Genomic DNA, 60,948 nt, shown 5'->3' on the forward strand with positions numbered 1-60,948 from the left:
GGACCTATAGAGGCACGCATAGATGCGCGGGTGGTCGTCGCATTCCACACGTAGCCAAAGGATGGAAAGGTCCCTACCTTCAAGATGACCAAGGCGACGAAAGCAGATATCTTCCCGGATGTAAGCGCATACACCAGCGCGGGGTAGAAAATTGTGCTCCAAGCTAAAGCCTGGGTAACTAAGGTATGATACATCAGACGGTGAAGATATCTGAGTTTCGGTTAGAAACAGTAAGGCCGGCTTCGCCGTTTCGAGGTGGTAATGCACGGCGTTGATGTTAGAATGAATACCCCTGATATTGCAAAAGTTAACGCGGAGCGTGGAAAGGGGTGCGCTGGTCTTTCTGCTCTTTTTGCCTGGTAAGGAGGTAACGAGCGGTATTTTGCCCTCCCCAGAATACGTAGGGCGGCCCGAACGAGATTGTTCAGGGAGGGATTCTCCAGCATCAATGGAGCTGGTACCCTCCTGGGGTAAATTTCTGTTAAAAACCGCTGCCATGATGCTTAAAGGGAGGGGGGGGGGGAATGGGCTACCGGATTCCTCACTCACCCTATGCGAAACGCAAATTAATGCTTCACGCCGGTTTCCTGTGAGGTAGTGGTCCTGCCCCGGACGAACTACAGCCCGTTCGTGCTACATACAGAGACTGTATGCAGCTGTAGTTCTACCACTCTAAACTAATCGCCAGAGCCTCGTTTGTAGACCAGCAGGGTGCACCACGAGCAGGTGAGGTTGGCTTTGGCCAAAAGGTGTTATATGGCCATGACACCCCAGTTTGAGTTTAGATTCGCTATACAAAGTATTCATTTCAGTACATTAGTGATTTCAATTATTATTGTCAGTGTTAGATTCCGTTTATGTCTTTTGATGCTCGAAGTTACCCAAGACGCCCAATGTAGAGGATATAACCAGCCCACATAGTTTATAAATCCAGCCGCCGCCGATATATAGAAACCATTCAAATATATTTTCCTCCATACACTATCCATTCTATAACTTATATAATACTTCCAAAATATTTACTATCTATTTTTGTTATAAATAAGTGTTCTGTTCCAAGGACTAGACTTATAGAAAATAATCTAACATGAGGAGAAATAATACGAGACAAAATGTAATAACACGCCAAACTTCTTACTGATTTCTGGGAAAATTCAGCAAAACGAAGTTAATAAAAGTCCTAAAAATATTTTATTGCTTTTATACTTTGGATAATATTGTCATAAAGAGTAGAAGAAATTTTATTGACGAGGTGAGATCATGGGTTCTGTAATGGTCTTAGTTGTAGCCACGGTAAGGCAAAAGACGCAGGTTAAAATCCCCATAGACTTTTATGTATTATTTTTAATTTAAACGTTTGCTTTAATAACCCTACTATTATTATAAATACGAAGGTTTTTGGGGATGGATGTTAGTATGTTTGTTACTCTTTCATGGAAAACTAAAACTGAACGGATCTGTATGAAATGAATGTTACTCTAAACTTGTTACACCTAATAATGCTATAAACCTGAAAATAAATTGTCACATCTGTTTATTTATCTATGCACATCGGTTATTCAGTTTTACGCGTCGCCCAGGGCAGAATCTTCAAAGTTTCAGATTTCCAGGTCAAGAGGCTCTGCGATATGAGAGGCGAAGGGTATTGTTTGTACACCAAATATTTTCAGGGGAACTAGACGCCTGAGGCGCCGTCACTTGTTACTATGACATTCTATTTGAATTGTTTTTATATCTTTTCTTGAGGTGATTTTATAAGCATGTGTATGAATAAAGGTGTGGTTTATGCAACTGTACAATATCAAATTGTATGTCAATCCAACATACGTTGCAACAAGTAGTATGCAGTATTCAAAAAACCTTCCCATCCCTACAGAACGAATAAACGAAACAAATACTCGTTAACAGAGGTTTAAACGCAGTCAAAACACTTAATCCTTTGAACCTAAGAGCTTGTCATTCAGACACCTAACCCTTGACCGGGCACTCAGACGAAATAGTGCATATTTTTCAAAGTAAATGAAATGCTAAATATGTTTCGGTTAGATCTGGATATGAATATGAAAGTGAAACAGGGAACGCTTAACACGCCGTTTGTACTTTGTTGTTGGGTGTCCATTTGTTGAGAAGTTTTCGGATTTTATTAAACTCTTTCTGATTTAACTGGTTTATTACGAGATAAATACTATAATACAAATAAAAAATACTATTCTAGTTCCTACTTATATTCTAAATGATTGCCAAATCGCTTTTTAAACAAATATAAAAAAATCTGTATGTAAACTTTCTTTTCGCAATATTGTCGATCTCTGGTACTCTGATTAACATCTATTATTGTGTATAAAACTTATGTGTAACTGAAATTATTAATTATCCTAACTATCTATCGTCTGGTCTCACAAAGCCTGAAATACATGACTGCAAACTTTTAGCAAAACGGGACTGCACATAAACTTACAGTCACCCTACTGCTTAGTACAACGCCCCATGCAGTAGTTTTGAATTATTAATAGTAACTATCCTGTGAATGCAATTCTCTTTGGCATCGCGTTTGAACTATTTCGAAATATGTAATTTTATTTTCCACGAATCCGACTTTAAACCGTTTACTGAAACGCTTCATCATCGAATGCGCTGAGGGACAATATTCCTATTTATTTTGATATTGTTTTTTTTTTTTTTTATTTAAATATTATTAAATTATAATATGTTACGTTCAAATAAAAGTATGACCTACGACTAGCTTTGGTTTGAGGAAGGTTTAATTTTTAACACAAACTTATGTACGTAGGTACACAAGAAAAAAGTAAAAGCTTTTAAAAACTCTTAGCTTCCGAAAATCCTCTCCAACTAATGAACACTTTCACACTACAAAATGAAAACTCCATAATCTTTCAGACTATGAAAACTGGTTCACGTTTATTTTTCTTGGCTGAAAGTTAAAAAAGTGCCCGTCGATCCATCTGTTGTATAAAACGGTTATTGATTAATCTTTTTCGCGCGCTCCCTGGCGTCCCGCACCATCTGACAGATAATGAATGACCATAGCCAAGCGACAGATTAAAAATGTTACTTCATACGTTTTTATGATGGCCTTTTTTGTTCTATGCTTTAACTCGGTTATTTTTTAATGCTGCGATAAATTTGTTTTAAAATTAATTATAAAAGGTCACGAATTTCTAAAAAATAACAATGGTTTTGAAATTTATTTGAAAGATTTATGAGGCATGTGTTACACGATATTCTTTCATTATTACTTTTTAGCTAAAAAAAGTTTTTAGCTAAAATATTAAACTTCGACATCGATAGCTATAATTACATATAACACATTAACTTGAACGAGATGCGGTGTAAATGCGCGCGAAAGTACCCGTCAACAGCAGGCGTGCGGTTTCGGCGGGAAATCAAGATGGCGGCCAATTCCGTGCAACCGACGCACAAGTGTCAACGTAAGCGGTTAATGTTGCCGTATTCAAATTAATTGTGTTTACATTATTTAATGACAAACTCCATTATTTTGGTATGGATTAATTTATATTTCCGTCGATGTTAATGAGTAAATCTACGTTTACGCTGCTAGGCTTGTCAATTTCATGGATGGTTGGCTCGATGTACTCAAACAATGTTATTAATAATTTATACGTACAGCCAGGTATAAATTCGCAATACATATTTAATGATCAGAAAGCTTTAAGCTTATGGAATACACTAATATGACCTAGAAGGCTCTAAGACTTGAAATAGCATTATATTCTGTATATTTTAGAGTTCTTTTTCACTTTATTTTGCAGGCATACTTATAAAATTTTTAGGTTTCCTGTGCAACTGAATACGAACAGGTTAACTGTAATTAACACGATGAAGAAACAACCGATTTGACTCATGACTTATTAATGTTTTACTCCTTTTTGGTAAAAAACAACCAGGAATAAGACTCAACATACAACAAGGAAAAACCTAAAACAATAAGTAGGGCAGTAACAAATTATTTGATTTATACACAATTCCACGAAAGCCTACACGGATCACTAGATTAATATGGTAATTCTGTCCGCCCATGCGAGTTACAATTGATTTATAGTTTCGATGTTGCCCTGTAGAAAACTATTTTGCTGACCGGGCAAAGGGTTAATTATATTTGTGGACTTTTGAATTAATTGCATTTGCGAGAACAAAGCTAGTTTAAATCTAAAGTTGTTGGCATTTTACGCCGTTTAGTGTTGAAATATCTGTATTTTCTTTTTTTTTTAATAATTCAAAGAAAACATATGTCCACTTCTAATTGCAGTAGTGAAATAAAGTATGGTTAGAGGTCAATTAGGTAACGCCGAATTTGACACAATATGTTCGTGCAGCTATGCTTTAGCATAGATATATATATACCTAGGTATTTTTTTTCTATCAGAATTTTTATCACTTCATTTACTTATTTTTGACGTGACAACGTCTTATAATTCGATAGAGCCGGATGCACGCACGAAAAAATATGACTCATGCGGCGTTACCTCGCTCTGAGGCGTTCCATGTAAGGCTTGAAGTGCAAGCGAGAGCGCGGAACGAGCGACAAAGAAGCACAATCGGACGTTGTCACGTTCTACTATCGTCAGTAAACCGACTTTACAGACAACCAATTTTTTTTTATCCAACATTCGAAAATGATTAACCAATGGGGAGAGAGATAAAAGCGAGATAATTCCGCACACCGTGATAGCACCCTGGGGACCGATAAACACGTTAACACCGGTTAACGCTGCCCAGTATCTAATTCCGATTGTTTATTAGTTAAATTATTGGTTCTTTTGTAGAAACTAGTCGGTCAGAGGTCCAAATTCGATGGCCATACACAAAAGACTAGGTACTAGGTAGAGGCGTGTGTGTGAGGGGTGTATGAAATACATGGTAGTGTGTGTAAATTTTTCTACTTTATTTTGAATTGTAATTTCGATATATGTACAACATTTTGTAATATTATACAGAAATACATTAACAGAATACCCATCCCATACTAAATTTCTATAGAGAGTAATATTTGAAAAGAATTAAGCTCCTTTAGAGCTTACATTTTCAAAGCGCAAATAGGTACGTGACCACTTTGAAACATCACCTTACACAAAAACAAAAATCTATTCAAATGCTTTCAGGATCTTCACAGAATACAGAGCTTTATAGGTAAGTAACATACTAACATACCACAGAAACGTTCACTTCTCCCTTAAAAATACCTGGTACCAATAAGTTTGGCAAATGCAAACTTCTGCAGCGTATGTCAAAGAGCAAAGTTAGATCTTAGTCTAGTACTTCAGATTTCAGAAACCCACTCCGTACTTACTAACTTCGGCAAAGGTCTCCGATCTGTTTGTATTGATTTCCAGGGTAATTGTTTGGTAAAAGCGGTATCAGTAGATGGCAAGAACCGTTAATTACGGTTTAAACATAATATTTAATTGTGGAAATAATAAAAACTTGACTGACCGGTTGGCTTGGTTGGTAGTGGCCCTGCCTTCCAGAGGTCGTGGGTTCGATTCCCACCCGGGGCAAATATTTGTATGATGAACATAGATGTTTTCTCTGTGTCTGGGTGTTAATTATCTACATAAGTATTTATTTAAAAATTATATATGTATGTGTATCAGCCATCTGGTTTCCATAACACAAGCAAAAGCTTAGTAGGTATTCGTCCATGGTATGGGATCAGATTGTACCGTGTGTGAAAATTGTCCCGAAATATTTATATATTTATTTTGAAATCCAAGGTAACTTAAAAATATGCTTGCACAAAAATTGTGAGTAGGAAACTGTGTCCCTTCACCGGAAAATTAATTGATTTAATTAAACGTTGGTACCTAAAGATGCATTTAAAATCACCATGAAGAAATAAAATTCAACCACGTTACCTATAACAAATTAAATTAAAAATTAATTTTAATAATGACATTGTTTACGTACATTAACGATAAACAAAAGACATTTAAGAAACCACCGATCTCGGTCTCATCATAAAAATATCGGTCGCTGATAAACTATCTTCATACATTTAACAATAACTTGAAAATATGTAACGTAATTTTAAAAAGCATTCAACATCTTCGGTAGTATAGTGGTCAGTATCCCCGCCTGTCACGCGGGAGACCGGGGTTCGATTCCCCGCCGGAGAGACTTCTTTTTTATTTTTTTTCTTGAAACAATCTTGATAAATAAACATATCTAAAAACCTAATATTCTTTTATATGTATCAAATGCACCTAGAAGATATTTTTATATAGGTAAATTAAATATGAATTTCTCTGAACCTGTCACAATAATTTATCATGTTTATTTCGTCTTATTTTATTTCATATTTCAAAGCATCGTGGGGACATATTAGTTACCTATTCCAAAAAAAGATGAGGAAATAGCATTATTAAAATCCGCGTTCCATATCCATTTAAGATTTCAATCGTCAAATAACGTTATCAAGTAAGTTATTTATATAAATTGGCTCTTTCTTCCGTTTTGAATGATATTATATTTCTTTCGAATAAAATCTGTTAGGAAATTAAAGGCCCAATATAATATCTATGCTGAAAATGATAGACTTTTAGTGGTGAATACAATCTAAAAAATTCAGGTAAAATTTTTCAGCTATGTAAAATAAAATGAGGTCTAGCAAATAAAAACCTAACACTTTATAATTATTAAAATATTATAGGTTGCAAATAATCAAGTGCGTGTAGTGCTCATTTAATAGTAAGTACGTATGAGTTTTGTCGACTGTTCTTTTGCTCCTATTATTATTCAATGTAAAAGTAATAATTAATAAATAAACCGAAACCCACTCATCAACTCATTTGCCATTATTAAATCCCTTATTCACATCTGTAATCGCTTACGACAATAAAATAACAGGCATTTCATCATGATTACACATCGTTTAATACTTTGCGAGAGCATTTAAACTCAATCACCTATTTTCGAGCCAAATAATATACGAGCGAACGTAGAAATAAATCGCTTTCGACTGAAAAATATGGCCGAGCCGGTCAATGTGCGGAGTACCCACTCCGCACATTTAGTCAATTTAAATTGACTAAAATGTCACAGATAAATATTTATTGCTGAGAAATGTTCAAACAGCAATGTTTACTAGACAAAGAGCCTTTTAGGAGCGATTAAAAAATGTGTTTTACGCAAAACGAATATTTTTAATTGCTGAATAATGCAACGAAGGCGTCCTTAATGTTACCGAGATTACTTATTATAACAATATTTATTATATTTGCATATAATTATGTATATCCATCCAATCCAACTCATACAGCTCAATATCAAACAGCCCAAAAATACATACAGAAAAAGATGCAAAAGCTACATAGTGCATAGCATAGGTTATAAAATTTTTCCAGTAATCCACACCAAAACACTCGATACTTTAAAACCAAATTGACAGTCAAAAGTGGTCGAAAGTCGAAACAAAACGATCATTTCCCAATCGCCCGTGGGCCACTCGGCTGATTGACCCGACTAGGGATTATTGAAACTCGCGCCAGTTGTATTTTATAGTCTACGTTCATCGTTATCTGTGGCACTGATGGAATTTAAACTCAGTGTTGCCCGATCTGATGGCGCGCGATCGTAAATCGACCGTTCCACTTTTAAATTTTGGAAACTTTAATTTTTATTGCGGAGATCGTTACAAACTGGAATTGAATAAATCTCCGCGGATTAAATGCAAAAGTAATTCATTGTGTGATATATTATGTATTTGATATTCCTTTCATTCGAATTGATATCGATTCTAGGATATTATTGAAACAATGTTTATTATTTTATTTTCCTACTTAAAAATAAGATTAATTAGGAGTACTGATAAAATATGAATTAAAAAGGTTTTTATGTGTTTTTCTGTGCCAATAAACAACTTACGTTAACAATTTAATCCAATAAAAATAGCATTCACACGCTTCCTGTTCAAAGAGAATGTAAAACAAAATATGCAAGTTCCGTTTAAATATGAGTACCGCTTGATGACAGAGCAAATATGTTTATACGTGCCTGGTTAGTCTGTACTCTGAAGCAAGTGTTGTCACATGTAAAACTGTTAGCAATATTTCCGGCTTTTTAAATCTTTTAGAACAAAAACATTGATGTCCAATATTTAAGAAGTTTATTCTAATTTATTCCAATTATAGAAATTAACAGACACGTCTTATATTTCATGATACATGAAAATATATAATACGTAGGTACAATCAAAAGGATAAGTAGGTATTTACATGATACAAAACGCAATCACTGTGGGCTAAATCGCTTTATGATGATAATTATTTAGGTAAGGTTATATTATATGAACAGTAAAAGTGATTTAAACAATGTGCATAACTCAAAAGGTACTTATTCACTTGCTTATTAATCAAATTACTAAATATTATGACAACAACATTTTTTCCCCTTCCAAAATCGAGATTTAAAATTTGTATCTGGCAACTCTATCTAGCACCGTTCCACATAAATTCATATCTACAAAGCGGTTGGCAAATGTCTGAAGTCTAAATCAAAATGTCCCCGTACAATTTCTGAGCCAATTGACTACGGACAGAACTGTCTTGATGTTTTATTACAGGTATTACGTATTTGTCCAGAATTGAGTTAACGTTACGTCAAATCCGATGATAAATAAATAGTTTACCAATAATTATTTTACTCTAAGTTTTACAGTAAAAAGTACTTTCTTGTGATAAATAAAAGAAAATATTAATAAATAAAATCAGTATTATAAGAACCACTAATTATAAAAGTGAAGTTCTATGTCCCCTAGTGGGGTAAGGGGCAGATGCATTATACCTACATAATTCTGTTTCACTGATCCATTTTCTTTATAGACAAGTAGCTGATCAGCCTTCTGTGTCCTGCCAGACCGAGCCTTTTTTTTCTTCGTCTCCACCGTGAATGGAACCCAGGCCTCTCGGTGCTAGGCTCACGCGTCAACCACTGTAGTCTGTACCAAGGAGGCGGTCAAATACTAATTATGTGATACTTAAGAATAACTGAATCAAACATTATGATGTTCATTTCTACTACTTACTAAATAATATGGACTATAATTATAGAAGGGGAAATTAAGTGATTAAACGCGTCACATTTTGATAAACAATAAACAGCGCCAAAATTAATCTTCACGCAATGCTGCCAACTTCAAAAACAATAGATAATTTAGACAATATTAAACAGCTGACTGCACAGGCATGGTAAACAGAATAGACGAAACTAGATCATTGTGGGTTATTATAATATTATCTCGATGACTATATCATCGAAATAAGTCGTAAATATTGATAGAGTTATTTAAGTATTAACATGCATTTACATGTAAGTATGTAGGTATTGAACAAAGAAATGGGAATAAATCTGTATCCACAACAAAAAAATTATCAACAATGTGAAGCCAAAAGTATATATTTAATAATATAATATACATATTATAATAATTTATATATAGCAGTGATTGTTCTTATCTCTATAGAATCTAACATAATATTTCGAGGGTATAATTCGAAATTTTTGATATATATGACAGTTATTTATTTATTTATTTATTTATTTATTTATTTATTTCTGATTCCTTACAGCTATTCTTACAATAATTACATAATAATTGAACAATACGCCAATAAAAAGGAATTCCATTAATAGAATTATTATAATAAACATGTGACAAAGAAAATTGAGTAAGAAAGTAGGAGGAAAAGATATACGTTAAAATAATAAACAAAATACTATTGTGATGAGTGTAGGTGTAGGTATGGTGTGTAGTCTGTTGTGAGTGAGTGTGTGAATGAGAGTATGTATGTATGTACTTTAAGTAACTAAAAATTAAGTACTGAAACCTATATTATATAATAGTATTATGAATTATTGGAAAAAGTGATTTCTTTTTTAAAATTTGAGCGAGATGTCTTAAATATGTCCACATTAGAAAATTTCTTATTATATATATCTGGCAAACGAAAAAGAGCTGAGTGTTGCAGATGCTTGGTTGATGCATGCGGTACTCTGAATAAGTGTGTGTGTCTAGTGCGGAGCGATGGCGCCTGAATAGATATATTGCTGAGAATATTCGGGCAGTCCAACTTATTGTTTACAATATCATAAAAGAGCATCATATCAATAATATCCCTTCGCTGTTCTAAGGTATTTAATTTGTGGAGTGCACAAGATTCGAGATAGTCAGCTGGATTAGCCTGACATAAAAAATTTAGCTTTTTTACAAAGATTTTTTGAATTTTTTCTAGCCGTTCAATATGACAACGATAGATTGGACGCCAAATAGAACTCGCAAATTCGAGCACACTACGTACATACGCGAAATACAGTACCTTTAAACATAGAATGTCATTAAATGCATCACTAGTGCGAAGTATGAATCCTAAATTTTTATAAGCTTTTTGCATGACATACTCGACATGATCATTATGTGACAGTTTTGTGTCGTGGATAACACCCAAGTCCCTAATTTGATTTGTTCTTTGAAGCATTTCATCATTTAATCTATAATTAAATTTAATAACATTGTTCTTCTTACGTGTAAAAGTGATTATTTGACATTTGTTTATATTAACCGATATTTTATTATTTTTGTAATAAAGGGAAAGGCGATTGAGATCACTTTGCAGTTTGAGACAGTCTTCTATGGAGCAGATTTTTTTATAAAGCTTCTTGTCATCGGCAAATACGAGGAAATTAGAATTAAAAAAGCATTCATATAGATCATAGATAAATACGTTGTAAAATAACGGTCCGAGATGTGAACCTTGAGGAACACCGGATGTCACTGTAATAAAATCTGATCTGTAACCCCCTAGTACTGTTGCTTGACTTCGATTCTTTATATAGGACTCCGTCCATCTTAGGAGGTTGCCTAACAGTTAACATTACTCTGTTCTCTATTGTCATACACAATTTGAATTGAATTCGAATTGCGAACAACGTCAAAGTAATGTCACGAAATTTAAATCAGGGGCAAAAGTTTGACATAATTGCGCTTTGTAAACCCACATTCATACGTAATATATTAATTCAATCCGAAATTCCGACAAAGTTCAAACAAGGCGACAGCAATAACAAGAACTCAAAGAGTACAAGATTAAGTTTAATTTATTTCGTCCTCTACTATGCCTGCGCCTAATATCCCCTGATTCCACGATGCCAAATTTAATTATGCGCGTGGTGTGAATCTGACATAGTTAATTGGGTTTCATTTCTGTGATTTTTTAAGTTTTTTTAATCATATGTAGTTGCGGTTTGGCCTTAAAATGGAACATTTACTGTTAATAAGAGAAATATTAAATACTTACTTTAATGATAATTCAGTACATAAATAAATCATTTAAAATAACCTGAGACCTTATTTTAACTATGTACTTGCATCAATGAAGCTAATTTTAACAAGCATACATGCAATAATTTTGTGTTCTTTGATTTTCGAATGATTTCTTCGAAGATTCAAAGATGCGTAGTCACTAGTCGCGTAGACATCACAAGTATCGTGCAATATAGTTAATTACATTATTAGATCATTGAAATTGGCCTGTGTGCATTTATTGTGTATTCATTAATACTCTTTAGGTGGTCTCATTATATGTGCATGATGATGAGCTCGTAGTAGGTACACACACATTATTATAAAACTCATATTAAGCCGATAAACAATGCTTTGTCAATACCAGAACAAAATGAAACTATGGTGCACCCAGCTAAAACCAGCTACAAAATTTAAATACATTGTAAGCGCAATTTGCTAGAAGCTAAATAAACAATGAAATGACACAAACACGAAAATCATTTCACACATCCATTGTCTCGGGATGACAATGCGATGTCAACAAGCATTCAGCCAAACAGAGGCATTGTAGTGGGGAACACTGTTGCATTGCGTAGGTATATAAATATAAAAAACAATGTGCCGCGTCTAGAACGTTCCGTATAGTTTCACTAAATAAAGCAATGCAAATGAGATACTTGAAGTTATGTACAGCTGTGTAAAAATATTTTCATGAAAGCATATCGCAATAGATAGAATAGTATTGTAACATAAAGCAAATAGGCACATAGCGTGCGTGGTGGAAGTGGAACGCATGAATGGCAAAGCAGAGGATGCATAATACAATTCGTTTTTTCTCTTCTTTTTCGAAAACAAGCAGGAATCCTGCCATAGTCATAGCAATAATATTATAAAAAACTTACCGTACCTATTTGTTAATCATGTCGATAATTTAATCCAAGTTATGAATTAAAATCTATTAGAATCTATATACCTACCCATTATAAAAAATTTATCAACAGTTCATACTTATCATAATAATATACCTCTTTGAATATACCCTCAAAATAATAATAACTCATAAAAAACAATTTCCTCTTTGCAATAATTTTATTCACGATAAAAACTGTATAACTTTTACAATAATTATGTAGTTACGATATTGATAATATTATCAATTTGCACATCAAACACATTAAATTTGAACTTACACTAAATTTAAACTGAACCCAAATCATTCTGTAGTCTATGAAAATTGCCAGGACAATGCCGCAGTGAACGGATACGGAAGTTTGTTGTTAATAGACAATGCGTTCATTATTTCATTACTTAGCAATCCTTTCTCTTAGGTTTTAATAAAAATAACTTTTTAATTAACGCAGTTGGTACATTGTTTAGATTGTTCATGTTTTTTTTTTTATTTCAAAATGTAATACTAACTAGAATGACTTGAAACTGTTAATAATTATTTAAATGAAAAATATCTACAAAATGAAAAAAATGATATGATATATCGACTTAGCCAAGCAAGGAAAATAATAATAATAAGTCGTTTAAAATAATAAAAATTTGAAATGCAGTTATCGCACACGGCACAACACATTAATATTTGTACTTGACTTTTCTACAATATTTTTGCGTGTAGAAAATGTTTTTTTAAGTGATTGCCCTAAGCCTATACTAATAAATAAAGCAGCTGTTGATGAGATATGTCAAACAGCTGATTAATAAAAAAAAGGCTATAGCACTAAAAGTGAATCTGGTTTACCGCCATATTTTCCCCAAGTTGATGCTCTAAAAACGGACGCAGACCTTTGTTAAAAGGGTTAATTAATAGACGACGGGTTAAAATGTAAATCAAATGACTGTTTGATCAGGATAGGTTTGCATAATATTGCTTGTGAGACTCCCATTACCTCTTTAATCTAATCTGCAAAAATAAAACAGATGAAATCACGAGAATTTTAAACGCCAAAACACGTAAATTGGTTGAATCAAAGCAAATGAGTATTTTTTTTAATTAACAAAAAATGACACATTGACTCCAAAACAGTTAATTGCTACCAATATTTCCCTATTTGCAAAAGCATTTTAACATTAACCGCAAAACCACAGATCACAGAAACTCTATGCGCAAAACGAACGTTTGAACTATTAAACTATAATAAACAGGAACAACAAATTCTGGCTAAATTCTGAAACGCGATAGCGCGTAAAGTTTTAAAAAAAACAGTGTCGAAATTTCAATCAGCCTCCGTGAAAGCTGCTCCGTGTGTTTATTTCGTTTTGAATTGAAACTGCCAATCGGACCGGCTGTTTTGATCCAGGCTTGACGAGAGACGATCAAAGTTAACGCAGCACTAGGGTTTAGGAAAAACACACACATATAGTATCTAGTTAGTACACGATCATTATTAGAACGTCAATGTGTAATGGTTAGGGAGCCAGGTGCAAATTTGGTTAACTATTTCCTCTCAAGAGATAATTCGTCAGACGCATGAGAGTATAGTATTATAAAGCCTCGTGAACGTCAGCTGGCGCTCGGTTGGGGGGGTGAGCGGTTGTAGCCTCCCACGCACATAGGAAAAAAAATACATTCATTCATTCATTTCCTCTCAGCTAAAAATTTGTCAAATTGTAGCTAACCCAATATCTCAACGAAAAAAAATAGTCAGCTGGTTACAACATGGTGTATTATACGTCAGCTGGTGTCTCGAACATGAAAGTTAAATTTAAAGAAAAATTTATTTTCCGTTATTTCCTCTCAAACAAAAATTTACCTGATGATAGCTTATATGTAACTGTGGATAAATATATATGTCAGCTGGCTGTATCTTGGTGGAAAAACCGTCAGCTGATACGGGAGGCTACAACCGCTCTTCCCCCCAACCGAGCTCCAGCTGACGTTCACGAGGCTTCATAATACTATACTTTGATGCATTTTACTAATTACCGCTTGAGAGGAACTTGGTCATAAAATCTGCTGCTGGCTCCCGGACCATAAAGTTAAAATTTAAAAAGAGAAAACCGATAGTTTTTTTTTAATATTTATTAGCTTCATAGCTTCAATAGACATAAGAAAATAATTCATCAGGATTTAAAAAACAAGTTGTCAATTTTTTTTTTTTGCTTTTTATAATTTATGGTGAAAAATTATTTAAAATCGGTTGTATACATTTTCATCAAAATGAAATGTATCGTACAAAGACAAATCTTAAGATAAGTAAAGTATCTCAATATAAAAAAAAATGTATGCGTGTACTAGAGTACACACGTAAGAAGTGAAACTTCTTTATGACCTTAAAAATGTCACGAGTATGGCATAACGCAAAAATGTCACGCGTACGGCGTAACGCAAAAATGTCACGCGTACGGCGTAACGCAAAAATGTTACACTAAATTTTTGTCCAACCCCGATAAAGAAGTTTCACTTCAATAATTAGGTACAGATATAAGTATGACTTAGGTACCAAAATATGTGTCTCGTTCATCATTCGAAATATGAATGATTTTGCAAATAGAACATTCCGTAATTTTGCAAATAGTCTTTAGTCTATAATATTACACTAATTACCTAACAGTCTAATTAGTGCCTACATTAGATAAACCATTATTAACCGTTAATTAGAGATGGGTTTATATTACTGGGTTGGTGAAATGCATAAATGAACCAAGAACGACCTTTGAGTTAATAGGTCATTAATAATTGTTTTATTTTATAAACGGAATAATTATTATTATAAAGGTATTTTATGACAATTATTATTCTACTATGGTCTTTATAATAGCCCTCTAGATTGATTATTTTTTAGTTAAAGAAAAATTAAAATCATGACAACGTATCTATCTATACAATAATAGTTATTGGTTTTATGTAGGTCGTAGATGTTATAAATAATGGGCTAAAAATATTTGAAACTGTAAGGATAGCATTTCTAAACAGATTCTCATATAAAAAAAGTAAAAGAAATGAAAATTGTTCTGATAACGTAAACTACACAGTTCGGTGGTTCGAATTCCAACGATCCATTTCTTTGTTTTCTCGCTTTTTAATCTGTTTCACTGTTTTAAAAATACAAGTGGTGTGAATTCAAATTTTATTATGATCATGGAATGAAACAGTAATTCCTATTTTGTAAGCATAAAGCATTTCTAAGTGAATTGTGAACACGGCCCTCTACTGGGTCGTTATTGATTTACTTAATTTATTTATTATTATAAAAGAGAAAAATAAGATTAAAATTCTTCTTATTTTTTTAAGTAGGTATATTAATGAAATCCTTCGCTTCATCAGGGCAAATATCGGCCCTAATATTGTATCTGACTGACTTCCTTCGTGCCCCTTACTTTTTTGATAAGAAAATAAAACACTAAGTGAGTGAATTAATGTACGGAATGTACGGCTTCGGTGTGGCGACTATGCTTCATGCAGGGCAAACAGATTATTGGATTATTAATTAAATTTCAACAAGTTTACTATTATATTCAAAATAATAATAAAATTAATAATATAAAGTATTTAAGGAGGTTGGATTTACCGGTGAAGCCCATGACAGTGGGGATACAGCGGGCAGTCCTGCTGGACAACGCTCGGATAGTCCGTAGGTTCCTCACTCAGTCGCCCTAGACTCCGGCCGTCTGGCCACTCAGCCGGAGTTGTTCACAACACCGCCGCGAGGCGAGATACTTGCCCCCTAAAGAATTACATGAAAAGATTTAAGAGAAAATCTTAAAATAGAAAATATCATGTGTTTTGTTCTGTGGTTTTGTTCTGTATTTTATTGCCGATGGCAATAATGTGGCAATATTCATGTCTCAAAATATTGACAGTTGACACTTGACACTTGATAATGACAATTGACAACCAAACTGGCGCTAAAATTTGTCGTGTTTACAACAAATAGCAAGAGCCAAAAATTAAATAAATGAATTTATATTTACTAACATCCATCCAACCATAATATTATGTATAATCTTTAAAACTACAATGTGTTGAATCAGAATATAGCTTATCAAGAGCTTCTTATTGTGCTTAAGTATTTTATTGTGTTAATAATAGGTTATAAAATTAAACATGAAAGGCTTAGCAAACGCAGCCCGTGTGATAAATAAAAGACCATTTCGAGTGTCAATTGAAGGGAACATAGGATCTGGTAAATCGACTTGTATTAAACATTTCGAGAAATATAAGAATGTGGAAAAGCATCCAGTAAGTCCTTTTTTTATCATTTACACTGTTCAAATTGTTATCAAAAGTTATGTCTAATTTCTTCGTATTTGGTGTAGTTAAATAATTTTAATTCAAAAACACGAACCATTAAACAAAAATCAAATTAGCATGACCATGAATAATATCTAGAATCAAATTTAGTAGAATCATTGAGCTTTCTTAGAACCGCGTATTAACCTTCACAAAACGTAAAAAATAACCTATTCATTAATTCTTAGAACAACAAAGACAAGAGAATAAAAATGCATATAAAATAACATTAATGCTATTTCCATACCTATATCCATAAATAAAAATTGTTCTAGGAGCCAATACAGGAATGGCGTAATGTCAGCGGTCATAACCTACTCGGGCTTTTGTATAGTGATTTAAATAAATGGACCTTTGCATTTCAACACTATGTGCACCTCAGCAGGCTGAAAATACAGACTAGTCCTCCATCTACTACCGACATTACTGTGAAGATGTTTGAAAGGTAGGTTTTTGGAAGTATTATTTAATCTTCTATACTAATATTAATAAATAATAAATAAATAAAAACTTTATTGACATAAATAAATAGGTACAGCTTATATATGAATCCATAGGCTCCTGAATTAGTTAAATACTGTGTCTCAGGAGCCAGTGGCTTTTCCCATTAAATTAATAAAAATATTATAAAGAGGAAAGGTTTGTATGTATGTATGTATGGTTTTCACGTATAAACTACTGGACCGATTTTGATTAAATTTGGCACAGATAATCTTTAGACCCTGAGAAAGAACATAGGCTACCTTTTATTGTGAAATATGTACCACGAGCGAAGCCAGGACGGACCGCTAGTATTTTATAAGTTGTTTGATTGTATATGTAATTGAATAAACTATCTAGATGTTTACCCCATATCAAAAGAAGTTAATATGTATATGGATTTTTAATTTCTTGTCCAAATATTATCAAATCAGTTAAATTTAAAGAATGTTTAACCTATTTGTCTTTGTTGATAAAAATCATAAACCACACTTAAATGGTGATTTCTCATTTCATTTAAATCTTTTACCTTGTTGTATAAAACAAATATGTTTGTATCAGATAATTTTATTTTTTATATAATAAATAAATATATTTCCAGATCAGTACAAAACAGTAGACACTGCTTCGTAGAAAATGCAAAGAAACAGAACTTCCTGGAAGACCCTCAGTATCAAGTGCTGATCAGCTGGTTTGACTACACTGAAAAGAATCTTGATATAAGCTTAGATTTAATTGGTGAGTATATAAACTAGACAATAATGCATAGGGCCATTTTTATAATAAACTAGCGGTCCGCCCCGGCTTCGCCCGTGGTACATATTTACGTTTTCTCTACATAAAAACCATCATCGTACTTCAAGGAATATAATAAAAAAAGAATTATCGAAATCGGTTCAGCCGTTCTCGAGTTATGCGCCTACCAACACATTTTGCTATTCATTTTTATATATAAGACTAGCTTTCCGCCCGCGGCTTTGTGCGTGTTTTGTAAGAAAAACTTGTAATATAGTTACCACATAGTTCCGGGATAAAACCTATCCTATGTGTTAATTCAAGTTACCTTAGTTACATGTGTGCTTAATTTCATTATAATCGGTTCAGTAGTATTTGCGTGAGAGAGTAACAAACACACACATACACATAAACATCCATCCATCCTCACAAACTTTCGCATTTATAATATTAGTAGGATTAGTATAAAGCTAAATTTACATAAGTAGCTTTTGATGCTCAACTGGTACTTGATACTTGGTACTTGGTATTGAATTGAGTAATGACCAGTGGCGTGCCTAGGGTGTAAGGACTGGGCAAGCCCAAATTTTTCAAAGTGTTTGATGGGTACCCTTTTCATGAATAATATACCTACCTAGGTATACTGTGTAATTATGTTCGTTATAAAACTTATAAAAAAACGTGAACATATTACATCCCGAATCAAATCTTTTAAATTTTCACGCGCGCCCGCAAACAGTTGAGTCAAACGTTTATCATTAAAATCGATAAATTATATAAAACTGTAGAAAATTGTACAGATCATTTACCTATATTCTAATTCAAAACGCCAATCTTTCTGAAGGAAAGATAATATAACATCGGAATTATAGAAAGTAGGTGTTTATTTTAGAATTCAATTACCTAACAGCTCCTTTATTGATACCTAATTCAGAAAGGCGTTCTTGGCCAAATAAATACACAAGTATTTCTTAATAATTAAATAAACGTAGGTACCTATGAATATGATTTAACGATGAGAAAGCACGCTCCGTGGAAGAACTAGGTACCTATTTACTAGCAGGAATCGTAACTACCAAAATATGTGCAAATTTCAACAGCTGGGGAAAGGCTTCTTCTAAGCAATTCTCATTCATGAAATCGTTCGTAAACATTACAATTAAAATTTCGTTTATATGTGACTTACTAGTTTCGGTAATGCACAAATCGGGAGTTGGTTTTGATGAAGAAATTAATTGTTTTTCAGTAAAGTTTAATGATTTTACCTTTCCCCCGCTGAGCACAAAGTAAACCATCACAATTTACAACACAATCTGCTGTCGCGACACTTATTTTACCACAAAATTCGAAAAACTTAACCTAAATTACACCGGTATAATCACCCGCTCAAACAAACTATAATTTAACAATAATATTCACGACGTTCGTTCGCGCAATCGTAACTATCTTCACACTGTTAAAAAGCCGGGCTTCATGCCCCTTACAAATTGCTATAGAGTTCTATAGCTAGGTATGTATCTACTCCGACGAAATTTCATACGTTAGAAGAGATGAGCGCAAAGCCCGGTAAAAGCCCACGCGTGCAAGCGAGACACCGCACTGTTTATAATCCATCCAATTTAGGTTGTAACGTCCATATAAAAGGTACGACCTTATTCCGATAGGAAGAAGGATGAAATTAAAAAGTTTACTCGAATTCGTCATTGTTTTATGCTAGGCGTATTATATATTATATTGTAGGTGAGTTTTCATTGAATTCGGAGCATGAATTGCTCATTGCGCGCGAATATTCAAACGTGAATATGGGTAGCGAATTTCTAAGGCAAGCCGGGCTTTTCGGCTTGTATGAACGTACCGCCACTGGTAATGACGCAGTACTTTCATGTGCTATGTGGTTTCTTAATTCATGAAACATTATAAAATGGTGGCCATCATAATCCATACTAATATTATAAATGCGAAAGTAACTCTGTCTGTCTGTTACTCAATCACGCCTTAACTACTGAACCAATTTGCATGAAATTTGGTATAGAGATATTTTGATACCCAAGAAAGGACATAGGATAGGTTTTAGGGATAAAAGGATTTCCGGGAGGAAATCCTACGGGAACGGGTTTTTCTTTGAAAACGCGGGCGAAGCCGCGGGCGGTAAGCTAGTATTATGATAAAAGTATTATGAAATATTTAAATTTTCAGTATATTTGCGGACAACTCCAGAAGTCGTGTGGGAGCGGGTGATGAAACGCGGTCGCGCTGAGGAATCCGAAGTACCGTTGGAATATTTACAACAAGTAAGTAATCTATAATGTTATAAAGAGTTTGTTTGTTTGAACATGCTTATCTCAGGAACTACTAGACCGATTAGATTGGAAGACGCGATTAAAAATTCTTTCGGTGTTAGATAGCCCATTTGTCGAGGAAGGAAAGAAAGAAAATAAATTTATTGCAAAAAAACACAGCCAACATTACAAAATTTATCTTAAGATTAGCAAACGGATACAGCCTCAGCAACATGCTGATTCAAAACAGCGCTGATTTTCAGGCTGCCCCGGCGGTTGATGTCCGTCTTAATATTAAAAAAAAAACAAATTAAGCATATCTAGTTAAAATAAATACATAATGAAGTATATTAAACTATATATTATTAGATTAGGCTATATATCATTACGCTAACACCAACAGGAGCAGAGCCACGCAGGTAAAACCGCGAAGCGCAACTAGTTAAAAATAAATTTATTGATATCCCTTATGTTTTTCATATTATATTCCCTTTCGTCCTTCTCTTTTAAATTACTCTCACATCTTTAAGTTAAATTTTAAGCTGACTAAATTATTACATTTTTGAGTAGTTTCGAATTAAAAATGTACGCACCTGATCAGCCGCAATAAATTGGATTTTGTTATTGTTTCTCTCTTTTGTATAAAATTAAGTGTAATAAAAAAGAGGTTAGTTATTGAGATTCTTTTTAGGAATAGAAAAAATTCGATCACTAACATGATTCGAATCCGCTTCTTTCTAAAACTCGAATCCCACTACATGATGGAATTATATATTGAAATATTTCTCATTTATAAGGTATTTAAATGCTATCATACTAAATGTCAGGTCTCATTATAAATTAATGTAATATTTGTTCCAGGTGCACGACTCATACGAGAACTGGTTAAGCTCCCCCGACGTAGGCTGTGAGGTGCTGACCATAGACGCTGACAGAAATATTGACGCTGTACTCGAAGATCTCGAACGATACACCTATAAGATATTGGGCGGGAATCATACTAATTAGTAATATTATATGACTAGATGTGCCCCGCGGTTTTACCCGCATTGCTCCGCTCCTATTGGTCTTAGCTTGAAGATATATAGCCTAAGGGTTCATACGCACCGGCTACTACTATAATAATTATTATGTTGCCCTGACCTGTTAGTAATATTCATACAAATTTTGAAGTAAATCCATGTATTTGTATCATCCATGTATTTTTGAGTTTAGCCTGGCCATACATACAGATAGACAGACAAAAATTATATTATTTAAGTAGTACTCAGATGATTGCTTGCCAAATGCTGGAAAGATCATGATATAGGTTGAAGATAATAATATAATTACTAAAAAAAGTCGTGTGGCACTCGGGGACTGCCGCGGTAAAGCTATTGCATGCTATGCCTTCAAGCCACACCTCCGCGCCCGTCGGAGGGGAGCGTGAGGTTTTTTCGTTACGGAATTTCTCGATTCGGTCCCCGCGCTCAAGGCCCGCGATAGAAGCTATGCAATAGCTTAAAAAAGACGGGTTGCACTCCGGGAGTGCTGGCAGAAGTGAAAACTTGATTATTAACGTTCAGCATGTTTGATATTTTGGAATGGTATCCGTCTTACGCATGGAATATAAGGGCTTAAAAATAAATAAATAAAACATCCGTCTTACGCTTTTTCGATCAGGCCACGTGTCCTGACGCGAGTTTAAGATTTTATACCCAACGCCGCTAAAGAAGTTTTCACTTCAATAATATTTTTCATCTGGGATGGTGGTTTGAAACCCTTTATTTGCACCAGATGTGCGAGGATGCGTAGCGAGGGATGTGTTTGTAATGAACCAATAGTATAATTTCATACACTGAAACGCAGCCTTAAACATTGATATAATATGTTAACAGACTGTATTTTTATTTTACTTTTAATTTATAAGTAATGCAATAGAAATAAGAAATATTAATAAACTAATCTACATAGTTAAACAATCAGTTAACATGTTACCTGACCTTAAAAAAATAATAAGTATAAATATAGTATATTTACAATATCTTGACATGAATAATAGGACACATCAAATTTATACAAAAATGTATTTTGATCTCAGTGAATAACTATAGGAAGCTAAATAAGAAGTAAATAAGTTCCTAAACTTATATATACCTGAAAAAATTTCTTATCGATAACATGAATATAAGAAAGCGCATATTTTATAGTCGTTAATAAAATCCTTAAATTATAGCATTATACAGGGTGTAATCGTTAAGTGTGCACAGGCGATTTTTCCGTAAGTATTACAGATAACAAAAAACTTTAAACTGATATCGAAAGTACTTAACCTAATGAGTAAAATGGCCGTAGTAAATTTTTAAAAATAAATCGAGAAATATCAAAAAAAATATCTTTAAACCCTCTCATACATTAAGTATGAAATATGAATATCCCATATACATTTAATATGAAAGATTTTAGCTTTGTTTTTCTTTTTTGGTTTTCTGCTTTAATTACTTCGCAAATTTGAAGTGGCATTTTCCACGCTTTTTCCGGACATTTTCACGCATTTTCTAGATATTTTCCGGGCATTTTCCACGCTTTTTTCGGACATTTTCACGCATTTGCCGGATATTTTCCGGACATTTTCACGCATTTTCCGGATATTTTCCATGCATTTTCCGAGCATTACCAAGGTATTTTCCGGGAATTTTCCAGGCATTTTCCGGCGATTTTCCGAGCATTTCCCGGGGATTCTCCGGATGTTTTCCAGACATTTTCCAGGCATTTGCCACGCATGTCCCAACATTTTCCGGATATTTTCCGGAAATTTTCACGCATTTTCCGGATATTTTCCAGGGATTTTCCAGACATTTTCCACGGGTTTTCCGGAAATTTCCACGCATTTTCCGGATATTTTCCAGACATTTTCCGGATATTTCCCTGACAGCCTGAAAATGTCTGGAAAATCCCCGGGAAATGCTCGGAAAATCCCCGGAAAATGCGTGAAAATGTCCGGAAAATATCCGAACAATGCCTGGAAAATCCCCGGAAAATGCCTGAGAAATGTCCGGAAAATGTCTGGGAAATGCGTGGAAAATGACTGGAAAATCCCCGGAAAATGCCAGGGAAATGTCCGGAAAATGTCTGGAAAACATCCGGAAAATCCCCGGGAAATGCTCGGAAAATCCCTGGGAAATTCCCGGAAAATGCTTGGGAAATTACCGGAAAATGCCAGGGAAATGTCTGGAAAATATCCGGAAAATGCGTGGAAATGTCCGGATAAAGCGTGGAAAATGCCTGGAAAATCCCTGGAATATGTCTGGGTAATGCCTGGAAAATATCTGGAAAATATCCGGAAAATGCGTGAAAATGTCCGAAAAAAGCGTGGAAAATGCCCGGAAAATGCTCGGAAAATCCCCGGAAAACATCTGGAAAATGCGTGAAAATGTCCGGAAAAAGCGTGGAAAATGCCACTTCAAATTTGCGAAGTAATTAAAGCAGAAAACCAAAAAAGAAAAAGAAAGCTAAAATCTTTCATATTAAATGTATATGGGATATTCATATTTCATACTTAATGTATGGGAGGATTTAAAGATAATTTTTTTGATATTTCTCGATTTATTTTTAAAAATTTACTACGGCCATTTTACTCATTAGGTTAAGTACTTTCGATATCAGTTTAAAGTTTTTTGTTATCTGTAAAAGGGCTGATAGACGTAGGAACTTTAAAACCGCGGTTTTAAAGTTCGCGTACTTACTCGGCTCGACGTCGGTGACACACGCAAGAGCTTGGTCAGTAGCTTCTCGCGTGTCACCGATATCGAATGTCTCTATGTCATCAACAGAGGGAATTTTATGTTATTCAGGAATTAAATATCATTGAGATAATATTACTATACGTATGGAGGAGACACCACGAACAAAATCTGTGCGCCATTTTTTTGCTCTAAGTTTTAAAAATTATTATCTAGTTAGGTTCTTAGTTCTTACCGATGAAAGTTATTCCTTTGCACATTTCCGTATTATTTGTATTATTTGTGCAATATCGTAACACACACGAAGGCATATTTGATGCGTTTCACTTTAAAACCATTAAAAAAAACCGCTCAACATACGTCATGTGGCGTATGTTGAGCGGAACATAAGTGATGTAGGCGGTGTCGTCTCCATATATGTATATCTCAATGTTAAATATAGACATTTTTAATTTAATAACCAGCACTTATTTTTAAGTAAATAGCATTCTAACAAAATAAATGTTCAAAAATTGAAGGATATATTTTCGTTTTTACTATTATATTTTGAGGGTACTTTACAAAAAAAGAGCGTGTGCGCCGAGCCTACGCGTCAGGAGTGAAACTTCCTTGGCGGGATTCAAAAATACCTTCGCCCATATTCAATTATATTATATATTCATTCATATTAATTATATTAAATTATTTTCATAAAACTAAAAGAAGAAGACGAAATTAATTCAACTTTTGCACTTAGTAACACCTATTATAGCTAGACAGGCTAGGCTCGCGGCTCGCGGCGGTGACAGACGTGCGAGCGAAGGCGGGTTACGAGTAAAATTTCAAACATGTTGGATCGTCAACGAACTTACTCGACGGTTTTTAAGTACGCGTACTTGGGGTGACACACGAGCGAAAAAGGTCGTCGAGCCACAAGTTCGCGTACTTACTCGTACGTCTGTCACCCCTATAATACTTACGGAAATATCGCCTGTGCACACTTAACGATTACACCCTGTATAAAAAAAACTTGTTTATTACTTTTTGATATAGTATTATAGTTATACGGGTTTAATTTTTAACATTTAAATATTAATTGTAATCAGAAATCTCGGACTGAATAAATTATTTTAACTGTAATGGAGTTTTATTTAAATTTATACCTAAATATCTATCATGAATCTGGTATAGCTTGAGCAGGTATGTGCGGTGAGGCGGGAATCGGGTAAGAAAGAGCACGAGTTAGAAGTTAGAAAGACACTGAACGGTCGATACTCTTTCCCTCCTCGCAAAAGTATCTAAATGGTCAAAATTATATCCTACTAGCTTTCCGCTCGCGGCTTCGCCCGCATTTTCAAAGAAGAACCAGCATAGTTCCCGTTCCCGTGGTATTTCCGGGATAAAAACTATCCTATGTGTTAATCCCATTTACCCTCTATATGTGTGCTAAATTTCATTGTAATCCGTTCAGTAGTATTTGCGTGAAAGAGTAACAAACATCCATACATCCATACTTACAAACTTTCGCCTTTATAATAGTAGTAGGGTATAAATTGATATTTTTGCATCGCTGACCCAGAATTTACAACTAACAATAATGTAGAAATTATTTGCATCGCTTATGCATTAGGTATGATCATGGGTATGATGAAAATTTTATGACAAGTTTTCTAGAAAGTATGCTATTGTTGTATAAATGTATGAAATAGAAAATAAAAATGCAGAAATTTCATTAGTATTTTATTAAATAAGCGAATCTTGTAAATTAATTAAACCACAAGCTATAGTTATAACATCATCAAGAACTTTAACCAAACTTAAGTTAAGACAAGCATGTGGTTTTAACATGTTGAATTCACGTACCCGTCCTATCACTCGCTCTACGTGAATTCTCAAACTAGCTATTTGTTTGGTTTCTTGAGCTTCTGCTTTCGTTAGCTTACTACTTGGTGGCCGTACTAATTCCACACCCATTCTACTTAAAAATACTTCGACATGCTTAAATCCTCTATCTTCCATGACGCACACATTGGATTGCAAACATTTTGAAAAGTCTGAAGTTTCAACAATGCTTGTGTCTGTTATTCGACCTCCATAACCATAAGAAATATAGTTTATCAAACCATTAGGTGTATAGGATATAAGGTACTTAATGGTATTGGCTTTCTTGCAATCAGACCAGGAAAGCGCTTGATTTAAGGCATTAGAAGGTTTCTGTATTTCAATCTCTAAACAGTCTATTATGCAAGTCATATTACTGTATTTATCTGTAAAAGCCTGTGGTAAAAGCCATTGGTAGATTTTTTTTAATCAATTTATTATCTAATGGTACGATAAAAGGACGCATTACACTCGCTAAAATAGGTAAGTATATTTTTCAAAAAAAATTTGCCTGGATAAGTTTTATCAATTCCAAAGTCATCAGCAAGTTTACGGAATGAATTATTTAATAATGTGTTATTAATTTATGTGTATGTGTTTAAAAGCAGATTCAAAAAAATTGGTTGTTTGTAAAGTAGGTTTACGATCGAGATGTTTACGTGATTACATAATGCAGTGGCAGCGCTCGAGATGAGACGGGAGATCGGTCCGTCTCTCTCTCGTTATACCTGCGATCGCGCTCGTGAGGTTTTGGTGTGACACAAGTTTCTGAACATGTCACCCGACTAAAACGATTTTAAAAACGTTATCACGTTAAAATAAAACAACAAATTGATTTATCGTACATAATTTATTATCCCTATTTTACGCGTTTTATCCACTGGATAATATGACGCAGATTGATCTACTCAGTGTTGCCAAGTTCTAAAAATTACCCACAATATGTGTTATTTTTAGTACTTGGCAATAACTAAAGTTTTAACGGTAAAGATGATCAGCTTTAATATTAGCAGCTATTTCGCTTTCCCATTTGTCGCCGTTGGAAAGTAACTTTTCCTTATTGTAGAGAAGTTCTTCGTGAGTTTCGGTCGAGAACTCGAAGTTGGGGCCTTCCACAATCGCGTCTACGGGGCACGCCTCCTGTCGATTTAAAAAATATTTAATTAACCATGACGCAAACTTTAAATTTTACCTTCAACGCGCCTAACGATTTTTTTCTAAACTCACAATTTCAAGAACAATTGTCAATTTTAGTTGTAATGTTAACAGATTCAGTAAATTATAAGTACTAACTTATGATTTCGCAAAATAACCTATAAGTTAATTTTTATTATTTTCTATAAATTGTAAAAATGTGAAAAAATAAAACAAATACAAATAACAAACCTGACAGAAGCCGCAGTAGATGCACTTGGTCATGTCGATATCATAACGCGTCGTTCTTCGGGAACCGTCTTTGCGCTCCTCAGCTTCAATTGTAATAGCCTAAACAATAAACAAAATAATTTATAAATAATAATTATTTTATGAAACTAGCTGAAATCGGGACAACGTCTGTCACGTTGTCCCAATTTCACGCAAATTGTGAAACCCGTGAAGTTAAATTGACGTTAAAATTTTGCATATTATTAATTTGTAAGCATGTCCATTTTTCTGAAGGTTTTCTTTCACATAGATAACATCCTTCCCCAATACACAATAACTAACACATAAAAATAAGAGAAAAATGTGTGCGTGTACTAGTGTACACATGTAAGAAGTGAAACTTCTTTATGACCTTATTTTTTCAAAAAATAATTTACTATATGCAACTTTACAGAAATACGTCGAATCACGCGTGGTAGGGATAAAAACAAGATGGCGCGTAACGGAAAAATGTCACGCGTAACGAAAAAATGTTACACTAAATTTTTTTCCAACCCTGATAAAGTTTCACTTCAATTATTGGAATCGGTCCAGCCATTCACGCATATAGTCGTGACTCGTGGTCGTGACCAGGGGAATTTTATATATTACTAGCTTTCCGCCCGCGGCTTTGCCCGTGTTTTCAAAGAAAAACACGTTCCCGTAGGATTTCCGGGATAAAACCTATCCTATGTCCTTTCTCGGGTATCAAAATATCTCTATACCAGATTTCATGCAAATCGGTTCAGTAGTTAAGGCGTGATTGAGTAACAGACAGACAGACAGAGTTACTTTCGCATTTTTAATATTAGTATGGATATAGAGTACAACTTTTTCAGTACAAACTTAATAATTTTGAAATTTTCTAGCTTACCTGTGCAGGACAAATAGCTTCGCACAGCTTGCAAGCGATGCACCTCTCCTCCCCAGAGGGATAGCGCCGTAAAGCGTGTTCACCTCTGAAACGGGGCGAGAGAGGCCCCTTTTCAAAGGGATAGTTGATTGTCGCTGGCTCCTGGAAGATAATTTTTGAAGTGAAAACTTCTTTAGCGGCGTTGGGTATAAAATCTTAAACTCGCGTCAGGACACGTGGCCTGATCGAAAAAGCGTAAGACGGATGTTTCTTTTTTTTTAACCCTTATATTCCATGCGTAAGACGGATACCATTCCAAAATATCAAACATGCTGAACGTTAATAATCAAGTTTTCACTTCTCCCGGCACTCCCGGAACAACACGTCTTTTTTTTTACAGCATTTGTTATAAACCAACTTTATAAATAATGACAGGGCAGATACGAAGAAACTGTATTATGTTGATGAAAAAGAGTGTGATGACATCAATTGAAAAAGAAAAGATAATTAGTTAATATTGAAAGACAATTTCTATGAATGTGTAAATTGTGTAAATCAACTATTCATAAACTAACTACTCATAAACGGAAAAATAATATTGTTTTATTTCCCCCAATAACAATAACTTTCTATAACCACAAATACTTTCTATAACTGTGTGTGTGTGTGTTCAATATAACCACTGTATAGGCAAACAATCATGTTAAATTAAGTCATCAATACATAGTATAAAACAAAGTCGCTTTCTCTGTCCCTATGTCCAATTGTATGCTTAAATCATTAAAACTACGGAACGGATTTTGATGCGGTTTTTATTAATACATAGAGTGATTCAATAGGAAAGGTTTAGTGTATAATTTATAAGGTTTGTGACAAAGCGGGCGAAGCCGCGGCCGGTAAGCTAGTGTTCAAATAAAGAAAACACAAAAGCAAACTTTTACTTAAAAGTAAAGTAAAATAGAAAAAATAATTTTACCTTGAAAATATGAGCTAAAGTGACAGCAAAACCTCTAATCAACTCAGTCCAGAATATTGTCTGAGCGGCTCTATCAGTCATGGCCTTAAAGCTCATATCAGGGTCTTCAGCGTTCACATATTTGTAACCAGGCACTTCTGGTGGGTACACCTTCTCCACTCTGCCTTCACTTGGCGTGCTGTATTGCGCATGGCGAATAAGTGTACTGCCTGCGCAGGCCCGCACTGGAATTTTATATAAAATGTTAGTAGGCATTAAAGAGAAGGTATTGTTTAATTTCTGATTGATATATTGTGTGGAATACAGTAAAATAGATTATTGAATTTTTAATAGTCTATTGTAAAGCTTAATTCTTATCTTTTGAGATTCAAACATCTAATGTATTTATGTACGGACTGAATAAGCTCAAAACTACAATATACATTATAATAAATTCTTTACCATTAAAGTAGTAGTAGTAAAGTTACCATATTTACCGAGTCATTAATATAGACTACATAATATTGTTTTTCTCGGGTTAAGCAGGGAAAATAATTAACAAAAAAATATTTATTACTAAATATGTTTCAAACGTATTCGTGTTTTTCTATCAATGTAGGAAATTGAACTTTATATTTTCGTTTACTTTTTTATGGCTATAGACATTACAAATACGATATATTTTGAATAAAATATTATCTTGATAAATACGTCGAAAGTAAATCAATAATAGGTTATATTAAGTTGCGTAACAAAACAATAATGGAATCTGAAGGTAACAGTACGATAAATGTATATAATTACCTCGAGATGATACTGAAAAGATTTTAGCAAGGGACATTTTTTATCTTTTCTTCTAAATTGCGAATTAAATTCAAGATCGCAATTTCTCAGTACATATTGTCAATGTCACTAACAAGTAATTGTATACTCTTTGGTCACTAAAAGTTAAAACAATGTCAAAAGTCAAAACATCATGTTGGATACACGTACTGTATCATCCTGTGGTATCATCGTTGAAATAATTTTTCATAAAGAGCTAATTTCATTTTAATCAATTATCGTCATCATTTTCACTTCAGTCTTTGAAAGATTCACTGGGTATATTGTTTAATTGGAATTCATTTCGAAATACAAGCTACTGCAGTTTGGAAAAAAAATCTATTTTGAAGGTAAATCTATTTGCAGGTACTGCGTTATCTGTGTGCGATACCGATGCATATCGGGATGTGAACTGTCAAATGTCAAAACATTGTATAGAAGTGACGTTTACAAATTTTGTTATAGTGTCTTTAATTTTGCAAAAATTTGCCACGCATAATGGGAGATGCACAAAATGCGGATATAGAAACAGGCCAAACAAGTCCTGGGGAAGAAGTCCAACCGGAAGTGGTAAGGCACTCAAATTCTTTACATATATGTTTGTATCTGCAGTATGACTAAACATTGCTTCTCACAGGACCGGCGCCTATTTGGCGGGCTAGAATTCCAAGTATCCGAAGTTGTGGGACGATTAGAAGCTGTAGTAAATGCCCAAGATTCCCAAGATGCAGCGGACGAAGAGAAAAAGCCGGAACTGCGGAAAGTCAGTGGTAGTGTGTTTGAACCGGAAGAAATGGCTATGGACGAGATATTGAAGGTTTTAGAGGATCTGGTGCTGAAGACAGACCCTAGTTGCGAAAATACGGACCCGCCTTTACTGCCGACAGATTCCGTGACTCGTGCAGCCATTCTATCGCACAGTATTTCAGCATTATTTGGAAGATTGGAAAGGAGTCATGCAGCCAGACTTGGTGCTCATATAGCGAGTGAAACGACTCTTTGGATGTCACACATGTTTAGGTAAGCATTTTATACTATGAACATAAAACATCATCTGTTAAATCAATTGACCTTCCAGGCAATTAGAAATTATGACATCCAATAAGACTAATGAAGTTCCAAGAAATACATGTTCAACTTAGTATATCTAAGTAATATTAACATAAGTAAAAAAAGGCATATAGAATGGTCCTATTCACATAAATAAGGAATTTATTGAGCAGGAAAATAAATTAAGTGACAAACAATTCCTTACTTATGTATGTAGTATGTACCAGTAAAGACTATTAATAATTCGGACTCTATTCATTATATTCTATCATCAAAACAACAGCTCTCATTTCTATGAATATTTATTATCAAATTTTATCAGTAAAATCAATACTATAAAGATATGTACTGTTAATGATTATTATCTGAGTATGTTACATTAAATAAAACACACATTTGACAGGAAACATTTATTATAAATTTGATGTAACAGTTTTAATCAATTGATAAGAATTTGTAATTAAGCCTTATCATAAACTATTAAAGTTTTTAATGCTTTGATCATTTCATGGAAATATTTTTTGATATATGTTTTCATTTAATATTTTTTTATGAATTTACAATACAAACAATTAATAATGCTACAATGACAATGGCATTCTTTTAAATGTTTATTAAACATGGCATTCAGAATGAATTTTCTTAATAACAAATATTTTTACTGATACTTTTAGATGACTTCATTTTTTTGATAGCAATTGATGAAAAATTATATGGGTATCTTTATTAGATGAGCAAACAAAAAAAAATTATTTACTGTCCATACATTTCTACAAGAACCGTACAAAAAGTCTAGGTCTAGGTTTGAATACAGTTTTTAGGATGTACTGCTCCTTAAAAAAATACTTTTGTTTGGCATCCCTGAAATAAATATGGTGGTTTATTGTTAAATACCACACAGTATTAAAAAAAAAAACTTTAAAAATATGATAAAACATAAGGTACTCAATTTTGACTTATGTACTTCAAAAATAATTCCAGGTTATCAGATTACAGTGCCTATTATCACCAAGAGCAATTAGAAGGTCTGGTGAGAGTCACAAGGATGCTGCTCCACCACAGGTACCCACGGTATTTGGAAGACGGAGGTAAGACACTCTTTAACACAGACTTTCATTAAGTCAAATAGTAAAATTTTAAGCTACTTATATTTTTTATTTAATCAAAGATGTATTTACCTGTATTTTTTGCTTTTCGAAAGTATTCAGGTTTTCATTCATGTTTTTGAAATTAAAAAATCATCTTTAATTCTAAAATGTCGTAAGCGCCAAATGACGTAATTGTGGACTTAATTTTTTCGTATGCTAGTTTAAATTTAAAAAAGAAATACTAAACATGGTAATAATAGCAAAATGAATAAAGTTTTTTTTGGCATGGTCCTTTACTGATATATTTTTGTTGTTAATTCCATATTAAAAATCTATTTCAGCGTTAGCATTTGCAAGCCGGCTACCGTGCATCTACAGCTGTGTGGCCAGTCCGCTGGGCGTGGTGCAGCACTTGTGCAGGCAGCTGGGTCTGCCGCTGGCCTGTGTGCGGCCTGTTCCTGTGGATGTTGCAGGTGTGTTATATTGCATCTACAGCTGTGTGGCCAGTCCGCTTGACTAATTTCATAAATTATAACTTATGTGTTGCTGACATCGCTACAAATAATTTGAGTGTAGGCAAGTATTGCAATGATTATAATTAAAGGTCCTTTGAGTTCACTCATGAACAATTTTTATTTTGTCTCACATATTTTATTGTCTCAATTCCAAACAAATCTAGATTTACGATGTTTCTGTGAGTTTCATCTGCACCTTAAAATGTTGAATTATTTTTATTTAATTTCTATATATTAATAAACCTTCCAGGTCGAGGCATGGACACAGAAGCGCTAGACAAGCTATGCGAAGAGGACATAACCAGTAATCGAACCCCGCTACTCGTGCTCGGCGAGGTGGGAGGCCCACCGCTGGGCGCTGGGTCGATATTGGGCCCTCTGGCTGATGTGTGCAAGAAACGAAACATGCATTTACATGTTAGGGGACATGCGTTGGCGTTACCGGCTGCGCTTAATAGAGATCAGGTAAAAAATAATCCGTAATTTACGCCTTTTAAAACAATATTAAAAAGCGTAAATAACTAAAAAAAAATAAGAAGAAAAAACCATTGTCCGTCAATTAAATTTGAGTTTGTTAAATGCCCAAAGATTTATATTTTTGCAAGCCAAGGTCTTTGAATGGTTTTAAAATTGAGAAATAAATTTAACAAAAGGAGGCAAAACCTTATTCTCATTGAAATATTCACATTAATTTATTTTGGCTCATATTTAAAAAGCTTGTGAAAGCTTGTGTGCAGCTGGGCAGCAATTTCATGAACATTAATAATAATAACAATTTTGTTTCAGACATACAACATAGCAGATTCTGTCACATTAACACCCGGGTTGTGGTTTGGCGTGCCCGGCTTGCCGACTGTTGTATCCTTTACTTAAAACTTATAAGTGCTAAAAACAGATTTTCTGAACAAGAACAGAGTTGGATTCGTTTTGATTGTAGCACTACTAAATAGATCAATTGCAATGTAGAAATCTACATAATTTTCTTTAACCTATTAATTCAGACATTTTATAGAGCCCCAGAACCAATAACAGCCAACGATCACTCTAAAGGCGTGAATGCGGTAAATTTTTATTTTTGCTATTGTATTTTTTGTTACATTCACAATTTTTTACTCCCTATAAACATCTTTTCCATTTCGCGACATGGTCGCGTAGTAAAGTAACTTTAGAAAAAATATTATCGTTAAGGCGCGTTTACATTGCATGGCGCGGTACTTAGGAATTTTTTTTTTCATTTTTCAAGTATTTAAGCTATTGCATAGCTTCTATCGCGGGCCTTCAGCGCGGGGACCGAATCGAGAAATTCCGTAACGAAAAAACCTCACGCTCCCCACTCCGACGGGCTCGGAGGTGTGGCTTGAAGGCATAGCATGCAATAGCTTTACCGCGGCAGTCCCCGAGTGCCACACGTCTTTTTGAAGTGAAAACTTCTTTAGCGGCGTTGAGCAATTTTTCTGTAATGGGTATAAAATCTTAAACTCGCGTCAGGACACGTGACCTGATCAAAAAAGCGTAAGACGGATGGATATCAAACATGCTTAACGTTAATAATCAAGATTTCACTTCTGCCGGCACTCCCGGAGTGCAACCCGTCTTTTTTTTTATTAATAATACACTGTGATATACAAGAGATTGCTGTTTGAGCGATAAGACCGCCCTGTTGTGCTGTTTGACTTTATATTGTTTATTCTCATTGTTAATTTTCTGTGGAGCACAATAAAGAATTTTTATTTGGTTGTTTGTATTATAACTCAGGCCCCGGAATCACAGACACAATAGAAAATCTATTGTGTCGTGGACCGATCAGGCCGTTCGGGGCTCAATGGGTTAATTTATTTGGGTATTAAGACGATACACAAAAAAAAATCCACTGCTTGGCGGGCGGAGTCTAATAGCTCGCTATCGCGAACGCGGGTGTGCGCGAAGTCATTCTTGCATACTCGCCGCGCTGCCGCTGGCCGACTCGGGACAAACATGTATGGAGTCGTCATACAGTTATAATATTGTTATACATATATTTAATTGTTGATTTATTGGTTTTATTTTCTTGCTTATAAACACAAAATTATCTTCTTTTTAACAACTACTTAGACATTATTAATAATTATTAATTATTATTATTTCTAAGTAGTTGTTTACTTTATTACAAAATAATACAGGTTATAAATAATCTTTAAAATAACAAAAAATATTGTTACTCTGAAAAAATGAAATGGTACCTAATTACGCGGACTACTGAATTGATTTAGATAGAATTTGATGCTGACGTAGATATTACATCATGCCCAGAAATGAAAGGTACTATTTCTGAAAGAAGTTATAAACCCTAATTCTTCTCAGTCAAAGTCAAGAGTGGAAGATATCGCTAATACAGTAAAACTGATGCGAAACTTTGGATGTTAATTTGTATATTTTTTTGTTAGTTGTTACTTAATCACGTCAAGACTACATTACCAATTTTGATAAAATATAGCTAATTGCCTGGATTTACACATAGGATACTTTTTATCCGAACTGAACACTTCTGTGGGATAAAACAGGATTCACGATATAACCTAATTCCACGCGGGCAAAGCCGCGGTCGGAATGATATTTTTTTAAATAAAAAAATTGTTTAAAAAAAACACAAAATATATTGACGCATGTATTTATTTTTTGCACTCTATTATAATTGTAATTATTCATTACAAATAATCAAAATAAAATAGCCAGAACAAAGTTAGGCCCTGGTAGGATAGGTAGGCAGGTACAGCAATGTGAGACGAACACTGGCTTATTTATACCAATAATAATGTATTATAAACATTAAATTAAGTTTACTTTCTAACAACAAAAATACATAATATTAGCTAATGTGAAAACGAATCAACCAATCATCCCACAACAATGAAATGTGCACACAAATATTCATCCAAATCGGTTCATGTGATTAGGAGGAGTGACTGCAGCGCCATCCTCCGGGCCCAATTGTGTTTCCAGATCACCCAGGAACTCAATTTAATATAGGTACTTACACAAAATTTTTCGAAATGAAAACTCACATTACTATGTAAATATGAATATAAACCGGTTTTAGTACTAAGCAATTTCCCGCACAGGTGTAGTAAGTATAAATGAAATAAATATCAACATCAAATTCTTTATACAACATACTTATCTACCACCTACTAAGAAATTCTTGAAATTTTTTCGTATTTTTTTTAAATATAATACTACTCCAACGAGCTCCTGTTCCATAATTCCATATTACGTCCACCATACTTCCACTAAGTTCACCATGATTTTTTATTTCTTTGCACTTTGTTGCTTTTTGCTAAAAATGGAATCATGCGATAAAACCAGTAGAGCGTTGATAACATACATTTTTGACTGAATAAAGGTACTTACGAAGGAGTGGGTTCACATTGTGAACAATCAGTGGGTTTATTTTTCTTCTGGATTCCGGATTTCTGAAAAGATTATTTATGCTATAAATGAAAAAATCTTACACATTCGTTATGTACTTAAAACAGGGGTACATATCAAACATCGTCTATAATACAATTATCATCAAATTTAAAATAAAACCAACTTACTTCATTAATTTGTTCCAATTGTAAGCATTATTTTTCCTCCAACCTTTATGTTTCTTCTTCTTATTTTCTTTATTGTCCCCATTTGTCTCATTTTGTCTTATCGTGTTGTCACCCTTTTTTACGATTGCGCAAGCGACACAAGTTCCCCGTGTGACGGCCGTAGCGGGAATGACTCGTGCAGCGATCGGGGTAGGAAGGTACAGGGCGGCTCTCGCTATATTGGCTGGTCAGGCGCTAATTTCAAGTATTTCTTGTTTATTTCAAAACCATCGCATATTTCAAAATTCTAACACGGTAGACGTATAGGTTGTATATTTTATAGTTAATATCCAAAAAGTCGTAACTTTACGTTTGTTATTTTGAAGATGCCAGAGATTAAAAAAAAATAACAATGAGAACTTTGTATTTTTTTTCTATCGAGAAAATATCATGGAATCATGTTTCTAAAACGGTAGACGTATTGTGTTACTATTGAACTTTCTTGTCAAGAATTTTCATCACGACAACTTTAATAATATAAAAATTACGAAGGTTTAAAAAGGGCCGTAAATGTTAGAAAAATTAATTCATCACCTTAATCCACCCCAGGCGGGCAGCCGCGAAGGCACGCTGTGCGTAGTGGCCGGGCTGTGCAGTGGAGCAGCCCGACTCAGCGCACTACCGCTGTGGACGTGCGCGCGGGCCGCCGGCGCGACGCGGCTCGCCGCGCGGCTGGACGCGGCGTTCCGCTCCGCGCGCGCCGCGCGTGCGCTGCTCGCGAGCGCCGGCCTGCGACTGCTGGTGAGTGTGGACGTGCGCGTGTGTGGCACTAGCTGGCTGGGGAATACGAGCGCAACGGTGTGCGTGTGTGCGTGACGCTAGCAGGAGGATACAAGCGCTACATGTGTGTGTGCGTGACGGCTACAGGTGTAACTCGCGTACACATTACTGTGTGCGTGATGCTTACAGATGTAATGTTACACACGCAACGCAAAATCGCAAGGCCTATCCAATACCTAACCAAAATTTACTGAGATTAGACGCAGTGTTCTGTCGTAGTAATTTTATTAAAGTTTTGTTTGTCTGTTATGAATTACACTGATAAAAATTTAACTGAATTTTTATAAAATTATATAATGTGTCCTTTTCAGAGTGAAAGACCGGGAGGAGATGAACCACCAAACGTAGACATAGTGGTATGTAACTTTTACAAATAGTATTTCAAATTTTCTCTGTAGTTTATTATGGCAAAAATATTTTTTTAAATTACTTACTAGAAAATATTTTTTTTGTGTTCTTTGCTTTCTTTTACCCTGCTCTGTAAAAAAATATTTTTTTTTGTACTAGGAAGCAATAAGCCAAGCGTCAGCATGTGTAGCCTTTCAATTCGCGCCCCCCGGCGTGGAGAAACCACCGCCGTATTACGACAAACTTAATTCCTGGCTCGGTCAAGTGTTACAACGGGAAGCGGATATGGTAAGATATCTTTGATTATTATGAAATTATTTTTTTGAGCACTTCTGCACCAGAGAGTATTTGGTTAATTGAAAATAAAACATTTAGTGGTTCATTTTTAGTGATTATGGAAAATTTTCAGTGATTTATATGTAAATTTCTACTTATTTAGTGATTTAAAAAAAAGTGTTTTTCAAATTGTGACAACAAGCTGGGAGCAACAGAGTTGACATTGATAACTCTAATAATATTATATCCAATATGTTTCACATTCATATAGCTGTTCAAAGTATGTGACGAAATAAAATAAACACTCATTTCACGCATTAGATGAATTTAATCTGTCTTACCACAAAAAACTAAAAACAGGGTTTAACTTTAAGCGCGGGTTTTCTTAAATTTGGTTTTGTCGTATTTCACATAGACAACTATTAAAGTGCCAGATCCCTGGTTTAAAGTTAGACTGTGTTTAACCCATTGAGTCCCGAACGGCCCGATCGGTCCACGACACAATAGATTTTCTATTATGTCTGTGATTCCGGGGCCTGAGTTATTAAATTGTTTTGCGGTAAGACCATACTTGTTTCATTTGGTATCGCCGTATACTGTGAATAAATGATTTCCAGATCCACATAGAGGTATGCGAGACGGAAGCATACGGCGTGGTGCTCCGCTACTGCCCGCTAGAGGGCTCTTTGCTGGAGGAGGACAAGCTGGACACATGGGCTGGCGTGGTGGAGGCGCAGCTGCACGTGCTGCACGCCACCGTGGCGCTGCGCGAGCCCTTCCAGGCGCGCGTGGCGCGGCACCCCGCGCTGCGGCTCGTGCACGTGCCTGGGTGGGCCGGTGAGTCAATGTTCTGGATGCTTCTAGAAGGTGTTAGAAGGATTAGTGTTGCGGTTGGTGCACGCGCTCCGCAGTGGCGTGGAGCTATGGAGTGCTCGCGAACGTTCTAGAAGTTTCTAGAACGTGGGTCTGGTGCGCATGCTCCGCAAGTTTGTTAAGTGTTCTACATTGAGATAATATTACTAAGTATACGTATGGAGGAGACACCACGAACAAAATCTGTGCGCCATTTTTTTGCTCTAACTAAGTTTTAAAAATTATTATCTAGTTAGGTTCTTACCGATGAAAGTTATTCCTTTGCACATTTCCGTATTATTTGTATTATTTGTGCAATATCGTAACACGCACGAAGGCATATTTGATGCGTTTCACTTTAAAACCATTAAAAAAAACCGCTCAACATACGTCATGTGGCGTATGTTGAGCGGAACATAAGTGATGTAGGGGGTGTCGTCTCCATACATATATGGAGACGACACCGCGATATCTCAATGGTGTTCTAGAAATTTTTAGAAGGAATAGCCGCAAGGCTGCGGCTGGTGCATGTGCTCCGCGGGGCCGCTGAGTGCGCAATTGTAATTGAAAGTTCAAGAAGCTTCCTGCTGCACCTATAATGTGCATGCACCAATTAAATTAATAATGTTTTAAAATATGAAGAAATTTATAAACTGAAGAAATCACAAAAATTGTAGGCGGTGTCTTCTCCATACGTAGTAATAGTATCTCAATAATTTCAACAGGTCTCGGCGGTGTACGATACATTCCACCGGGCTGGGAAGACGCACCAACAGAAGAATTGAACTCGTTAAACAGAAAGCTGGTGCACACGCTGCGTGCGACGGACGGCGCGTTTTCCTGCGGAGAGGGGGAGGATGGCATGTTTTGTGTTAGGTATGGAGTTTTGGAGACTTTTTTTTAACTTTTTTGTCCGAAAAATATAAGGTATAATTGACCTTTTTTGTACTGGTTAGGATCGTAGAATACAAAGAGTTATTGTGCTTTTAACCTAATATTGAGATTTTTTAGTAATTAAAAAATGGTGCAGAAGTCATAAATTAATCGGATTTAAGTAGTAAATTGTTGAAAACAACTTGTGTTACAATATTTATAAATGCAAGTAAAGATATTTTTATCTTTACTTGACATATTATAATAAATAGAAAATAATATATGTATTTAAAAGCTAAGATTGTGTAACATAAGAGATATTAAAACATTGAATACTTAATTCCAGGTTTGGAATGGTAACAGCGGACACGGATGTAGATGAATTGTTGGATTTAGTTTTATCTGCTGGTAAAGAAGTGGAAGAGAGTTCGAAGGTCCTCACTGATATGACTGAAGTATTGAAAAAAGGTATAATCACTTTAATTATGTATCTAAATATTACGTAACACTAATAAAAAACTGACATTTTTTTGGTGTGTTCATATTTCCGAAAAAAAAAACAATTTTGTGCCAATTGTCTATTTTTTTTTTTGTATTACGGAGACTTCTGATCATCTGTTTTTTGGTATTGTCGTAAACCTTGATAAATTTATTTTTTTCTGGATTTTTACATGGACATATTTTTTATGTTTTTTTCCGAATCTGAGCGACGAAAAGTTCCTTTTATGCAGATTAGTTTTTCTGGGATTCTAGGGTATACCCTAATAATGATAGATTAATGCTGCAAAAAGACACGATATATCGTGTCTTTTTGCAGCATTAATCTTCTTGCAAAGTTGTCTGATATTCCTAAGATCCTTTTCTTTTCAATATGTGTAGAATTTCAGGTGAGCCTTTTTTTCTTGCACTATTGTTTGCGCACCTCATGACGTCACAATCCAATTCCAGGTATAGAAGCGGCACAAGAGGAGCTAGAACGCGAAGCATGGCAAGAGGGTCTCCTCCGGCGCGTGCCGGTAGTGGGGCGCGTGGTGTCGTGGTGGGCGCCGCCCGCACAGCCCGCCGGCCGCCGCCTGCTGCTCACGCACGGCACGCTGCAGAGCACGCGCGATGTGTACAGGTGAGTGTGCAGTGTGCAGTGTGCAGTGTGCAGTGTGCCGGTAGTGGGGCGCGTGGTGTCGTGGTGGGCGCCGCCCGCACAGCCCGCCGGCCGCCGCCTGCTGCTCACGCACGGCACGCTGCAGAGCACGCGCGATGTGTACAGGTGAGTGTGCAGTGTGCAGTGTGCAGTGTGCAGTGTGCCGGTAGTGGGGCGCGTGGTGTCGTGGTGGGCGCCGCCCGCACAGCCCGCCGGCCGCCGCCTGCTGCTCACGCACGGCACGCTGCAGAGCACGCGCGATGTGTACAGGTGAGTGTGCAGTGTGCAGTGTGCAGTGTGCAGTGTGCCGGTAGTGGGGCGCGTGGTGTCGTGGTGGGCGCCGCCCGCACAGCCCGCCGGCCGCCGCCTGCTGCTCACGCACGGCACGCTGCAGAGCACGCGCGATGTGTACAGGTGAGTGTGCAGTGTGCAGTGTGCAGTGTGCAGTGTGCCGGTAGTGGGGCGCGTGGTGTCGTGGTGGGCGCCGCCCGCACAGCCCGCCGGCCGCCGCCTGCTGCTCACGCACGGCACGCTGCAGAGCACGCGCGATGTGTACAGGTGAGTGTGCAGTGTGCAGTGTGCAGTGTGCAGTGTGCCGGTAGTGGGGCGCGTGGTGTCGTGGTGGGCGCCGCCCGCACAGCCCGCCGGCCGCCGCCTGCTGCTCACGCACGGCACGCTGCAGAGCACGCGCGATGTGTACAGGTGAGTGTGCAGTGTGCAGTGTGCAGTGTGCAGTGTGCCGGTAGTGGGGCGCGTGGTGTCGTGGTGGGCGCCGCCCGCACAGCCCGCCGGCCGCCGCCTGCTGCTCACGCACGGCACGCTGCAGAGCACGCGCGATGTGTACAGGTGAGTGTGCAGTGTGCAGTGTGCAGTGTGCAGTGTGCCGGTAGTGGGGCGCGTGGTGTCGTGGTGGGCGCCGCCCGCACAGCCCGCCGGCCGCCGCCTGCTGCTCACGCACGGCACGCTGCAGAGCACGCGCGATGTGTACAGGTGAGTGTGCAGTGTGCAGTGTGCAGTGTGCAGTGTGCCGGTAGTGGGGCGCGTGGTGTCGTGGTGGGCGCCGCCCGCACAGCCCGCCGGCCGCCGCCTGCTGCTCACGCACGGCACGCTGCAGAGCACGCGCGATGTGTACAGGTGAGTGTGCAGTGTGCAGTGTGCAGTGTGCAGTGTGCCGGTAGTGGGGCGCGTGGTGTCGTGGTGGGCGCCGCCCGCACAGCCCGCCGGCCGCCGCCTGCTGCTCACGCACGGCACGCTGCAGAGCACGCGCGATGTGTACAGGTGGGCGTGTTCTTTAATTTTTATAATTTTTATTGAAGTGAAAACTTCTTTAGCGGCGTTGAGCACTTTTTCTGTAATGGGTATAAAATCTTAAACTCGCGTCAGGACACGTGACCTGATCGAAAAAGCGTAAGACGGATGGATATCAAACATGCTCAACGTTAATAATCAAGTTTTCACTTCTGTCGGCACTCCCGAAGTGCAACCCGTCTTTTTTTTATGCTATAGGATAGCAAACGAGCAGACGCGTCGCCTGGTGTTAAGCGATACACGCCGCCTATAAGCATCCACTCCTCTGAGAAGTGGATATGTTGCTGTCCTCAAAGGGATTTGGAAGGAGTTAGGTAGAAAGGGCGAGGATGGGAGGGAAGGAGAGGATGGGTTGGGGATGGAAAGGGATGTGGGCCTCCAGACCCCTCACTCTCAAGAAGCCCTTTTTGCTTACATCGAGAGACAACCACACAAAAAAAAATAGACGGGTTGCACTCCGGGAGTGCCGGCAGAAGTGAAAACTTGATTATTAACGTTGAGTATGTTTGATATCCATCCGTCTTACGCTTTTTCGATCAGGTCACGTGTCCTGACGCGAGTTTAAGATTTTATACCCATTACAGAAAAAGTGCTCAATGCCGCTAAAGAAGTTTTCACTTCTTAAACCACTCGAGTCATTCGTTCGTCGACCGTTACCCAGTGCACATCTATCACAAGCTTACTATAGTGATAGATGTGCACAATTGTTACAAATCAAGTGATTGTGTGGAGACCTTTGTGCTCTCTTTTAAAACAATGTCAGAGCCTGACGCTACATAAGACGCTTTTATGATGTAAACAGTAGTTTTACAATCTAACACTTTTAATATTATTTTCAGCTGCGTAAAAAGAGACAAGCAAGACGAGCCTGCGCGTGCGCACTCACCTACACGGCAAGAGACATCGGAATAACACATTATGCTACACACACATGCCAAAGGCGCTAAGTTAGTGTTAAGTTATCACCTCTAGGTGTAAAATTTCGTCACGATGATAAAAGTGAATATGAAACAAGTGAAAAAAATATGTCAAAATTGATTTCTCGTAAGCGTAGTGAGGGGTTACTGACATGTCTCATAGCAGTACTTCTTCCAGTGTGAGAGAGGGATGGCGCTATAGAGGTCGTCTAGCTCTGTCCCTGTCTCACACTGGAAATAGTATTGGTTAACTACTGCCTTGTAGTATGTACGTATCCTTAAAATTTAAATTAACGTTTTCTGATGAGTGAGATGTTATTCTGTTTTGCTTTTTCTGAGTGATGCTTTATTTCTAGAAGTTTCGTAAGATAAAAGAAAATTTACGGCATACGTCATACTTAGGGGACAGAAAAAATAGTAAAAGTAATTCAATAGTTTTAATTTTCAACGTATAAATGCAGCAACGTATATGCTGTATCCAAAATATTAATTTATCGTGAATTTTTTTTGTATATATAAAAAAAACAATAATATTTACTTAAAATTAAAATAATTTTAATATTAATAATTGAATAATATTTAAATGTGATATTTCTCCCAGTTCCCGTCTTTTTTAGAAATATTATGAAGATGAAATAAGTTCGTATAGAATATTATGTTCTGTCCTTATGATTACAATATTTTGCCAAAATTTCAATGCATTACCATAATACGTAATATTCTCTAATTTTTTTGGCTGGTATTATCTAAAGATGTGTATTGACTATAATTATTATATGATCGTAATATTCCGTGAACCCTACTTCTTGCCTTTTATTCAATCTTTAGTAATCATGATTACCTACATTGGAATAATATGGCATTGTAATAGTCATTTGATGCAAATAATTATAATGTTCTAAAATTTAGACTATATTATATTGTATAAAAACAGTTCAGTTAGTTTCAAATTAGACGATTAAGAGAGAATAAAGATAATTTAATTATTATTTCCTTTGGTCGCTTTTGTCAAAACCGTTTGGTGACGTCATCCAGTCATAGTTTTAATAAACTTAAAGATAATTATTACTCTTTCACGCAAAAGTAGTTTAATCGTTTAAAAATGAGCAGTATTTATGATTTTTTGTGTAAGAAACAAACATTATGAATTTGTCTGACATGATAGACATAGACAGTTTAAAACTTTTCTAGTAGAGTTACCTTCAGAAGGATTGTTACATTGCTATAAAAATTAATAAATAATATTCATAGACCATTTTCTTTGAATTTCCACTGAACATAAAAGAAAACCATACTATTTCTGAAAATTATTTTTTTTTTAGATTATAACCTAAGTTTTGATTTCGCTGAGAGTTTTGTAGTTATAGTGATAAGATTAATTCAGTAAATAGATACAATACATTTTAATATAATTATGCAGCATATTAGCATTTATTTATTTCAATACTTAAAAATGCAATGTTAGTGTACTGATTGAATTTTTTTTTTTAATTTTCGTGAATTAAGTGATATTTGGATTTTGTGGTCATGAAAATATTATGGAACCATTATAGTATTATGATTTTTAAGTAAATTGGGTGATTAAAATAAATGTTTTCTATTCATTCGTTTGATTTTGATTATTATAAAAGAAAACATTACGTTACGATCACATTTTTTTCAAAATAACTCCTAATGAATAACTCCAGACACCAATGTATATTATATTTCATTTTTACATAAATAAAAGTATTCGTCACATTCACAAATAAGGTAGATTTAGTTTTAGCATTAATATCGCAATTTATGTTCAAATAATATTTTATTAATTAGAAAAATATGTAATCTAGATGAGCTAGAGGCAGCTTTTTTAAGATTAGCACACATTAGGAAAGAAAATATGTAAAGTAAAGTATGAAAAGTTCTTATTTTTTTGTCTCTTACAAACTTAACTTTTGCCTTAAATATGCTTTCTTATGCCTGTAAATAATCATGGTGTCATAAAACAGTATTACTTCCAATGTGGGAAAGAGATGGCGCTAGAGGACCTATATAAATAGCGCTGTCCTTTTTCCACACTGGAATTTGGCTTTAATACATCATGGTAACTAACATGATGTGTGTTAACCTTTTAAAGCAATATGATGTAAAATATAGATTCATCCAATCACAACTTTACACGCACATGTTACATTGTAAATAAAAACATAAAATAATAAAAAAGCGGTTTAATATTGTATAAACATGGTAATAACATCACTGCATAATGCATATTATAACACAATGAAGGCAGAAAACTATATTGCCATACTTAACTACAGAATAATAATAATAACATTTTTTGTTAGAAATGAGAATATTAAAAATGAATACCAAAATTGTAATATTATGTGATTTCTGTCATTGATTTTATTTAACGAAATAATTTTATTTTGTAATTAATTCAATTATTTTTCTTCAATATTTTTTAAACTTTAACGACTGGGCCATTGACTTGAAAAAATGTATAGAATTAGTATTGATTATAATTTAGGTATATTTTCTGTGAAGTTACTTGCTAAGCGCTAAATATATGAACCACAATGCATACTCCATTTAAAATATGGTCCTATACTTGCATTTAATTTCTTAAACATAAAAAAATATTAATTATTCTTATGCATACAAATTTTAAGACTACCTTGTAAGTATTTTCTTATGTCTAATTTTCACGAGTTAGTTTTATTATTGTAATTAAAAAACATGTTTTCAAAACATCGGGTAATTTCAATCAGGTTTTAAACCCGTTAAAATATTGAATTTTTAGAGTGCCTCATGTTATTCGTACAAATTTTTTGCTTAACTTTTCAAATGTGTTTTTCTTTAGTTAATAAAATGTTCAAAATAAATTGCTTCCTAACGAATTGTAGCATTTCATGCGTGATTGAAAATGTATGCAATTTTGATACTGTAGTCTGATTGGTCATTTATTTATTGTAATTAGTTTAAGGTATTATGAGATAATGAGAATAAAATTATCCAATGTTATTTGTTTGTTTTATTTTTAACCTTTTTTGTACCCTATCTATACCTACTAATATTATAAAGCTGAAGAGTTTGTTTGTTTGAACGCGCTAATCGCAAAAACTACTGGTCCGATTTGAAAAATTATTTCCGTGTTAGATAGCCCATTTATCGAGTAAAGCTATAGGCTATATATCATTACGCTAAGACCAACAGAAGCGGAATCACGTGGGTGAAACCACGAATCGAATATAGTCTATAATATAAAAATGAAACGCATTTGTTGCTAAGCACATAATAGGATACAGTCGGATCAGGGAGAAAGATTTTAAGTATGATATTTTTAGGGTTTTAGGGAACAAATGTAGGAATATTAGATCTCTCATTAAAGCCGTTTTCTAATTACGTAAATGTCACATAGTTGTAGCCTCACTCATTCCTAAATAAGAATTATAATGAACTAGAGGTCCGCCCCGGCTTCGCCCGTGGTACATATTTCGCAATAAAAGGTAGCCTATGTCTCTCAGTTTCTCGGGTATCAAAATATCTCCATACCAAATTTCATGCAAATTGGTTCAGTAGTTTAAGCGTGATTGAGTAACAGACAGACAGACAGAGTTACTTTCGCATTTATAATATTAGTATGGATTATTGATTAGATATAGAATCTTGTTTAAAGGGAATCTTGTATAAAAGTGACATACTTCAACATAAGGGGCATTGAGATGTATCACTTTTTTTCGCTGATCGATTAGAGCGAGTAATTGATGAACCTGAGTCACCAATATTTTGTTCTTCCTCACTAGCTTTCTCGGTTAAGGTGATGAATTAATTTTTCTAACATTTACGGCCCTTTTCAAACCTTCGTAATTTTTATATTATTAAAGTTGTCGTGATGAAAATTCTTGACAAGAAAGTTCAATAGTAACACAATACGTCTACCGTTTTAGAAACATGATTCCATGATATTTTCTCGATAGAAAAAAAATACAAAGTTCTCATTGTTATTTTTTTATAATCTCTGGCATCTTCAAAATAACAAACGTAAAGTTACGACTTTTTGGATATCACTACATAGTATAAAACAAAGTCGCTTTCCCTGTCCCTATGTCCCTATGTCCCTATGTCCCTTTGTACGCTTAAATCTTTGAAACTACGCAACGGATTTTGATGCGGTTTTTTTTAATAGATAGAGTGATTCAAGAGGAAGGTTTATATGTATAATAAGATCCATTAAGTAGTGGAGAAGTACTGTTATTTTTGAGGTTTCTAATGTGATGTCGTAAAAAATTACATTTATTCCGCTTACATTGCAAACGCAGGCTGAACCCTACGAGTTTTATCAAAATAATGTACTAAGTATTATACACATTGAAAAGGTCTACAGAAAAGTCCGCGATGGTATATGTCTATCTCTTATGGATAACCCACAATAACTTTTTTTTGTCATTTACTTTTTACGACAAATAATGGCTAATTTTCGAAGCGATTTTAACCAATACAGCATTAATCCTTAACCAATTAAATACCATGGATACATTGTTCATTTAATATAGATCTATATGGCCCTTTACACCGTATGATTTAAGTGAATATTTTCGAAGATATTACAGATTTAAAAATTGCAGGACGTAGCGTTTGCGGCCGCCCGGCTATGTATTTTATACCCGTGCGATGCCGGAGGCCGGAGCGGGCCGCTATATTTTTATACCTATACAACGTTCACAATTTTTCTGTAGTGTATTTAGTATCAGCATTGCACCCGTGCGAAGCCGGGGCGGGTCGCTAGTTAACTATAAAATATACAACCTATACGTCTACCGATTTATAATTTTGAAATATGCGATGGTTTTGAAATAAACAAGAAATACTTGAAATTAGCGCGCGACCAGCCAATATAGCGAGAGCCGCCCTGTACCTTCCTACCCCGATCGCTGCACGAGTCATTCCCGCTACGGCCGTCACACGGGGAACTTGTGTCGCTCGCGCAATCGTAAAAAAGGGTGACAACACGATAAGACAAAATGAGACAAATGGGTACAATAAAGAAAATAAGAAGAAGAAACATAAAGGTTCGAGAAAAAAGAATGCTTACAATTGGAACAAATTAATGAAGAAGTTGGTTTTATTTTAAATTTGATGATAATTGTATTATAGACGATGTTTGATATGTACCCCTGTTTTAAGTACATAACGAATGTGTAAGATTTTTTTCATTTATAGCATAGATAATCTTTTCAGAAATCCGGAATCCAGAAGGAAAATAAACCCACTGATTGTTCACAATGTGAACCCACTCCTTCGTAAGTACCTTTATTCAGTCAAAAATGTATGTTATCAACGTTCTACTGGTTTTATCGCATGATTCCATTTTTAGCAAAAAGCAACAAAGTGCAAAGAAATAAAAAATCATGGTGAACTTAGTGGAAGTATGGCGGACGTGATATGGAACAGGAGCTCATTGGAGTAGTATTATATTTAAAAAAAATACGAAAAAATTTCAAGAATTACATTTCTTAGTAGGTGGTAGATAAGTATGTTGTATAAAGAATTTGATGTTGATATTTATTTCATTTATACTTACTACACCTGTGCGGGAAATTGCTTAGTACTAAAACAGGTTTATATTCATATTTACATAGTAATGTGAGTTTTAATTTCGAAAAATTTTGTGTAAGTATATTAAATTGAGTTCCTGGGTGATCTGGAAACACAATTGGGCCCGGAAGATGGCGCTGCAGTCACTCCTCCTAATCACATGAACCGATTTGGATGAATATTTGTGTGCACATTTCATTGTTGTGGGATGATTGGTTGATTCGTTTTCACATTAGCTAATATTATGTATTTTTGTTGTAAACTTAATTTAATGTTTATAATACATTATTATTGGTATAAATAAGCCAGTGTTCGTCTCACATTGCTGTACCTGCCTACCTACCCTACCAGGGCCTAACTTTGTTCTGGCTATTTTATTTTGATTATTTGTAATGAATAATTACAATTATAATAGAGTGCAAAAAATAAATACATGCGTCAATATATTTTGTGTTTTTTTTTAAACAATTTTTCTATTTAAAAAAATATCATTCCGACCGCGGCTTTGCCCGCTTGGAATTAGGTTATATCGTGAATCCTGTTTTATCCCACAGAAGTGTTCAGTTCGGATAAAAAGTATCCTATGTGTAAATCGAGGCAATTAGCTAAATTTTATCAAAATTGGTAATGTAGTCTTGACGTGATTAAGTAACAACTAACAAAAAAATATACAAATTAACATCCAAAGTTTCGCATCAGTTTTACTGTATTAGTGATATCTTCCACTCTTGACTTTGACTGAGAAGAATTAGGGTTTATAACTTCTTTCAGAAATAGTACCTTTCATTTCTGGGCATGATGTAATATCTACGTCAGCATCAAATTCTATCTAAATCAATTCAGTAGTCCGCGTTATTGATTACCATTTCATTTTTTCAGAGTAACAATATTTTTGTTATTTTAAAGATTATTTATAACCTGTATTATTTTGTAAAAAAGTAAACATTACGAAATAATAATAATTATTAATAATGTCTAAGTAGTTGTTGGAAAGAAGATTATTTGTTTATAAGCAAGAAAATAAAACCAATAAATCAACAATTGAATAAATGTATAACAATATTATAACTGTATGACGACTCCATACATGTTTGTCCCGAGTCGGCCAGCGGCAGCGCGGCGAGTTTGCAAGAATGACTTCGCGCACACCCGCGTTCGCGATAGCGAGCTATTAGACTCCGCCCGCCAAGCAGTGGATTTTTTTTTGTGTATCGTCTTAAATGTCACTTTTTAACCAATGCGACTACATAGTTAAGTACAACTAGATAGCGAATGTGGTATGAAGTTCATGAACACATGAATCTTATTAACCGATTTGCATTTACATAACGAATCTATCTAAAGGTGCAAAGCCATGGCTAAAATCATATATTAACCTTTGTATAATTTATACACCGTAAGTTTATATATGCGCATGTAGGTAAATCGATTTTCAACTGAATCTGCTGCGTTTGTTAAATACAACTGAATATTATTAACAGGATAGGCTAGTAGCACCTAGTAGGCATTTAATATACATTGTCTATGGTCTTTAAAATCCAAAACCTACTTATTCTGTCTTTATCGCTACGGCTGTTTATATCAGTGTGGCTTATATTATAACTAGCTTTCCGCCCGCGGCTTCGCCCGCGTTTTCAAAGAAAAACCCGTTCCCGTAGGATTTCCGGGATAAAACCTATCCTATGTCCTTTCTTCGGGTATCAAAATATCTCTATACCAAATTTCATGCAAATTTGTTTAGTAGGTAGTTAAGGCGTGATTTAGTAGCAGACAGACAGACAGAGTTACTTTCGCATTTATAATATTAGTATGGATTTATAGTGAGCTTAATTAAAAGTGAAACGAGGAATAAAATATTATCTATCTAATTTCTACTTCTCGTGGTTGTTTGAATAAAATAAACCTTATCTTAAACGTTAGTTTTAATTAATATAAATCATGATTTAAATTGTTTAAAAAAATGTGTGCGTGTACCACATTTTTTTTAAACAATTTAAATTTAAGTATGACCTTATTTTTCAAAAATAATTTACTATATGCAACTTTACAGAAATACGTCGAATCACGCGTGGTAGGGATAAGAAAAAGATGGCGCGTAACGGAAAAATGTCACGCGTAACGAAAAAATGTTACACTAAATTTTTTTCCAACCCCGATAAAGAAGTTTCACTTCAATAAAAAATATGACTAGATATTTATTCGATCTACGCGATCCTACGCGATCTCATTGAATTCTGATATCTATAAAACCTTTACATATATTCCCCTTACAACGAAAATTCATCCTCAAACATTGTTTGTACAATGAAAAATAAAATATTGATACAAAACATTCTAGAAAGATCTGCCCTCCGAATTACGTCTGAGTCTATATAAATAACCCGAGCCCGGCCAGATGATTGATCAGGAAGGAGGCTGGAGGACCCGCGCATGCGGCCTCACTCCTGACGCGTGGTCCAAGTATTATCAATTTTATTAGCCGAAAGTTCGCACAACTCGTTAAATCTCTTGGGAAAGTGTCGTCAACTTAGTTGTTTTGTTGGAAAATTTTCATGTCATTCAGTTGTACTTTGTTGTGGAAGTTTATTTTGTGTGTACGGTTTGTAGCTAGGTAATAGGTTTATTATGATTTTAGTTTTGTTATTTATGTAAAGAGTTAATTCTTTATTAATAAAATTGGTCAATAGGAGTAAATAAAATCATTCAATATAGTTTCTTTATTTACAAATATTATCAGTCTATTTTTTATTGGTTTTAAATAATATCTAAAAATCAAAATTTTTCGTTTAATTACACTTTTAATTTAAATAAAGTACATCTGATCGAATCTAATCATACGTAATAAGTAATAACAAACCTGACCAATAGAATAGTTGAACAAAAGCCGCTTTCGTATTGGTATGCGAATGCGATGTGCATAGTGAGGAAGAATTAAGTTCCAATTTATTTATAATAAAATTCCAGTAGGTAGATATAATCCAGAGTCAATACTCAATTCCATATAACACACCTATGCATAAAACAAACTGCTTGTATCTCAATGTTTCTGTACTGAAAACCGCCTTTCAATTGTACCACAGATTTCTGTTCATCCAATGTTAGTTCAATGCAAGGCATTGCTCGTGCACTATGTGCATTCGCTGCAATTAACATTTTTAATATACTTAGTTAAATATTAAAAGTATAAAATCATAAAATTAACAATCACAAATAAAAGTGCCGCGGTATATACCAGTGCCGGTTTTCGTACCAACCTGTTGATATCAATCAGTGATTCTACCGATATATCGCCGTTACCTGAACATACTTTGATTACAACATGAAGTTAGTACTCCGCACCGTCATCGTCGACCGCTACGTATACTTCCGAAAAAAAAGGAAATGGAATTTTTTAACCATTACTCTATTTATATTGAGCTACATTATGTACCTCAAATACTCTTTTGGGCCGGACTTTTCCTTCACTAAATGGGACTGGAAAGACAATATATCATGCTATTTGAACGAGGACGACGCTTTGCCTCCAATAACTTCCGTTGCTCCGACAACGCGATCGATCTTTTTCACCGAGACTTCCTGTTATATCAATGTGTGGGAGCCAAAGGATGCCTGCGCCGTGGAATCAGCGGCCAGAACTCACCCAAATTGGAGTGTTTATGTTCTCTTCACGAATCCTCTCAAGAAGGAAGAATTGGAAAAGAATAAGATAATGCGGGTACTTCAGAAGGTGCCCAACGTAAAGCTGGCCAGAGTAAACATAGAGGAATATGCCATGGGCACGCCCGTAGAGGGCTTTGTTTCCGGCGGAGGTTTGAATGAAACCGAGTGTCCTATAATGTTAACAGAGGGATTAGTGAAATATCTTACGTTGCAGAAATGGGGAGGGGTGTTTATGGAAAAGGATTTAATCGTGACAAAGCCCTTGACTTCTTTGTCCAGGAATTGGGTGCCAAAATTGAACGGAGACTCTATTGGATCTGGGATATTGGCATTATCAAAAGACGAGGTCGGAAAAAATGTCACAAACACAGCTTTGCGGTATGTACTTACTACTACTTACTAATATTGACTTCTATAGATCATTTAACTAAAAGATTCCTTTTTGCTGTTATTTTCATTGTTGTACAATAAAGAGTTAATCATTCTCTCTATAACTCACTTACTTGTAATTAACATTAATTATATGTAGGAAATAGATTGATTGACTTTGTTTTTTCTGTGAATATCTACTATTTACACGCTTTTATTTTGATAATAAGTTGGCCATTTTAAACATATCTACAATCTACATATTCCCATTTTCATATTGGGTATAGAGGCGAACGGATTTCTGGTTTAAACTTTAAGCCTATGCAAAAAAAATGTTGTTTGCGAAAATGCAATGTACCTAACATAATCAAATTGTATGTTTGTCCTATAATCTATACTAATATTATAAAGCTGAAGGGTTTATTTGAACGCGCTAATCTCAGGAACTACTGGTCCGATTTGAAATTCTTTCGGTGTTAGATAGCCCATTTATCGAGGAAGGCTATTTTATATCATCACGCCAACACCAACAGGACTGGAGCAATACGGGTGAAACCGCGGAGCACAGCTAGTAATTATTAATAAGAAGAACAAAGTAAACAAGCTTTAGTTAATAAATATTTACCTGTTTCAGAGATCTTATAAAGAACCACAAGACCTTTGACTGCAAAAACGGTGAAAATGTAATGTCAAAAATTGTGCATCAAGAATGCACTACACCTGACCCTGTCTCTAAATCTGCTGCTAATTGTAATGGTACGTATTTAGGAACTTTGTTTTTCTTTTGATAGCAATAAATTTTTTAATCTTGTAAGTGTTTGATGTATATGTCGCACTTCGCAGTCATTTGGTTATCTACTTTTTGATTGAATGCATAATGATTAGCGAGTTCATTAAATGACGACGTTAATCAGTGCCGGCGTTAGGGGGGGGGCTTGATGGGGCGATGGCCCAGGGCGACAAATTCTGGGGGGCGCCAAGGTCTAAAGTTGGATATTGCTTCCCTCAAGTGGGCGCCACAATATTTTCGCCCGGGGTGTCAGTGGCCCTTACGCCGGCACTGGACGTTATACATGTTATACATGTTTATTACAGATTTTCCAGATGCATAGACATACTTTACTCAATATATACCTAGGTATAGAAATGTGACAGAAATTCTTGTGGCAATGCGAAATATAAAACTTAAATAATAATTATGCATGGCACATTCATTGCACAGCTTGTACTGAAAATATGAATTATGCGATTTTCTTTTAATCATAGTCTTGCAAAGTTTACTTGCTTTACTTTGTAAAATTATTTTACCATAATCGCAGATCGAACTTCAAAACTAAAAATTCAAAAGTTGATCAAAGGAGGTTTGATCAACTTTTGATTTACCATAACGGCCCATCTATAGGTAAAGCATTGTTTCATATAAGTAATTTTTTTGCAGGTTTCGAGATTTACGGTTCCCAGTTCTTCTACCCAGTAGATGCCAAGAACGTTGGGGATTATTTCGAAGCAGGTGAGCTCCCTGGGTACGATACAGCTTATACCTACTACCTCTGGAGCCGCCACACATGTGGCGCTTGTTTTCCTAAATACTACGGCTCCAGACTTGGCAAGCTAGCCAAACGTCACTGCCCTACCACCTACTCTGCGTTCTCTGTGAAGTTCTAGAGATTTAAGACGGACCTCAACAGTATCGTTTTAAGCAAAGTATCAGCACAATGCTGAATACCACTCGGTGTATATTTTGGTTGTATTATCTATAAGACAGTGTTAAACTTTGTATGATATAAGAAATTGAATGTATGTAATATAAAATAAGATAGATAAGTGCAATGTCCTTGGTAATTGAAAAATACTGCAAAGCAAAAAAGCTAGGTATCTTAATTGAATGTACCTATCACTTGCGTACTTAATGACATAGGTTTCCGTAAAACAGTAAAACTTTTATGCGTATTTTCGGCTATGCAAGTGTTTATTGAGAAATAATTAATGGAATTGTTTTGCGTTTTTGTAAACTTTTTATATAATGTACCTTCTGCGATATTTTCGTGTTTTTTCCCGTTTGTAATAGCAAAATTATGTTTGATTTCCATCAGGCTTAAAATTTTTCAGTGTTTTAAAATATTACAGATTAAAACTACACGTCTTATGTAGTTACTTACACGTAAAAATTGATCGATCAACAATGAACTATAAATTATAGATATAGCTATAAGAATTAGAATTAAGTCAAGATGTAAAAACAATTCTAAAAATAAAGAGTTTAACTTACTACAGTTATTTTGTTTTAGTGCTAAAAAACTAATTTCCATTGGGTGTCGTGATCAAGTTCTAAGTAAATAAATCATAAAAAGATTCATTAGATAGTATTGCCAACTTACAGTTTTGAAAATCCAAATACATAATTCATACAGCAATTAATATGTGTAGGTATAGGTACCTATAGGTACCTGGTACATACTACATATTATTATTATTACATAGGTATAGGTCTATGTTTTTTATTTAGGCGAATTGGGAACCTAAGAAAAATAGGTTCAATTAATTACAGAGCTACACGAAAATGTGATATTATTTTGATTGGATTATAAATCCGCGGACTAATAAGCGTACGGTCCTTTACTTTTGATTTTATACTTACCTTGCCTTTGTATGATATTAATTGAAAGTTTAGTTATTTTTTTACTGATTTTATTATCAATCATCAATTCTGCTGTTACAAGATATTAAGCACTTAGGAAAGCGTTATTCCAGAACTTCTTACTATTTCTCCATAAAAGATAGCCGTAAAATTCGCATTGGTAACACCGTTTCCTAACAATGACTATATTATAGAAAAACACCGAGCCGCTGAACAAATGTTAATTGTTTTTAAAACAATACGTGTCGCAGTGCACAGGTGTAATGCGTTGTAAAATAGCAAGTTAAATTCGTGTAGTTTACTTGATAAGAAATCCATAAACAATAATAATGTTCATTAATACCAAAGTGGCTCGCAGAAAACTTCTCTTTCCGTGCATATTGTGCGTTTTCGGAGCTACTTACTACTTGTATTTTTATCAGCAACCACAAGATTCGATTGATGATTTGTTGTATAGGAATACTAGAAACAACCTAACATGTCACTATGTGTATTCCGAAGATGCGTTACCACTATACGATGCGCGAGTTTTTAAGCCGCCAAAGAAATCTATTTTCTTTCATGATACCAGTTGTAAAGGCACTTTGAACTCTCGTCAGCTTTGTGCCATCGAATCGGCTGCTCGAGCACATCCAAATAGAGAAATATACGTGTTTTTCAGTGGACCTGTATCTGAATTAGAAGTTTTAAGTGATCTCGCAGTTTTGGATGACTTTAGCAATGTGCATGTTGCGCGTATACACATAACTAACTATGCAGCAGATAGTCCTGTGGAGCATTTGATACTGAATGGCATTCTAAATAAGACGAAATGGGGTATAGAGAACACATCCAACGTTCTGAGATTTCTTACTCTCTATAGATGGAGTGGCGTATATTTAGATACAGATGTCGTGGTTGTTAAATCCTTTGATTCTCTGCCGGCAAATTGGATTGCCAGAGAGGATAAAAGAATGCTGAATGCCGCTGCTCTTTCTCTGTCTGATGATGAAGTTGGTCGGTATTTTGCAACACTGTTTCTTGAGTAAGTATGAACGCGCAAATATTTTAAAAATCTGATGAGGTTGCAAACTATGTAATAGGTACATGGTAGTACCTAATTTGATAATGACTACATGTATGTAAACAATACATTACTCTTACTAAAAGAACTGGGTTTAAATTCTTAATTAATAGGTACTTATGGGTTTATATTCAAACAGAAGGGGCATTTATGTTCATTTGATTTAGTTTTAATTATGCTGGAAAATATTAAATAAAAATAACATATCTACGTGGAGCCAGAAATTTGCAATAACCAATAGGAGCAGCTAAAAGGTCTTCAGATATTATGATAATTTATCCCCTACCTTTGTGAGATACCAAATTTTACGATACAATATAGCTAATCGTGTCTGAAATCGTCCATCTAAATATTATCAACTGGCTCCCCTCCCGCGGCTTCGGCCGCGTTGTATAAGGAAAACCCGCATAGTTACCGTGAGATTTCCGGGACAAAAAAATATATGTCCTTTCTTGGGTCTCAAACTATATTTAACAAATTTCATATACCTACCTACATTCAGCGGTTGAGGCGTGAAGAAAAAGAAATAGACATAAAGACAGAGTTACTTCCGCATTTATAATATTGCTAATAACTAGTTAGAATATTTTTTGGCCGCCTCCTTGGTTCAGTGGTTGAGGCGTGAACGTGTGAACGTAGAACCGAGGGGTGCTGGGTTCGATTCCCGGTGGAGACGAAAAAAAAAATGCCCTTACCCCCACAAGCGGACACGAGACTTCACTTTTTTTAGGATATTTTTTCATATTATTAAGCTATTGCATTTATAGGGAAATAGTGATGAACTATAGTCCAGACATCTGGACCCACAACGGACCAGGGGCCGTCACCCGGGTCCTCACCAGGGAGTGCAGTGTCAAAGACCCCGTTCTGATGACACCTGACAGCTGCAAAGGTAATGTAATTTGCGAGGAAGTTGGAATAAATAATTAGTTACGCATTTTTTGCATTTACTTCTAAGTGTATTTTGTACTTGTGTGACAAGAGATAGGTACTTAATAGATAGGTATTGCTAAAAATATAAATAATTAAGAATTCATAAGGTGTGGAAAGAAAGTGCGATATATACCTAATCAATTTGTGTTGGCGGGCAAATTAAGTTTTTTAACGTAACATCACCGGAAAGAAGTTAGCGCGGAAAGTTTTTTTTAATTATTAATTTCTCAAAAAATGCTCCTTCAGAACCAGTAATGGCTCCACTTCTATAATGATTACTTTATATATAGTTAATTAAAATAATTACTTAGTTATAAATTTATAAAGAATAGAAAAAATTCGATCGCGAGGCGGGACTCGAACCCGCATCCTTTCACGCCAATCTGGGGCGGATGCTTGACCAATTCAGCCACTCGTGACCTGTTTAAGCATTTGAAACCAAAAAAATCAAATTCAACTTTTCAGGTTTCACAGTTTTGTCGCCAAAATTCTTCTATCCAATCCACTACAGCGTCAGAGATCGTTACTTCATCCCCGGTTACTCCAAAAAGACGTCCGAGGCGTACGTTCATCATCTATGGAACCGCCTAACGCATCATTTATCTGTACCAAAAAACTCATTTTACTACAATTTGGCTAAAGAATATTGTCCATCTGTACATAATTTGTATGATGATAAGTTTGGAATGTAATTTTGGTTTAAAAAATTCGAAGCAATCAAATCGAAAATGTGAATTGATTTTAGTGCCAATAAAGAATTTTATTTTAGATTTTAAACTTTGTAATTATTATTCTAATTTATTTCGATTATTATAATAATAATTAGTTGAATATTGCCAATTGGTAAATAAAAACAAAAGATGCGTATTGAATTTCAAAGTAAAATGATTATAGCGCCATCTACGTGCGTCCCATAGAAACAAATTTGTGTAATCAAAATTTAAATTATGTACCTATATTAAATGGTTACATTTAATTACATATCAAGTATATTTTTAATTTTAGTGTATTAGGATAATCTATTAACATAAGCATATTATATAAGTGTTTCATTTAATATTATTTTCCAAAAATGAACATAATATATTTTGTTGTATAGAATATTTTATTGGGAGTCTGTTGTCTAATAGTATAAAAAATCTAGCTGTTCTGACAAACACTGTTCTGCCTTTATCATACTACTTCGATTCTCAGACCTACCCGATATGCACACAAAAATTTCATGAGAATCGGTCAAGCCATTTCTGAGAAATTCAAACACTGCGACATTAAAATTATATTAGATCTTCGTCACAATCCCTTTTTTTCCAAACTGCTTAGCTGGTATAATGGGGAATTAATGACTTATTTAAGTGTATTTACATCATTTCTTTATGCATAGTGAGCTGTGCTGAGCGAGGCAAGGTAATAAGAGGAAGCAATATGATTGGTTCATAACAAACACATCACTCGCCCTTGGCAGAAAGGGACCCTTACAACTAAAATTAACATTTCAACTCGTTTTACTTATTTACAGTATATTTAATGTTTATTAAAATCTACAAAAAAATTAAAAAGCTAGTTTGTTTGTTTGAATGCACTAATCTCAAAAAGTACTGTATCAATTTAAAAATTCACTGTTGGATATCTATGTGATCCCTGTGATATATATAGGCTAAATTATACATGCCACAGAATTTAATATATATCTTATTCCATTGAGCCCCGAACGGCCCGATCGGTCCACGACACAATAGATTTTCTAGTATGTCTGTGATTCCAGGGCCTGAGTTATTATTGGGCAGCAATTAAAGTATACCATCTAGACAAAAAAAAATGATATTATTATTATCTTAATAATATGTTGGACCTGACAAGTGTGTCGCCGCATAAGCCTTCCGAAGGCCAAAGGACCAGGTATCTTCGTTATGGCGGTACCCGTGTATTATGGAGAGACATATTCCATTATAAACAAAAATACCATACCCAAACTACATAAATCCTTATATAAATAGGAACAGAGTGTATTGTTAAAATATTCTCAAACTTCGAAGGTACATTTTGTAGCAAAAATGTTAGAATTTATAAAAAGGATAATCTATGCCTTAACAGTTGGCAAATTTTATTATCCTGTTTGTAAATAATTTCTAAACAATAACAACTGCTTATGATACTGAGCAATGCAACCAGATTATATTAGTTCGTAGATCAAAGCTCTTCACAAAAATAGTCAACAGTGATAAAAGCTTCAATAGATAGTATAAAATAGTCGCTTTCCTACTTCAGTGCCTGCTGTTCAATGCAATTTAAAAGTGCAATTTTAAAGATCTTAGTATACTTAGATCTTACAGACAGATTTCTTTTTGAGAGGTGTATTTAATTTCTTAAGTTTTAGACCAAGCAGGCAAAGCCACAGGTGGAAAGCTAGTGTAGGCTAAATGCTCAAATCTAAAACTAGCAACTATCTTATGATTGAAATAGGATAATATACTAACTTCATTGTCAATAAAGTTTAAAATACATATTGGTAGCGTCATATCTGTAATAAATAAAACAGACTTACGGCAATAATTACTACTGAACAATCATGACTAGAATAATCTAATAAAATATTTAGTTTGATTGAACATACAAAATATACTTTAAACATAATTCACAATTGCATCACTTACTGTAAAGACCAATTTTAGGCATTTAATACAAAAATGTTATTGCCATTTGCTATTATTCCTTGATAAATATTGTGTATACTGAATTCAGATTGCAACTAATAAGACTAATTTAAATCTATAGTAGAAGCCACTATTAATCTCAAAAGCATCAATAACTAAATATTTCAGTGAGATATGAGGAGTCGTAAATACAAACACAAAATGCAGTTTTTTTGGAGTTTATTTACTTACAGTCCTATACCGTCACATCACTTCTTGGCTGCGGCACCTACTTTGGATTTTTTGGTACCACGCACCTTCTTCATTCTGTTCTTACGTTCCTTACGCTGTTTGCGTGTAGGCCTCTTCTTTTCATACAGGCCGTGGCGGGCTAACCTGTGTTTAGGCTCGAACTTCTTAGCAAAGTCAAGGGTATCGTAGATAAGTGCGAATCCTGTGGACTTGCCGCCACCAAAGTTCGTCTTGAAACCGAATACGAAAACAACGTCAGGTGTCACTTTGTACATTTTCGCCAGCTTTTCACGGATTTCTGTTTTGCTGACGGTGGGCTTGCCTGGGTGGAGGACATCGCAAACCATCTGCTTGCGGGCCAACAATCTGAAAACGATACAAACGTTGTCACATAACCTGTCATCGTGGGGTGGATGCGTTTTACACATGAAACAAACATTTTCCGATGCTTTCTATAATATGCACTTTTACCTGTTGGTCATGAATTTACGAGTACGGATAGTCGCTGTACCTTCACTCATTTTGAAATATTTTTAGGGATTTCGGCGTACTTTACGCACGTGTCTCCTAACAACTTCACAGGGAAAAAGAACGTGTTGGTGTTGCCATGAAAAATGTTCAATTTTCCAAGTGTCATTGAAAGCATTTTTGACATCCGCCACACTGAATTTTTATTAAATTTAAATTTATCTACTTACAGTTAGTTAGTTACTTATTAATTTTAAGTTTTATCTTAAATTAATATTTAAGATAAAACAATAATTGTAAATTGTAATATTTAAAACATAATAGTCTTACAATATTTACAGTGCAATTATATTTTCCATTCGAAAAATACTTTTTGAAGTATTATGTAACAGAGTTGCCATTACGGACGCGGACGCGAACGCATGTAACCATGTAACATTAATTTTTCAAATTACTTTGATCAAATTAAGTATAGGTAAACCAGAATCTGATGGCAAATTGGGAAATCAAAATTTTGAGTGTGCAACCCTAGGGAAAATGGACTGAACGATCTTGATACTGCTTATTTTTTATTTTGTCCTCAACATCATTAGTCACATTACATAAGTGAACAATACTGTACTTAATAATGAGATATCCACTTAATATTATGTAGGTACATACTTACATGTATAATATACGTATATTACTTTTATCTATGTAATTCATACTATTATTTACACATACCTATATTTGTATATCCATTATCATTATGCCATGTAAAAATATGGATGTAATGATAATGTAGATCAAAACTAGATTGCTAATAATTTTTTATAAAATAAAATAAAAATAAATTAAAACTATGTTTATTTTCGTAAGTATTAAAGATACACACAATATTATAAAGTTGACTTGGACAGCTTGGACTTGACGAATAGCCGTATTGGA

General features: G+C 35.0%; 6 protein-coding genes, 1 non-coding gene and 1 pseudogene across 7 annotated transcripts; 5 read left to right on the top strand and 3 right to left on the bottom strand.

Annotated features, from left to right (window-relative positions):
• Positions 1-6,083: 6,083 nt before the first annotated feature.
• Positions 6,084-6,155, top strand: TRNAD-GUC (transfer RNA aspartic acid (anticodon GUC)). Its single transcript has one exon. It is a non-coding gene; the product is annotated as a tRNA-Asp (tRNA).
• Positions 6,156-16,168: 10,013 nt separating this feature from the next.
• LOC149486788 (deoxynucleoside kinase-like) lies at positions 16,169-22,266 on the top strand. Its single transcript, XM_089698522.1, has 5 exons — positions 16,169-16,505; positions 16,832-17,001; positions 17,638-17,774; positions 19,968-20,062; positions 20,912-22,266. Exons 1-5 carry the CDS (start codon positions 16,371-16,373, stop codon positions 21,056-21,058), a joined length of 684 nt encoding a protein of 227 aa, XP_089554648.1. The 5' UTR covers positions 16,169-16,370; the 3' UTR covers positions 21,059-22,266.
• A 3,228-nt stretch (positions 22,267-25,494) lies between these two features.
• Positions 25,495-26,518, bottom strand: LOC149486789 (uncharacterized; annotated as a pseudogene).
• LOC149486790 (NADH-ubiquinone oxidoreductase subunit 8-like) lies at positions 26,464-29,760 on the bottom strand. The gene is made up of 5 exons (XM_089698436.1): positions 29,649-29,760; positions 28,866-29,089; positions 27,911-28,051; positions 27,019-27,117; positions 26,464-26,772 (listed from the first exon to the last, which is right to left on the bottom strand). The coding sequence occupies exons 1-5, from the start codon at positions 29,683-29,685 to the stop codon at positions 26,611-26,613; spliced, it is 663 nt and encodes a 220-aa protein (XP_089554562.1). The 5' UTR covers positions 29,686-29,760; the 3' UTR covers positions 26,464-26,610.
• A 321-nt stretch (positions 29,761-30,081) lies between these two features.
• LOC149486791 (pyridoxal-dependent decarboxylase domain-containing protein 1) lies at positions 30,082-45,431 on the top strand. Its single transcript, XM_089698527.1, has 15 exons — positions 30,082-30,236; positions 30,304-30,686; positions 31,698-31,804; positions 32,146-32,277; positions 32,570-32,784; positions 33,106-33,177; positions 33,321-33,380; positions 36,483-36,674; positions 37,025-37,069; positions 37,221-37,349; positions 37,955-38,174; positions 38,915-39,065; positions 39,409-39,530; positions 40,011-40,182; positions 42,348-45,431. Exons 1-15 carry the CDS (start codon positions 30,165-30,167, stop codon positions 42,418-42,420), a joined length of 2,145 nt encoding a protein of 714 aa, XP_089554653.1. The 5' UTR covers positions 30,082-30,164; the 3' UTR covers positions 42,421-45,431.
• A 5,698-nt stretch (positions 45,432-51,129) lies between these two features.
• Positions 51,130-54,259, top strand: LOC149486792 (alpha1,4-N-acetylgalactosaminyltransferase 1-like). Its single transcript, XM_089697859.1, has 3 exons — positions 51,130-52,043; positions 52,669-52,790; positions 53,473-54,259. Exons 1-3 carry the CDS (start codon positions 51,325-51,327, stop codon positions 53,697-53,699), a joined length of 1,068 nt encoding a protein of 355 aa, XP_089553985.1. The 5' UTR covers positions 51,130-51,324; the 3' UTR covers positions 53,700-54,259.
• A 712-nt stretch (positions 54,260-54,971) lies between these two features.
• On the top strand, positions 54,972-57,418 carry LOC149486793 (alpha1,4-N-acetylgalactosaminyltransferase 1-like). The gene is made up of 3 exons (XM_089697897.1): positions 54,972-55,699; positions 56,488-56,627; positions 57,134-57,418. Exons 1-3 carry the CDS (start codon positions 55,002-55,004, stop codon positions 57,358-57,360), a joined length of 1,065 nt encoding a protein of 354 aa, XP_089554023.1. The 5' UTR covers positions 54,972-55,001; the 3' UTR covers positions 57,361-57,418.
• A 2,103-nt stretch (positions 57,419-59,521) lies between these two features.
• Positions 59,522-60,165, bottom strand: RpS24 (ribosomal protein S24). The gene is made up of 2 exons (XM_089698437.1): positions 60,022-60,165; positions 59,522-59,916 (listed from the first exon to the last, which is right to left on the bottom strand). Exons 1-2 carry the CDS (start codon positions 60,069-60,071, stop codon positions 59,568-59,570), a joined length of 399 nt encoding a protein of 132 aa, XP_089554563.1. The 5' UTR covers positions 60,072-60,165; the 3' UTR covers positions 59,522-59,567.
• Between the last annotated feature and the right edge of the window lie 783 nt (positions 60,166-60,948).

The sequence above is a fragment of the Colias philodice genome, chromosome 8 (genome assembly GCF_061535455.1).
Source record: "Colias philodice isolate Cphi_HAF_F1 chromosome 8, ilColPhil1 Martin Lab GWU primary, whole genome shotgun sequence".
Classification (NCBI taxonomy): domain Eukaryota; kingdom Metazoa; phylum Arthropoda; class Insecta; order Lepidoptera; family Pieridae; genus Colias; species Colias philodice.

What these genes read in the sequence shown, in the direction of transcription:
- RpS24 (XM_089698437.1), bottom strand. Translation starts at nt 60,071, where the DNA reads ATGAGTGAAGGTACAGCGACTATCCGTACTCGTAAATTCATGACCAAC. An exon ending in CGTAAATTCATGACCAACAG is followed by an intron (nt 59,917 to 60,021) that starts GTAAAAGTGCAT and finishes TATCGTTTTCAG; the next exon opens with ATTGTTGGCCCGCAAGCAGA.
- LOC149486793 (XM_089697897.1), top strand. Translation starts at nt 55,002, where the DNA reads ATGTTCATTAATACCAAAGTGGCTCGCAGAAAACTTCTCTTTCCGTGC. An exon ending in GCAACACTGTTTCTTGAGTA is followed by an intron (nt 55,700 to 56,487) that starts AGTATGAACGCG and finishes CATATTATTAAG; the next exon opens with CTATTGCATTTATAGGGAAA. An exon ending in GACACCTGACAGCTGCAAAG is followed by an intron (nt 56,628 to 57,133) that starts GTAATGTAATTT and finishes TCAACTTTTCAG; the next exon opens with GTTTCACAGTTTTGTCGCCA.
- LOC149486791 (XM_089698527.1), top strand. Translation starts at nt 30,165, where the DNA reads ATGGGAGATGCACAAAATGCGGATATAGAAACAGGCCAAACAAGTCCT. An exon ending in TACAACGGGAAGCGGATATG is followed by an intron (nt 37,350 to 37,954) that starts GTAAGATATCTT and finishes AATGATTTCCAG; the next exon opens with ATCCACATAGAGGTATGCGA. An exon ending in GATGGCATGTTTTGTGTTAG is followed by an intron (nt 39,066 to 39,408) that starts GTATGGAGTTTT and finishes ACTTAATTCCAG; the next exon opens with GTTTGGAATGGTAACAGCGG.
- LOC149486792 (XM_089697859.1), top strand. Translation starts at nt 51,325, where the DNA reads ATGAAGTTAGTACTCCGCACCGTCATCGTCGACCGCTACGTATACTTC. An exon ending in GTCACAAACACAGCTTTGCG is followed by an intron (nt 52,044 to 52,668) that starts GTATGTACTTAC and finishes TACCTGTTTCAG; the next exon opens with AGATCTTATAAAGAACCACA. An exon ending in ATCTGCTGCTAATTGTAATG is followed by an intron (nt 52,791 to 53,472) that starts GTACGTATTTAG and finishes ATTTTTTTGCAG; the next exon opens with GTTTCGAGATTTACGGTTCC.
- LOC149486790 (XM_089698436.1), bottom strand. Translation starts at nt 29,685, where the DNA reads ATGTCCCTTGCTAAAATCTTTTCAGTATCATCTCGAG. An exon ending in CTTTTCAGTATCATCTCGAG is followed by an intron (nt 29,090 to 29,648) that starts GTAATTATATAC and finishes ATAAAATTCCAG; the next exon opens with TGCGGGCCTGCGCAGGCAGT. An exon ending in TCTACTGCGGCTTCTGTCAG is followed by an intron (nt 26,773 to 27,018) that starts GTTTGTTATTTG and finishes TTAAATCGACAG; the next exon opens with GAGGCGTGCCCCGTAGACGC.
- LOC149486788 (XM_089698522.1), top strand. Translation starts at nt 16,371, where the DNA reads ATGAAAGGCTTAGCAAACGCAGCCCGTGTGATAAATAAAAGACCATTT. An exon ending in AGAATGTGGAAAAGCATCCA is followed by an intron (nt 16,506 to 16,831) that starts GTAAGTCCTTTT and finishes AAATTGTTCTAG; the next exon opens with GAGCCAATACAGGAATGGCG. An exon ending in ACTGTGAAGATGTTTGAAAG is followed by an intron (nt 17,002 to 17,637) that starts GTAGGTTTTTGG and finishes ATATATTTCCAG; the next exon opens with ATCAGTACAAAACAGTAGAC.